The sequence below is a fragment of the Caloenas nicobarica genome, chromosome 7, assembly GCF_036013445.1.
Source record: "Caloenas nicobarica isolate bCalNic1 chromosome 7, bCalNic1.hap1, whole genome shotgun sequence".
NCBI lineage: Eukaryota > Metazoa > Chordata > Aves > Columbiformes > Columbidae > Caloenas > Caloenas nicobarica.
The window spans coordinates 6,175,588-6,245,904 of NC_088251.1; the positions used below are offsets into that span (position 1 = coordinate 6,175,588).

The 70,317-nt window shown below is 41.9% G+C and overlaps 3 protein-coding genes across 5 annotated transcripts in view; 2 read left to right on the forward strand and 1 right to left on the reverse strand.

Annotated features, from left to right (window-relative positions):
• Nucleotides 1-1,497: 1,497 nt before the first annotated feature.
• BAG3 (BAG cochaperone 3) lies at nucleotides 1,498-18,976 on the reverse strand. Its single transcript, XM_065638932.1, has 4 exons — nucleotides 18,736-18,976; nucleotides 6,871-7,206; nucleotides 4,480-4,860; nucleotides 1,498-2,807 (listed from the first exon to the last, which is right to left on the reverse strand). The coding sequence occupies exons 1-4, from the start codon at nucleotides 18,907-18,909 to the stop codon at nucleotides 2,034-2,036; spliced, it is 1,665 nt and encodes a 554-aa protein (XP_065495004.1). The 5' UTR covers nucleotides 18,910-18,976; the 3' UTR covers nucleotides 1,498-2,033.
• Nucleotides 18,977-35,114: 16,138 nt separating this feature from the next.
• Nucleotides 35,115-54,371, forward strand: TIAL1 (TIA1 cytotoxic granule associated RNA binding protein like 1). 3 transcript variants are annotated; one of them, XM_065638810.1, is made up of 12 exons: nucleotides 35,115-35,351; nucleotides 41,887-41,983; nucleotides 45,333-45,482; nucleotides 45,792-45,846; nucleotides 46,157-46,244; nucleotides 48,137-48,212; nucleotides 51,359-51,467; nucleotides 51,760-51,855; nucleotides 51,939-52,023; nucleotides 52,329-52,452; nucleotides 52,934-53,073; nucleotides 53,982-54,371. In XM_065638810.1, the coding sequence occupies exons 1-12, from the start codon at nucleotides 35,323-35,325 to the stop codon at nucleotides 54,097-54,099; spliced, it is 1,167 nt and encodes a 388-aa protein (XP_065494882.1). In that variant the 5' UTR covers nucleotides 35,115-35,322; the 3' UTR covers nucleotides 54,100-54,371. The 3 variants fall into 3 exon arrangements, with proteins under 3 accessions (XP_065494882.1, XP_065494883.1, XP_065494884.1); XM_065638811.1 differs by having other exon boundaries at nucleotides 35,116-35,351; nucleotides 45,384-45,482; XM_065638812.1 differs by lacking the exons at nucleotides 35,115-35,351; nucleotides 41,887-41,983; nucleotides 45,333-45,482; nucleotides 45,792-45,846; nucleotides 46,157-46,244 and adding an exon at nucleotides 47,603-47,670.
• A 10,947-nt stretch (nucleotides 54,372-65,318) lies between these two features.
• The window catches only part of RGS10 (regulator of G protein signaling 10), a 20,529-nt gene continuing 15,530 nt past the window's right edge, over nucleotides 65,319-70,317 (forward strand). The window contains exon 1 of the mRNA XM_065638851.1: nucleotides 65,319-65,489. Coding sequence (XP_065494923.1) covers nucleotides 65,441-65,489 — 49 coding nt within the window. The 5' untranslated portion in view covers nucleotides 65,319-65,440. The remainder of the gene's footprint in view (nucleotides 65,490-70,317) is intronic.

The window sequence follows — 70,317 nt, forward strand, 5'->3', positions numbered from 1 at the left end:
AGCAGAATATAACTTTACCCCTGGTTTTGCTTCTTAAAAAAAACCCCACAACTTGTAATTAAATTTGACTCCACCTACTCTGACCAACACTGAATAGTAGAACATGAATCAGGCTCCATTAGGAGTGGATGACGTTTTAAAAGGATAGCACCTGTTTAACTTCCTGTAAATACCATGTTTTTATGACTGTAATCTGAATTTCCACATTGCCATCTCAGCTAAGGAGGTGGTTTTGATCCAAATTACTTCAGTGGGCTACTAAGAAAAACTAGAAAGAGACGGAGCCTCACACCTCCCATAGACCTTGCTTATAGTTCAGTTTTAAGAACCCATAGCTGATTTTCCTCAATTTTAAGTATTTTTGTTCTGTGATGTCATAACATGTGTGTCCTCAACTGAAATGTAATCCTGCAGGAGAAATGTCACTGAAGTGAGCTCATACAAGAATTATACAGGCAGATTAACTTTCACACCTCTTCTGCTGGAATGCCCACAATGCTGCTCCAAAAGCTGGAGTATTCAAATAGTTACAAGATGTTGTGTATCCTTACATGGCAGTGTTGACCATCAAAATCAAACTAAAAGCAGCATCAACCTTCTACCTACAACTAAGCAGACAGTTCACAGGCCAATGGTTATTTTAAAATATTTGTTGCATTAAAATTTACATACCATATTGGGTTTTTTAAATAAAGACTGACAGTTCTAGATGACCACTCTCAACCTGCCTCCTAAAACCAGGTTTTCAGATGGGTTTAAACCTGATTTCCAATCTAATCTCATGACTCAGAGTATAATTAATTCAATAAGCAATCAATTGCCTTGAGCAGCTATATTAAAGTTTTCCCCATATGCTATCAGGTAAAAAAGATTTGTTTTACAAATGCAAGGTAAAGGTAACTTCTTGAGTTTGGTCAAGACTCCTTCCTCCCCTGCACTCATTCTGCACTGGTCTGACTCTGCTGTTTTCATTTTACAGAGATGTAGTTGTGTTTTATGTCCCTTGCTTAAGTGTAAGTTGCTAGTCACTTAGAACAACCATGAAGTATTGCTTAAACTGTTCACAAAATGAGAGGACTACCTCTTAATCATATTTGCTCTATGAATACAAAGTGTGTTTGGCTGGAAACTCAAACACTTGCTAATAAAAGGCTAATGACTTTGCAGAACAAGTTAAGATGCTGTAAATTTCTGTAAGACAACAGCAGCAGATAGAGATTTCTTAATTTTATAAACATTTCTGTTAAATGGTGGCTCCCAGGGTAGAAGGATAAAGAAAATAAAATGCTAAGCCAAATTATTTCCTTAATCACAAGTGTGATACAGCAATGACATTCAAAGGGAGCAAGTGAATGGAGAAAGGCACATTTTGGTTTTGATGAGAAAGCAGCTGTCAGACTTCAACTACAGTGGTGTAACTAAAAGAAATCTCAGGTTAGAAGAGTGTATTTGAAACCAATTATTGCCCTTGCATTTCCATAAAATCACAGGACTAAATTAGGCTTCTGTATTATTTTATTTCCCTCTTAAAGTATAGCATTGAAGTCCTGCACACATATAAATATCCTTACAGTTTCTTACACATTTTCTATCCATCATTACTTAAAGTGCCCAACTGTGAACATTAAAAATAAAAACATTACTGTTAGAGTGGCTACACTTATAGAAGGACTGGTATTCTGACAACGCAGGCCACTGATTTTACAAAAATCACCTGCAAAAGAATACATCCTAAACAACACGCATCAATACTAACCCTGAAGTAGTTGCCTTTTTTTCGCTCAGCTGATCTAAAAGTGATTAATATACAGGGTTTGTTTTGAAACGTGTCTTTTACATAGTGTAAGAGTAAAGGATAAATGCATTACTTTCTTTCTAACTCCCTCCTTCCCCCACAAAGTGTTTACTGTGTCCCAAGCTGCTATGTTGATTAAAAACCAATTGAAAAGAGCTCTGGAAATGCATGCAACTTAAAACTCACTTAACCACACTTTAAGTTATAAAGTCTGAGAGATTTTAATTTCAGCATGGGGCTACGGTTCAGTTGGATTATTAGATGTGTTTGTCGTGGTGGTGAGATTGGTAAACACCTCTTCCTTAGTTTCAGGCTGATGTCTTTCCATTTTGGTTTCCTCTTTAGCATCTTTATTAGTGGTATCTCCCTTGCTCTTGACTACCACAGGTTCAATCTCCATGATCTCCTGTGGTGGCTTAGGCTCTGGCAAATTTGGCTGAAGTCCATCAACCTGAACTGGTTCTGGGACATCTTCTGCTTTCTGTTCAAGTCTTTCCAAAATGTTCTGGACCTTCCTTACACCATCTCTCCTGGCCTGGCGCACATCCGCGCGGCCCTCAGGGTCCACTGAGTCTAGGGCTAGCAACTCTTTGGTCAAATACTCTTCAATCATCAAGTATTTTTTGTCAGTTTTCTTGCCTTCAAAAGAGTCGACTGCCTGCTCGAGCATTTGTACTTTCTCCAGAATTGCCTCCACTTTCAAAACACCAGGATGCTTTTGAGGTTCTCCTGTTTCCATTGTCTTCAGTGTCGCTGCTTCTTCAGGCGGAGGCTTTTCCTGTGGGGGAACAATCTTAGCTGGGCAGGGAACCTTTTTATCAGCTTTCTCGGCCGTGGCTGGAGGCTTCTGGGGTGGCAGTTTAGTATCTGGTTCTTGGTGGGTGACCTGAATTGGGATATATGGTGATGGCGCCTCATTTGCAGGTGGTGGGACTGCCTTGTTTTCAGGTTTGATTTCAGGAGGTGGGGATGGTCTTGGTGGCTCTTGAGGTGGGACTTGCTGCTGAGAAACCTGGTGAGCAAGGCAAATGTGTGGTGAGATATAACGAACAATGCTCCTTATTTCCTTCTAAAGAACAAGTAACCTAACAACCAGTTCTCTGTACTTCTAGAAGTGCAATTTTCACACATACCAGATGATTATTCTTTCCTGTGCATTGCTGAATTGTACTGGTTTAAAATAAAAACCACTGAGCTGAAGAGTTCAGTTATTGTTTTCAAGCTATTGCAGATTACAAGCACTCGACTCTCAAAGACATTGAACTTCAACCCACCAAATCCTACCCATGCTCACTAAAATCAGCCCTACAAGCAGTTTTACAAGAGAGGAACTCAGAGCAAAACCCTCACCGATCCAAGTCAGTAAGATTTGTTGCAGCTCACTGCAGCACAGTCAAGATTTCATCCGTAGTGTGTCACTAACTGAGAGCTGGTGTGTCTGGAAAAGCTCACTACTTTGCTGAGTTTAATCGCATTTTGGGCCATTCTCATCCCCTTCCTGTTTTCAGGACATTTATTTTTTTCACTAGCGCTTATTTTTACTGTTTTTACCTTTAGAGCATTTACATGCAGAGGCTACTAAGTCAATCTTACTACACTGTAGCAGTTAGAGACAAACCCTGGGATTACCACAGATCTAAGTCATCAAATCAGAAATCTCTTGATATTGAGATTAGTTTTGAAATCTTACCAGCTAACTGGAATTAATGACATCTGTATTTTCCTTTCCCTGCCACCCCTTCACTTATTTCTACACATATACAGTGATCTGTATATATAACATATATATATATAACATATATATATAAAATATATATATATACTATAACAATGGTACTGGGATCCAGCTCTCACGGATTTAGATGGCTGAAGCAAAATACCTACATTTCTATTTAAACCAAATACTGGCCTGCACTGACAATCTGTTACTGCTTTACCCATTAAATCTAAAATTTGATTAGGGACCTCAAATTCTCACCCGTCAAAATAAATTAGCACTATAACCTAGAATATACCATTAAATCTGAAGGCTTCATTGTTTTGTCCTAGCACTTGTTTTCACAAATATTAATTTAATTCTGCTCCTGTCATTTTCAGTGCGAAATCTCTCCAGAGAGGAAATCAAAGCTCACAGTTATCAAGTTCCCAGTAGCCTTTAACTGTAGTTTTATTAAGAATTTTACAATGGAAGAAACATTCAATGACCAGTATGTTCTATCAGTAAGTTCTTCATGTAGGAAGAATAAAAAGCTCCAAAACTAGATTTTGCTGATCCTCTTTCTCCATAACTAAAACTACTTTGTGCATCTGATGCTATCCTAAATGGTTCTGAGACATCAATGAGGTGTATTTACATAGATGCCACAAATCCCACAGACCTGATTTTCTTCTCACAAACACAATGCAACATCAGTGACCTCAGTGTAATTACACTTAATTATACTCTGACAGGAGGAAAATCAAATTGTGTGTTAAATCATATTTCAGGGATCCAATGACTCCACAATCCTGATAGGTGGAAAGGCAGCTTGATGCTAGTAAATTACGTCAGTATCTCCCAATTTGTTTAAATACAGAAATGGAGACGGCTCTGCATGCTTTCACGTTAGCATGAGCCAAGTTTTCAGCACTAGCCACACGGCACAAAATCCCTGGCAGGTCATTCCCTTCCCCATTCTACATACCTGGGGTCTGTCCACAACCGTCTGCACCCTGATGGGAGCCGGGGGCTGGATCTGGGTGGTGACTCTGGCCGGTGAACTTTCACGGCTCGACGAGCCCCTCTGAGCCACTCTGAACGGGGACTGCGCTCGCATGGGCTTGGGCTCCCGCTCATCCGGCTGGATTTTGTGAAACACTGGCTGGTGGGCTTGGTATTCGCTCTGCTGGGCCGGGTAGTGTGTTTTCTGTGCCTGATGGTAGACTTGCGTTGGTTGCCGCTGGATGTTTTCGTGGATCACGGGAATTGGAATATAACCACGAGGAAGCTGATGGCTTCCTGCATTGGGTCTGCCGGAGGACTGGGGGGAAACTGTTGGAGAATCAGAAGCTCCAGGAGATTGAGGCTGCCACGAAAACAAAACCCATTATTAAACGTTAACAGTTTTGTGCTCACAGTACTTTTCCATTTCCAAAGAGAAAAAGAGGAGATGGTCATAGAAACTGAGCTCATGTTTCCAGCAAAGGATCCACTTCCTTGTTTTTTTGGCCAAGGGCCTCACCAGACAAACCACAGAAGTTGTGAGAGAGCATCATTATAACAAGTAGAAACTTGAGCTACAGCATTCCCAGCCCTCAAATGAGCAGGGAGTGGATGCCCAGTCAGAATGTTTGCTGCTTTTGCATGGCTGTTCCTGTCTAAACCTGTTAAATTTGAGGCAAACTAAAGTTAAGCAAACAAATTATATGCTGGACACAAAAACAACCCCCTAACAGAGGCACACAACATTTAGACTTCTGATCCGGGTCACACTAACAGATATTGGCTTTTTTAAAAGCATGGAATTGGTAGCAGGCTATGGCAATGCACGTAGGGCTAATGCCCCCTTTTACCCTCCTAAGACCTTCCAGCACCTCAGCCCCTTGTCACCAGCACTGAGAGCTGCACCAGCTTGGACCTGGTTGTGGGGCTGCAGTTTGGGGAAAGGCAGATTATCTGCTCATAGCTCCCTCCCTCCTCCTGCTATGCCAATCCATCCCCTCACCGACTTTGCACCAACTCCAGCAGTTATCAGGCTATTCTCTCACCAGTTTCACTAAGTAAGAGGAAAAAAAAAACCCAACAAATCCATCAGGAAATAATTACACAGCTCAGTGAAAAGTCAGGTCAGACTGGAGCAGGACAGCTCCGCCAGAGGCAAGAGAAGTGCAAGCAAGGAAGGGGAACAAGACTCCTCCTTTTGGTGCTGGTGAACTGCTCAGCTGCCCACAAAAAAGCAACTTCAAATAAATAAATGCTGGTACCCATCACTGCCACTACTGATGGCCTTGTCAACAGGGCGTTTAAAGGCACAATCGGGCTCTGGTCAGTTGATTCCCACACCGTGCTGCCTGAGTTTGTAACAGCAAGTTCTGAGGTCCTCAGTAGTTATCCCAGAGGACTTCAGTGGGAGGCACAGAAAACATACTCCTGAAAGCACTCTGTGTACAAAATAAAGTGTATTCCCAACTGTACAGTGTTGGAGAAGTAAAAGCTGAGCCTCTTGTCCTGGCACTGCATTGTTAGTCCAGTCATCTCAGAAACCTGCTAACAGAATTTTAATTACATTGCTCAGACTCCAAACAGGTTTCAGAGCCACCACTGCAGAATTACAGACCTGGTGATGTATTTTCAGCTTGGTGAAGGCTGAATTTCCTGCTCATCTTTGATTAAAAATGAAGTTGATATTTCCATATTTACAAGAATAGCAGTTCTGCTAATTGTCTAGAAACAGGCAAACCAAATTCCTACATTTTGAGACACAAAGCAAGTAGGGTGACTATTTTTTTTTAAAGCTCATAGTTTGGAAGTATTTTAACATGCCACTGAATGACAAAAATACTTTACAATTCAATTTTAAAGCTGTGTATATGTGAATCTATACACTTATAACAACCGAAGTATTCAACTGGAAAGCAAAGATCACAGCAATACAACTTCTAAGCCAGCCTGGGTTCTTAGCTAACTGACCACTTTTATTTTTTTTCTCTCCCACTTTGTTCTCTTCAGCTTCTGACTCACAGTGCAGAACACAGGAGGCTTGTCTGTATCCTCTGCTTGTGGGGGAACCAGCACAAACCCCAACAACCCAGCCCTGCTGCAGGACCTGCACGACTCGGGGGCTCCTCTTTTTGCCAAAGCCATTTACACGCATTTGTTTCTGCAGAATCACTCCCTAATGAAAGCAAGCGATGCTAGAAAAACATTACATATTTATGCTGCCATGACTGTGCACTTTCGCATTTTCATACTCTGGAAGTATTGGGGAAAATGTAATCCTGTGGCAAGTGTGGCTTTTCTGAAGGATGAACTACCCGTGTGACATTCGAGTCACAAATGCTGCAAAGACCACACCCCAGCAACACTGACAAGTTACCTCGGGTCCGTGTGTGGCCGGTGCTGTGGCTGCTGCAGCTGCCGTTGTCTGTCCGCATTGTTTATCTGGTTGAGAAGCCTCCGCCGGTCCCCTTGGAGGGGACTCGGGGCCGGCATAGCCCCCTCTTAGAGGTGGCTGCGCCTGCACCGTGGGGGGCACAGCTTCTGTCTTGTATCGCTGCGGAGCAGCAAAGCACGGGTGCTGCTGTCTGCCATCGATGCCCTCGTGGATGACGGGGATGGGGATGTAGCCAGCCCGGAGCTTGGGGTATCCCACGTTTCCTTCTCTTGCTGCCGGCTGCTTGGGAGACGGACCATTTGCTGATGACTGGCCTTCCTAGGAGTTAAAAACACCACATAGCACTTGCTGGTAACTCGACTCAATGCATTTAATAAGAAAAAACTGCCCTGAAGGTCTGTCCTAAGAGCAGTATCAGCTTGTGTACAAGTTCAGACCCTCCTGGGTCCACACAGGGCAGCTAACAGCAGGAGCTAACAGCCCAGATCTGCAGGCAAGAGAAAAGAGGAAGCTTAATGATCTGCTTATTCTCATAAATGCCAGTTTAGGCTTTAAAATACCTAATTACAACAGGATTTCCTATTGAGCACCTGTTACTCGTATTTAGCCACCAGCCCGGCCCCTTCAGACGGGGCTCTTCCAATTCAAACAAGCGTCCATCAGACCAGAGGCATTTCCTCAGCACCTCTCAGAACCCACCCACCCCGTGCTACAGATAACATCTAAAAAGATGCTTTCGAGGAAGCCTAATCTCATCAGAAGCACAATGGTTGTTGATATTGTTCATCCCACTGGCTCTTGAAAGAGTGACTGATGCTGTATACTGAAGAATATATTCACTTTCAGCTAGGGGAGGATCTGGCTCAGTAAATATTGAGAGAGAGGGGAGGGCAAGACAGCATAGCACAATGAAAAGGAAAACGCTGAAAAGCAAGATAAAAGAAATCTCTGTGTTGTCTGGACAATGTCAAAGCTCTGGCAAGGGTGGAAGCAGTTTGTACTAAGAGCCCTCACAAGTGCTCTAGTAAGTTCTTCCTGCATCGGTCATTCTATTTTGAGGCCCTACGAGGGCCAAGTTCCAGATGTATCTCTAAGTCAGATCATATAACAAGCACCTCTGTCATTCAGAGGGTAATGTCATTATTCAGTAAGAGGAGAATTTAATAAGGGGACATATGGTGCAAGTGTTGGAAAACCTATTTTTAAAAGAGGTGTTTAAGCTGCAAAAATATTTCATGTCGCTTCTGTACACATTAATATTCTAATTCATCAAGAATTAACTATTTTACCAACCAGATTTTGAGTGTTCTTCCTATATGAAAGTATCCCCTCAAAAAGTAATTTCTCAGAATTCCTGTAAGCAATGAAACTGCAGAGAATAAAGGCTATTATTTAGGTAAGTTAATAAAATAATATGTACTGAAAGGAACAAGTTCAGAGTCAGAGCCCTGATGTTCCATTTCCTTTTACTCCTTAAAAAAAAACCCTCCACAAAGGAAAAATTCTGAAAGAAGCACAGAGGAGAGAGAGCCAGGCTTATAAAGTCTGCACAGAGCAGTAATTTGAAGTTGGCATTTCCAGTTGCAGAACAAGGATGATCTCACGCCAAGGTCTGCACTGGGATCTGCCGCCGACAGACGAGTCATTTTAAACTCACCCTACCAGGAAAGCACATTCCTCTGCTCAACACAGGCTGTCTAGGGGCTCCAGGAGCCCGAGGACCAACAAGCGTTGGCCAGTTCACCTTCTACCGGCACAGCCCTGAACGCGCAGCTCTGCCGGCAGCCATCCCTCAGGGACCCGGAGGGACGTCCAGTTACGCCAGCGAACTGCGTCTGCTGGAAAATAAATTCGAGGTGCGCTCAGCTAGCAACAATGCGAGGCCGCGTCGGAGCCAAATGTCTGCCGGGCAAGCGGAGCCGCGCGGGCTGCCGGGCGGGGAGGGAAACTGATGATTCGACAGTCGGAAGAAGCACCTTGCCGCTCGGCGCTGACTCCGGGCATTTCTGCGCCCGGCGCGCACCAGCTGCTCGGCACAGTCTCCCTGACCGAGGGAGCGGGTGTAACCCGAGAGTTCGCAGCAAGCCACCCCACCTCAGGCACGGCTCCCACCGCTATAAAAAGGAGATTCAGTCACTTCCAGCACTGCCAGACCCGCTGCAGGAAGGGTCGGCGCTGGGAAGGGTTTAGGAGCTGGGTGGGCCAGCAGCACCTACAGATGCCCTGACACGAGATGGCTCCTCAGCCATGGGTGCTCCACTCCACTCCCCCTGGGTATGCAACCGATCTGCAAGGAGGCTGGAGCACAGAGGGGGTTGGTCTCTTCTCCCAAGTAGCAAGTTACAGGACAAGAGGAAACGGCCTCAAGTTGCGCCAGGGGAGGTTTGGATTGGATATTAGGAAAAAATTCTTCCCGGAAAGGGTTGTCAGGCAGTGGCACAGGCTGCCCAGCGCAGTGGGAGTCACCATCCCTGGAGGGGTTTAAAAGACCTTTAGACAAAGCTCTTAGGGACATGGGTTAGTGCTAGAGTCAGGTTAGGTTATAGTTGGACTCTATGATCCTGAGGGTCTCTTCCAGCTGAAATGATTCTATGATTCTATGCCCTAAGGGATTAGTTGCCAGCTCCTCTCTCTCAGCATTTTAGGGCTCTGCAATGTTTTGAACTGCTCCACTTGGGGATAAAGCCCTTCGACCTTCTGGAGGAATCCACAGCAATAAATCCTTGCCAAGGCTTCAATACGGACAGTGTCCCAGTGCCCCACGTTCCATGAGCCCCTTCCTAGGAGTCTGACCACAGGCTTCCCCTCCCTTGTCTTCATTTTCAGACCCTTGAGGCTGCCCTTGGTTTGAACCATCTTAGCAACCTGAGAAATCTGCCTCTGCATTTTAAGTCCTGGGAAGAAATACAAAAATAACAGCCCAAAAGCAGAAAAAAATCAGGTTGGACTGCTTTTTCAAGCAATTTAGTTTATATCTGAAATGAAACTTTTGGCAAGTTTAATACTCTATTTTTTTAATGGAAACACTAGCCCCTCTTTAAGAGCCACAGCACAAACTACACTCTCATAATTTGTCATATATTCTCACAGCTTCAGAAAACCTACGCTGCTCCTGCAGAAAGTTAGCATTTCAAGCTGGTTCTTTGCACCAGGGGTTTTTTTACCCTGTATTCAGGTCTGATAACCACAGAGGACTTGTGCATGTGTGTGTCTCTTACCAGTGCAGTCATACTGGTGCAGCCCTCAGCAGAAGAGCAAATGCAATGTCCCCTTTTTTTTCCCACCACCAGTAGCTCTGAGGCAGAGATGAGATTTAGGAAAGGTGCTCCCACAACTGCCCTTCCTGATCCACATTGTTCTCTTCAACACTTAATTCACATTGAACTCTATCAACAGTTTCTGACGTTTGCTAGTCCTATGTCCATCGACACGCACAAGGTGTGCAAGGGAGACCTGTGTTTCCAGCCTGGACAAACAGGTTCTGGAAGACTTCAGGAGAAGCGCAGGTGTGCCTGGGGACACGGGCAAGGAGAGAGGAATGGAATCGAGCTCTGAAAAAAAATCTGTCCTAACGCTACGGAGAAGATTCATGGATTCCTTCTGAACATTTTCATTCCTAAATTTCACCAGATAGCCAGCCAAGAGACCAAAAATATCTATTGTTTTTACTTGCCTTCTATCAAATACGGTTCTTGCTCATTATGTTAACAAACATCTTATCTGAAAAAGCCCAGAGTTCACATTTAACACAAATCTGCACAAAGAGATACAACCAATAATTGAATTACAAGCCTTAGTCCATCACCCTTCCCAGTTTAAGTATAAAAAACAGGAACCCAACTCGGATTTTTGCTTTAAAAAAAAATTAAGTCCATTTCTCCTGCCCTCATCCATGGAAACAAGAAGTCCTTTGACACTAAAATGGACAGTAATTATACGCGACAGAATATTGATTAATTTTCCCATAAGTAGCATTGATAATCAGCACTGCAGGAAACCCGGCTGTGATCACGCATTTTATATTTAAGAGACAGAATCCCTAAAAGGAAGAGGAGTACAAAAAGGCAAAAAAAACCCCTGGAGCAGCTTGGAAGTTTCAACAACAGTCCTGGCCTACACACTTCAGGTGGCCTGAACCAACACCAGAAACTCAGACCAAATCCACCCTCTCAGTAGGTGCCAAGCAAGGATAAAGTGTCATCGTCACCAGTCAAACAAGAGGAAAAAAAAAAAGCCTCACTTTGTTTTGGACAAGCTGCGAGTGGGACAGCGGAGCCGTGCTGGGAGATCTGCTCAGGAGGAATGACAGCGCTCCCACCTCTGGGGACGAGGACACGCGTTTCTGTTGTGAGGCCATCACCACGATAAATAAAGGTGCAGCCAGCACAAGTTGTGCAACTGGAAAAAAACACTTCATAGCCCCCACATCCTACTTTTGGCTTCCCCTGGGAAGGGCATGGTCAGGAGTGATGCTAAAATCCTCAGACTTACTCAGATTTTAAATGAGTTCTGACACTGAGTGCCAATGGAGTAATAATCTTTAAAAAGTGACAGCAAAATGCAGCCTTGCGAAGAAATTCACAGCCGTAGCATCTGTCTGGAGCGGACAACGGCGTAACTCCCAATGTGTCCCAGTGACTGCTCAAGTGTTATTCCAGACCGAAACACAGAAACCTGCAAATTCAGTCACTGCTGGTACCAGCGAATTGCCACTGAAGTCATCCAGATGGCTGTACCAATAGAATTAAATTTGTCAAAATATTCTGTATGCACACTAGATTACTTGAATAGTTGTATCGAACTTGGAATCTCCCTTTTGAGACTGGTTGCATAATACATTTTTCATTCCTCTTATACTGAAATGGTTTATGGAAAAAGGTAAAAAGCAAGTTTTGCTGCCATCACATTCTTGCATTTTTCTTGACCTGTACTGATATTATTTGTAGTACAGTGAACTGGGTTCTCTAAAGCATGTATGTGTAATATTATACACACATGTAGCACCTCTGTAGCTCTCGCAGAGCAGCAGTGTCAATATTAAAATGATACTTGTTTTGTAAGTATTATCTAGCAAAGGAACACAAATATTAAGAGCATTACCAAAAGATTAAATATCTCTCTCCGTACACAAATAGAAGGTCTACTGACTTCAGTATGGTTCTGAACTTTTAAGCTGCTGCTGTAAAGAGTATCACACAAAGATAAGTATTCTGGTTGCTCAAGTGACTGAGAAAATGCCAGTATCTGACAAAAGCTGACTAGAGAGCACGCTTCGCACTATTTCAAGCCTGGATCCTATATATTTAAGAAGAAAGGAGTAGTATGATTCTGTTCTGTCACAACAGAATACAAGATAACTAAAAGGAGTGATTGAAATACAGCTAAGTTTTCTTTGCACATGAATCTATTTTTCATCAGAAACTGGCACGAATAACCAAAAATCAGTAGTACCTAATATTCAAATCTAAGAATGGTGTAAAAATTCTGATTAAAAAAACAAACAACATTTTATGGCATGGAAAGGCAAAACGTTCACCATTAGAACTGGATTCCATATCCACTCGTATTTTTCTTTTGCCCAGACTTTTTTTTTTTTCCTTTTCTATTGCAGTAACTAGATAAATCAATACACAGGCCTTGCTACCAATAGAAGTCAGCATATGCAAGTATTTCTACAAAGTTTCTCAACAGTGCTTTGAGTTTAACCATATTAATAGCACAACATTACCATGAAGTAGGTTTCATGCATATACAAGAGAGAAGGTGGAGAGTGAGTTGCTCTCAGGGCTTCCTACCACTGTGCTCCAGCCACTGAAGGTTTTTACATTCTCACTCTTTTACTCACAATTTGCACTTAAATATACAGACTGAGCACATAGGCATTTGAGCAAGATATCATTAGCTAATGACTGAAGGAAACCGTGAATAAGCTCAGTCGCATGAGTTGTGTCAGTGGAACTTCATGTCCGTCACATCATGCAACCCATTTATATGCCAAGCTGTGTTTGGTGTTTTACGTTTTGAATGCTGAGTTTTATTTCCTAACACACATGTGTAGGCAAATAGGCCTTTTGTTCTCTCTTATAATTACCACGTTGTATTATACAAATATTACATTAAGGTATGCTCTGATGGAGCGCAATGATGTCATCAGAACAAACACTATGAGAAACTGAAGGAGAAATCTAATACTCAACTTTCCAGAATGGAGAGCCGTACTGGAGCAAACATGTTGGTTATCTTCCAGACTAATCTTGTTTCAGGAACTAAAACTGTTCTTTTTATCACTAAGATGATTCTTTCTTAAGCTCAAATGCTTTGGCGCAGACATGAAGACACTTGTCCCTTATGCCCGCAAATGGAAGTTGATGCACACACAGAAAGCCTCTGATGGGCCAAACTGAACATGTTCAGAGAAAGCAGCGACTCCTACAAAAAACAGAATGCTCTTAGGAGAGAGCTGGTATCACCACCCGTCCTGTCAGCTTTAATGGACGGCATTAGAGAAAAGCCCTTCGGAGTGCTAACAGAAATCTCCTTGACAAGGGTGATGAGTGACAAACGTTATTCAGTTATATCTGTTCACTGCCTGCTTACCTAAGAACCAGGTGGTCAACGTGTTGCTTTCCTGCTCTTAGCTAGAAATTTGAAACACAGAAGAAAGCACAAACCTCAGGAATTAGCAAAACAACGCCCCCCATAAAAAGGAGAATAGGTAGCTAACAACTGAAGAGTCAACTGTGAATTCTGCAAGTTGTAGTCAGGGTCTACATTTTCATCTGAACTTCACGTTGCACACAGCAGTCTTCTGAGTTCATTTCCTTAACCAGCAATTTTCCAACACTATAAACACACTTGCTACACTGCACCCTCTATCAATTCTAAGGCTTTGCCATCAGCCATAATAATGTACTTTTGCGCTCCCTGACCTACTGGGCGATGTTAGACAAGTCACTTCACCACCCCACGTCTCATTTTCCTGCCCGTAAAACCGAGAAGGAAAAAATAAACAGAATCAAACCAATAGGTTCTGCAGCATATTTGAAGATACAGCATTTTTGTCTGTAATTAAATAATGTAATTTGTGCGAACAAGCCATTTCTTCTGTTTTATATCTAACTTGGCATGAAGAGGGGGCATAGCCACCACAGAAAAAGTGGAGACAGAGCTCACCTAGAGTGATACTGTCTAAATACCCTGAAGTGCATTGGATCGTTACCTGTCTTATCACAGCTCAAGTGGGAACAATTCTATTTTTGCCATGTGGTTATGGGAAAGTCCTGCCTGTGTATAAGTTGTAGGTGTTAAAAATGTGATTCCTGGCTAAGAATGCTGCCACCTGGCACAAGTATTCTTCCTCCTTTAGATAAGAGGTGCGCTGTGTCAGGAGGGTCACAGAACCATGGAAGACCTTCCTTGCTTTTCCTCTTGCATGACTGCCCAGACACTGCCATGTTATTACCAGTATCATGTCTCTGCGTTCTTTTTCTTATTTCTAATTTGATCCACCCCTTGTTTTCAGATGAATTGATATCCCATAAATTAACTCCCTGATTACTATGTTCTATCAAGGTGGGGGCTTTAAATACCTACACAAAGCAGCTTCAGGGGATCTGGACAAAGCCAGTACATAACCCTCCAAAAATCCCCTACTGGTATTTTACATCATAGGCATTTTATATACAGTACCTTTATAAACTAGTAACTAACTTGTTAAGGGACAATCGAACTGTACACCTGGCAGAATGCACTTAATGTAAAATACACGGCAGGTAAAAGATACTTAAGTTGTTCTCTAGTCTTGCATTCCCTTCCACGGATGTGAACCACTGCAAAAGACACAGAGTTTCAGAGAGATCGTATCGAACTTTCAATGCAATTTCTAATTTGGTTTACCAAGAATTTTTCAGTCAACCTGAACGTGAGAAGTCAGTGCTCGAAAATAAGTTCACTGCTAAAGGGATGGGAATCGAGTGACTCAAGACTTATTTGGGGAAGCAGAGAGAAAAGAGATGCAACAGTCATGAAGTAACTAACAGGAAGGGTGAGGATGGAAGCTGAGGTGCCATTAGTTGTTCCCCAAATACCACCAAAGCCATCAGTACCAGGGTAAGACGGCTGCTTCTTCCTTTTTTTAGACCAAATATATCACTTTTATGACTGCTCCTAGACTTCGTGGCTGGCTGGTACAGCTTTTATGTCAAACCTAAGGCATTAGCGAGCTATCGATCATTGTGATATTAGTTCAGGGAAGCTCAGCACAGTCAATTCCTTTCGTCTATTTTTAGTTGCAGTATTTCCCATTGGGTTTACTGCACGTGGAAACAACATACGGAGGGGGCATCAATATACACTTACACAAGCCTTGTTTCTGTTTTCTTCTTTAAATGTAATCTATTTTATCAACGCTTCGGGGAATACCAAGTAAATAATTTAACACTGTAAGAGAGTCGTACAGAAAGTATGCCAAGCGTATGTCAACACATGAAAACCAAAAAACATCGCTAGTAAACACTTTTTTTATGGAAGTATGCATAAGCATGCTTCATTATATTGATTGTACCTTGAACTTTGATTGATTTACTATCAACAAATTAAACACTTGAAAAAAATCATTAGGCTACCAAGAGGTTTTGATGGTTTCATTAATGTTTTTCAGTTATCTGCAAAGTCATGGCGTGTTTCTCACTGGAGCACAGCAAGACTTTTTGTTGTTCTTTCTCGGGAAGGTCTTCCTAGCCCAGCCTTATACTGCAGTGATTTCAAACAAGTAACAGAGCTAAACATGCAGAGGAAGGACACACATCCTTCATGTGGGTAGAATAAAGGCCAGGCTGAATAACAGAAAGCCACCGAGTTGATCTAAAATCTAAACCACAAAGTTAAATGCAAAATCAAGGTCTGGTTCCTTCAATTTAAAATGGCTCTGTCATGGTTAAAATTTTAAAAGAGCCATTTCTTATTTTACCTGATGATACATCTGGTACAGCTCACTGCAGTCAGCATAGTCTGTTTGTTGTCCACTTACTGTGTAATATCTCATTTTGTTGTCTAGGTCTCTTCAAAAAGGAACAGATATTCAAAGAGAATATTGATAGGTATATTGTAAAGGTTACGTAAAGACCATCATAGAAGGGATCAAAAAAATCATTAGTTTCACAGGCCAAATTCAATGAAAGCAAGGCAGCAATGAAGTCAGGACAAGTTTGTTCTTTGTATAATCATCCTTGGAAAGATGCATTAAGTCTGACACGCGCAGTCAGCTTTTGCAGTTCTCAGATCACTCCTAAAACCCGCAAGTTCTCATTTGAGCTAGACCAAGAATGAGGGAAATCAGAAAGCTGTTCATATCTAGTCCCCCTTTCTGCCTACATCTGTCATTTTGTCCTTCCTACCTGTTTAGGTTAAAAAAAAAAAAAAAAAGTCCAGTGCCTTCAAGAATCACTGCTAGATTTGAAATTCAATGTCAGTAGGCAATCCGTCTTCTTCGGCATCATTTAACCAAAAAATATTATTTTAAAAATACTCTTCCTTGCGTCTGATCCTGAGATTCTTTTGATAAATAGTACCTGTCCATGGGAAATACACTGGCACTTAAACAATTTCAGAAGCTGTCTATTAACTCCAGCAGATATTCTAAAAGCAAGGCTCTGACAATTGACTGTATCAGATCACAGTAACTTCTATCTCCATAAACTGGAGGGTTTTTTCATTGAGCAACATCTGACTGGAACTCCCCAAAATCCCGTTTTCCATTTTCAGCTCTGAAAGCATTTTCCTCTCTCTCAATGAGGGATCCCAAAGTATGCGCACATTCCTGCTGATAGCGAGCAGCAACACTTTTTCCCATTTGGAAAAAAGTGCGTCCCACAAAAGCCACTCAAAAGCAGGTGCAACTTTCTCCATCTGCAATAACCCTTCCCAGTTGGCAGAAGAGGAGGCACTTTGCATTACCACAGATTTCACATCAGATAGGGCCGAAAATTTGTTTTGTTTCAGGCACTCACTCAGGCAGAGAACTGATCCATCCGAGTACTTCAGACTGTTTTCACACAATTATCAAAAGCAGCTTTAATGTGACTTTCCTGTCAAATGGGTTCAAGTGGCATTTCCATAACAAAAGCCTTTGAGTAAACAGCCCACTTTCTTTCTCAAGTATGTTTTATGGTTATGAAAAAAATCCTAATTTTTTTTTGCCAAAACAACCACTGTTAACAGGTGCTTCATTATACCAGGAAGGTGGTGCCTCCAAAACGGAGTTAGAAAGCACTTTTTCTTCCTATGCCAGTCTCAATATTCACGTTATCAAGTTACATTTTTCTAAGACCTCTTTGTATCGACTAGAATCATGTCGTTTATTTTTAGATCAAATTAAATAGCCCTTGAAAAGTTGAAAAGGGGGTGAAAGGCTACGTTTTGTCAATTATGATTCATTAAAACACTTTGTGAACGCAGCTCCAGCGGGTTACGGGATTTGGTTGCGGTGCCATAGAAAAGAACGTCCCTTTCAACACCCGGCTGCTCCCACACCGAGCCCTCAGTCACGGCCCGCACTCACCAACACGGCAATTACTATTTTAAGCAACATTAAGTTCTTAAAATAATAACACTTACTGAGTGCTTTGATCCTCACGTTTTATGTAAGGCTACGGGAGAAAATTTGCAGCGAGTATGTCGCGGATACATCGAGAAGACAGCAAGTACGCCGAGGATACTCGGAGAAGACAGCAGGTATCTCCCAACCGGTGTAATTTTTTATATGTTTAGCACACGGTTTGGGGCGGGTGCTGCTCAAAGCGGCGCCCAGCAGCGATTCGCTTGCAGGCCCCGAGCGCGGAGAGGCGGGCACTGCCCGGGCAGGGGGAGCCGCGGGCTCCCGGGTCCGCGTCCCGTTCCCCCCGCCGGCTCCCGGGTCCGCGTCCCGTTCTCACGGGTCCGCGTCCCGTTCCCCCGGGTCCGCGTCCCGTTCTCACGGGTCCGCGTCCCGTTCTCCCCGCCGGCTCCCGGGTCCGCGTCCCGTTCCCCCGGGCCCGCGTCCCCCCCTCTCCGCGGCAGGCGGCTCCGGGCCCCCTGCCAGCCGCCCCCGCCTCTCCCGGCGCCGGCCCCGGCGGGCACCCCAGGCCAAGCCCAGCCGCTCCGCCGGCCCGGCACGGAGCGATGCTGCTCGCATGAAAACCCCGCGAGAACCCTTTCCCGCACCAGACAACTTGTACTTCAGCTCAAGTTTCCAGCACTTTCTGCCTACGCTGGGAAAACAGCACCGCGGGTCAACGGGCTGAACTCCCCCAAACCGAGAGAGTTTGACCTGAAAGGGCCATTCCTGAGGGCCCCGACAAAATCACAACCGCGCTCCCCTCCGCGCCTCTCCTTCCATGGACATATTTGGACTAAGATAGGGCTTTTCTCTGAGCATGCTTGAGAACAAAACCAGACCAGACAGCTACTGAGATAGTTTGTGACCAGGGAAAAAAAAAAAAAAAGAAAAAGAAAAATAAATGAAAGCAAAACTTTCTAAGTAGAAGTCCAAGTTGGGTTTCTTGTTTTTTAAGGGCACTCATTGTTTGGGCTGCTCACAGCTGCAAAATAAATCAAGGTTCGCGTCTTCCCTGGCAGGCCGGGTGGACTTAACCAACTTTAAATAAACATTACAGGGCCGAGGTATCAAATGATTTAATGCACAAAAAAGGGACTGCAGTGCGTCAGAGACAAAAGGCAGCTCCTGCCCTCACTGCATTGCCATCCGCTGGGGGCAGCGCCCGTTCCCCCCCTCCCAAACCCGGGCCGCCCCCCGTCCGGCGCGCCCCTCGGGGCCGGGACGCGGAGCCGGGACGCTCCCGCCCGCCGTACCTGCGGCGCCGCTGCCCGCACCCGCGGGTCGCTCCAGGTGGTGGTGCGGCTGTTGTGATCCACGAAGAAGGGCCAGCCCGTCTGCGGGTCGATCTTGATCTCCCAGCCGGGGGGCAGCGGCTCGGCGCTGCCCTCCATCTGCGGCGGCGGCGGGGAGTGCGCGGCGGCGCTCATGGCGGGCCGGGACCGGGACCGGGACCGGACCGTGCGCTGTTCCCAATGGCGGGCGGGGGCGCCGGGCCGCCGGCTTTATCCGCCGCGGGGCGGGGGGGCGGAGGCGCGGGGCTGGAAGTGTCTGGAAACGGCGGCGCTGGGGGCGGCGGCGGAGGAGGGACGAGGGACCGGAGGGGAGGGACGCGGAGGAGGAGGGACGCGGAGGAGCTGGCCGGGCTGGAAACTTCTGGTTGTCTCCAGCACGGCTCGGTTGGCCGGCGGCTTACCGGACACGTCTCCCCGGGGCCGGGTGGTGCCACCCCAAACGCGGGCGGCCCCGGTTCCCTTTGCCCGAGCGGGCAGCGCAGTCGCTCTGCAGGGCGGCTCAGCGGGAACACGCGTAGGAAAGTACATGTACGGCACAGAGCTGCTTTGCTGCCGTGCCCAGTGCCTGCTGCAGCTCCGGGGCTGGCACCTCATACCCTGCGTGGTGGGCAATCGGTGTCCGTGGAGAATCCACAGCCCTCCCGCACGCTGACTGTGTCCTTTGGTGGGGACACGGTCACCTCTTAATCCCTTCCTGCTGCCCCGTGTAGCGAGCAAAAGCACAAAGCTCCTCCCCAAGAGCTCCTTGCTCCGTGACTGGTAATTCGAAGTTATTATGAATAAATAGCAAAAATAATGTTTCTTCCCAAAGAAGGGTGCGGGCAGGTGGTGTTCTTCAGATTCAACTGCTTCGGACGTTCTCCTCTGTTAGTGGATAGGTGTCTGTTTCACTTAAAAACGCACCTAAAGGCAAAGAATGTGAGCTTTAAAATCATCTTTCTCCACGGGTGCTGTGTCAGCGTGTTATGCACTCAGTGTGTTTAGTTTGAGGTAACTACTTCACCATTACACCACCCGTGGTCATCTGACAGTCACACGAACAGCCACAGATGCCGATTGATAGTTACTTTAAGTAGAAGACTGAATGCACAGTGTCCTTCAAGAGCAGACAGTACCTGCTGCAAAGCTGTTTGCTTCACGGAATTAAAGGTGTGCATTTCTCGGAGAGAGATGCTCATTACCAAAGCATCTCTTTAACTTCAGAAGAACCTGCCTGTTCACACCCTGGAGACAGTCAGGATCTCCTCCTGCTCCGAGCAGGGTCAAAGATCTCTTGATGCTGCTTGATGCTGATAGTCATTCATCTTTTGACAAAGTGGGGGGGTTTTATCAGGCGCATCAGTACCTAATAATTGCTCAAACTCGCTCCTTCATTCCTCCAGCTTTTCCATCCTGCACATCCCTTGCCTTCAGGACCACACTGTGGTCCATCACAGACCCGGTTTGCTGTCCTCGTGGTTGTGTGCCTTTGACTCATAAGTATTGTAAACAAATTTTTTTGTTTTTTTCGCAGAGCATTTACTTTCATATGTCTGTATTATCACCACTACTGACTTATCTGTTTCCTACAGCAACAAGTCCCATACCTTGTGTATCTCACAATCAGTCTTGTGGTGCCCGTCCCTGGTCATATCTCCTACCTCTCATGCTCCCGCCATGACATAAAACCTCTGCTCAGCCTCACTAATGTCAGCAGTTGCCTCAAAACATGTAACATCAGAGATTTATTCTGCTTCCAATCTGTAGACATCTACAGAGGAATTTCACTCTTGTAACAGAAAGGCATGCTTAGACCATATGTTCTCTGTAGCATATGCCAGAGTCTTTGCCAAATCAACAAAAGCAGCTGATTCAGACACAGGAGACATGGGTGTTAAAAGGTCTTGCAGGAAAATTACTCTTGTAAGTCGAGGAAGTGATACAGATGGGGTTTGTAGCTGATAGAATGTAAACAGAGACATGAAGGACAGGGTTTCTTTGTTTTGTTGCAGCTGGCAGCTAACCATATACTCAGCGAAAGTAATGAATAAGGTCAGCAAGTAGGTAAAAAAATAATAAAAGGAAAATTCAAAGGGTTATCTAACAGGCTTAAATTAAATATTTTTTGCGAGGGCACGCCCTGCTGAGAAACGGAGGAGATTATGTTTCACAGAAATTAGCATGGATGAGGGGTTCAGGACTCACTTGAGCTCCTGCAGGAGAGAAGCCCATGGGTGGACAAGCGTCCAGCTGGAGACAGAGCAGTCTGGGCTCAGGAGAAGCATTTTAGAGATTGGATTTAGTTGGCTGGACCTCATGCTTTTTCTGTTAATTAAATTGTCCTCCCTGACAGGTAGGTTTTAGCCTGGTTTCTTGTGAAGATGAAGGGACTCCCTGCTCGGTAGGTTACATGTGATCAGTGATTCACTTTTTGTTCTCTGGTGCTGTGCTGTCGCTGGGCCATAACTGCAGCCCTGACGCAATATGGCTTCTAGTTTATATTGTCATTAGTCATAGTTCAGATCAGGATGATTTATGGAAATGTTCATGTAATGAATGCTGCCAAGCAAAAATCTTGGATTCAGGAAAATTTGTTATTAAGATAAGTATGTTTCTGTAGTGTCTGGCTAATCTCAGTTGAGTCTCCAGGCTCAAGGTATCAGAAGGGGAAAAAGTCAAGAAGCATTTGCCATTTTTTTTTTCTTCATATAGGTGCAAACACAGCACTCCTGACTTCTCCAGCTCTCCAGGTGCATATCTGCACAGTGCTTTGCATACCCAGGAGTACCAGGCTAAGCGTTTGCTCCAGGGTGTTGCAATACAACTAGAAACTGTGTAACTGTAGTTACTCAGAGCTAATAAACTCTACAGGCTCTTCACATGTTTCTTTGTCTTGTTAATGGGCTGATTCTAGGTAAACCGGCTAGAAAATTATTAGGCTTGTATGCACAATCGGATTTCCAAGGAATAACTCGGGACCCCAAATCAAAGCAAAAAGCCATTTGTTCCCCAAGCCATCAATTGTATCATTGCTCAATTTTGACCTTACTTAGAACTGCAGAGAGAATAGGCCTCAGCTGCTGAGTTACCCAGTGGTCTGTGGTGACTGGAGTCGTTGGGTTCGGCTGCTTTCCCAGCACTTTGTGCAGTTGCACACCCCGCTCCATGAGATCCGAGCTGTCAGTAGTGCAGCTCATGGCTCTTGAGCACCTTTTGTGCCCACTGTGAGCAGAGCCCTCACCTTCTCCTTGGTGAGTGATTTTCTTCCGGATATATCCTCGAGTGAGCCCTTGCCCACTCCGGGCAAGCGATTATTTCTTCTGGGTACCCTTGAGTGAAACAGGCCTCTTCTTTTTGTGAGTGATGGCGTGCAGGTTGTACATCGTTCTTTTGTGGTCGTACAGTAATAATATCCCCAGCTGGTACATTGAACCTGCAGTTTATAAATGGTGCCAGAGTGCTGAATAATTTTGGATAAACCGCATTTCTAGTTGGTTTCTCTGCCAAACAGTTCTGGCTAGAATAACATCTGTTTGGAGCTTATCACATTGATTCCTGGGTTGCCTCCATGACAAACCTCAGGAGAGTGTATTAGCTAGACGGACCACCCTGGGGAGTCACTGCATGCCGCCACATCTTGGTGGATGGACCAGTGAATGTCTGCAGAGATGATCTGCTCCATCTACTGCTCACAGGAGGACTGTGGTGACAGATGTGCCCGAGATGGTGGGGCATGTTTGTGTGGACTGTCCTGCTGCAGAGAGCTCGCTCCCAGCTCTAGTTTGGGTTATTGGAAGCAGCACCCTTCTAACAATCTAATATATTTGTTTTATAAACAAGTAGATATCTCTGGTGTGTCAGGAAACAACATGTCTTGCAGTAAGCTCTAAATTGGCTTTCTACCTCCTGCATAATGGTGGCAATTTAGCAGATCACCTGAACAGAAAGGGCACTGTTAATTAGGACTGTGAGCTGAGGTGTTTGTTCTAGATCAGGTATTGCAGAAAACTGTTATCGATGAACCTGTGGGTAAGTGTTGCATATGGCACGTGTCTAGTGCTGTATTTCTAAGCAGGCATCAGTCCAAGTTCTCTGCTGGATGCATTTCAGATTGAGTCATATGAAAGCTCTGTTAATAAATGCAGCAAGCACACAGAGTTTCTCAATCTTCAGGTTTGAGAGATGTGATGAATCGACCAGCATGACTTCCGTCGCCTGATGTTTCATCCAAATCCAAAGTATCAATACTGAGTAGCTCAGAACTTCACTGGTTGCATTTTGAATATCCTACTCCAGGTGTACAAATCATTACAGCTAAAAGCAAAAAAACTCTCAACTACAGATTCTCTGCTAACCATAACCAGAGAAGTAGAGATGTTTGGCTTCATAGTTTGTTCAGAATTGTGGAGTTATTTGTATAAACAGTGTAAAAAAAGACTCACTGATACAACTGGGCCCCATATTTCAGAAAATTAAAGATGCAAAGTGATTGATAGCCTTGTACTAATCTGACATGCCACAGACTGCCTTTGACTTGATTTTCAGTGTTTGTTTGGTACAGAATTTCGTGTAACTGCCAGTGAAGTAGATCAACATCCATCCACAAATGGTATCATCTCGCGCTGACTGCCGTACTGGTGCAGACATTGTATGGTTCATAGAGCTTGATCATATCATCTGCTTGTTGGAGTTACAGTGATAGCATGCAAATTGTTTGACAGAGAAATATAGTTCCTATGAACTTCAATAGAAAATGCAAAATGTTAATGAGAAAATAGAGGGCTATGTGTACTGCCAAAATGGAAAAAAACTTTTTAAACATACCTGTTGCAATCACAGTGCAATTATGCTAAACCTGACTGTCCACAAAGCACATAGTCCCATTTCCAAATTTCAGATTTTTTGAACACAAAAAAGACTCCAAAAGCTAATTCCAGTACATTATTTTTTTCCTTTTGTCTTTTTATTTCCACCTGGAATGCAACCTGTCTGAAATCAAGGAGTGAATCTGGCTGTAAACGCAGCGAAACCAGCTTCCATTTCCGTGACCCGTATGCAGAGAAAGCAAAATTCGATCCAGAACATGGGCAGCAGAAGACAACTTGGATTTTTAGAGACCCGCATTTTCCTAATGTGTTGTGAATGGTGCGTGTAAGCTAAATTAATATCTACAAAATACAAAATAGGGATTGTTGGTTGACCATTCTCAGTACAGCAGAAGCCCAAGGAGACAGCTCGTTGGTGCAAGAGGTGCCTGGGTCTGCCCAGGGAGCAGGATGACCTTGCCTTACCACCTTAGAAATCAGGAGAATGGATTAGAGGCAATATCAAGACAGCTTTTTTAATCGCTGCAGGGGTCATTCATCATCCATCAGCATTTACAGGCCTCCACCTAGTGGGTAAACTGCTCAAGGCTGCCGTGACCCAAGTGTACCTCGGGACACCTGAATTACTTTTTCAAGGTTTACTAGCAAATCTCAGTCCAAAAAGAACCATTTCCAGCGCTGAGTGTGCCCAATAGCAGGCATAGTGCAGAGGCTGGGAAAAACAACTGAAAAGGGAACTTGAAAACCCTCTTTCATGAGTAAATTGATACTTTGATAAGCAGTAGCAGAATATGGCACATGTGGAGGCAGAAGTATTTCTCCAGTTTCTGTGGGCACTGCAGCTGATTTAATTATATCGGTGCTCTATCCCTAATCATCCCTTCAAAATATTTTTATTCCTTTGAATCGAAGAAGCAGATGCGCAGCTGATAGCATCTCTGCCTCTCTCCCTGGTGCACTGGAGCCTCAAAGGAGGCAGCAGACTATGAGGGAAAGAGAAATACATGCGTGTCCCTCGGTCTCTGCTCCTTCTGGGTCTCCTTCCTGGAGCAGCCTCTGCCTGGGAATTTGGCTTTGGAAGCGCTTGCATTTCCTCGCCATATAAAGAGCTCCCTGGGCCTATGCCAGGAATGCAGCCCCTCCACTTCTAGGAGTGGATCTGGCTGCTCAAGGCTGCCTCACTGATAAGAGCGGTTGAGAAGAGCTGGAAGAAGCGTTAGTGCCTCCCCCTCCTTCCTCCGAGCCCTCGCTCCAGGCCCCCACCAAAGCCACACCGCGGCTGCACTGCCATTATGACTATTTACCTACGTAGCAAATCCATCATTCAGGCATTTGACACTTGTATCAGCAGGATAAGCAGATGTGAGGTGGAGAGTTTCTGGACAGTGTTACTAATTGCATCATCTATCCGATCATTTATACATCTACTCAATGCCGCAAACAAGTGAGCAGGCAAAACAAACTCCTGGGCGGAACAGAACATACACGTTATTTTGATGGAGAACCTTGTCTGTGCTGAGCTTTGAACTAGCCGAGAAGTCAGGACAAATCTTCACTTGCACAATAACCTTCAGAAGATGAAATTCTGTACAAAAGCATGCTTATAGGTGTACTCATGAAAAAGTGAGTTTTGTCATGGTGTATTTTCAGAGAGACTTCAGCAGTGAGGAAATCCAAACAGAAAATCTTAGTCTGCATACACTTGAAAAAACCAAAACATTCAGAGGAGGCACTTATAAAATTCTCCTGATCAGAGGAGTGAATCCTACTCATTATAATATTTCTCCTCCAATTTCCTTGCTAATGAAGTTGAGCAAACATCCCATCTCCAGCAGTGGCTCTGACTCACCTTCACATGTGAATTTGGATAGGACGGCTCAGTGATTTCTGCTTATACCTGTCAGCTTTGTCTCTTGCAGCATCCTACCCCTGCTACAGGGACACAGAATGAAACATCCCCGCTACGCTGCAGTCCACAACCTGCAGATTAATCTGAACTGTCACTAATTTCCTTCTTAAATTAGAACAGAGGACTGTAATCTGTAGCTCTCGATCACATGCCACCTTCTGCCACCCCTGCTCCAGGCTCAGCAATGCCTGATCCGCAGAAAGGTAGGAAACCTGGGACTCCACTTCTGCTCTGAGTCAGAACTGCTTCTCCAGGGTTTCAGAGGAAGACTGAAACCAGGATAATGCACCTGTAGTTCATTGCAGCAGCAGGGGAATAATTTCCAAACTTAATCACTTTTCTGAAACAGAAGATTAGATGGTGCTTATCTTAGTTTGCAGAACTGCCGTTGTTATAAGTGGTGACAACAGTCTTTCTGCCCTTGAAATTCTGGTTTGTAGCAGCTAAAAAGATTGTTTCCAATCTTTAGCTCATTTTAACCAGAATAAGGCTGTTTTCCTTTCCCAGTGTTTATACTTCTAGTCCAAGGCACTGGAAAATGAGATTCTTGTTTCTAAGTGCAGATTGCAAATTTTCTCATATCTTTCTATATTCTCATATTTTATTTTATTTTTGGCTGAACATCATCTATTCTGTATTCTTCTTTGGTTTATATATATGACTTCTATTAAAACCAAAATTTACAGATGGTGCAAAACACAAACCCGGTGGATCTGATTTCCAGAGGGTTGTGCTGGCATGGAAAGCTCAGGACAGCACAGCCCTGTTTTTGTTCCCTGGTGCTAGGAATGTGGCCTGGCAGCTGGCTGCGGTGGATCACTCCCAGGCTTCAGCAGCTCCAGAGTTGCCAAAATAGTTTGTCTTGGCAAGGTGAGCGAGCCAGAGAACCAGACAGCTGCCCTGGTCTCTCCGTCCATCCCACAAAACCTTTTGAGATTTCTTAGCTGTCAGTGATCTTCATTGGGAAGGAAATCTTCACTTTTTTTGTCTTTGTGTAGAAAAATTAGGATATCGTCCCAGAGTAATCCCACGCTTGGGCAGTCTCTGGGTTGTGGTTCAAGTCTCTTGGCTCTTACCCAAATCAGAGACTTTAACCTTTATTTCCTACAGCCCGGTTGAGCTCTATACCACGAGATCTTTGCACATGCTTTTTCTGTCTTTTCTCCTGTCTGAAAACTTTACTATCAAAGCTCATAGTCCTGGGCAAAGTTTAGTTTCAGGAAGTCAGCAAGTCCCGATGAGCAAATATTTTTCTGAAAAATTCCTTGGACCCTTATGAATGGCTTCTTCATTTTTAGCCTGGTCCTAACGAAAAGGTGTTTATGCAGCCCTGCTGCCTGTCAGTCACTCCTTTGAACCCATGGCCACCTGCACGTAAATTTGAGCAGGAAGAACATTTCAAAAGCTGTCGCATCCCAATACACTCCCTGGAAATCAACAGCTGGGCAGAGGAGAGAAACGTGCACGAATATCTCCCGCAAAGGAGAGACCAGAGGAACCCAGCTGCTCCCCAGCTGCTCACACGGGCACGGCCCTGCCAGCAGTGTGCTCAGCAGAGACCGGGAGAGAAATGAGACTGGAAATTACCAAATAATCCTTCTCAGGATAAGCACAGCCATATTTTTAATGTTAATAGCATTTGTAAAGGTTATTGCCTATAAGAAGATGAGTGTACTCCGTGCATATGTGTTTGATGAGTTTATTTTCAAGTCATCAAAACACGGAAATGTATGTAAAAGCTTAGTTCTACAGCCGTGTTTGCTGAAGTCCATCCTGGATTAGGTACAAATTTTTTTGCTTTGAAAATTTTGTATTAAGCCTTCCCTCTCCACCGCTTTAAGCAACAGGAGCAGAACCAAGTTCTGAGGCTGAAGTTCTGCAGGTTTCACTGCGCTTTTTAGCTCCACATTTTCAGTGGGAGCCAAGTCTGAACATCCAGGAAGAACTCGCAAGAGAGGGAACCGAGCACACAAAATTTGCAGCAGTGTGAAGCAGGCAGCAAGACTCAGTAGAGTAATAAACAGCTTAAAAGAAGGACTTTTGCATGACTGAGCCCTAGAAGATTTCCCCAAAGAAAATGCATTAAGAGAATTCCAAGTTTCAGGCTTACATGCTCACTAGTCAAAGAATAACCAGGTGAATTTTGCACAGAATCCCTATTCTGTTTCTATAATAACAAGCTGCCACACACACGGTTCCTCTTTTTGCTTGTTCCAGGACTAAGGTCTCAGAAACAAAATCTTTGTAAGATTTTTTGATGCAAGGTTGTACATTCATAGCACAGTGTATGCATGTGACAAGAAATTACATTTTAACTGCACAATCAATGGGAGTGTAAAGAAGACACAGGAACCTAGTACAATATTCTTTTTCATCATAATTTGTCATAATTAACAAGAATGTTGAGTCATTATGAAATACGCATAAGGGACAGAAATAATTTTTAAAATAAAATAAGCCTTATGTCAGTAGTTTGAAGTAACATCTCCTTTGGTTCTGAAGAGGCAAATAAAGGTGTATATAACGCAGTTCTGCATCGTGGTTTTGGTACAATAATCTCTCAAACTGCAAGAATCAACACTGGGGTAATTATGATAAGCAGATTTAAGAAAATCATTGTGTAGTCCAGGTGGTGGGAAATTTTCAATATACTGAAGTTGCAGCAGCTACATGTTTTACAGTTTGGTTTGGAAAAATAATATAACAGTTGTCAGTACATCTGGCAAGAATTTGCTGAAAGTTAAGTCCTGTAACCTCATGTTCAGTTAAGTTCTGAGGAAAAAAGTGTATGGGATTGTCTCTGCTGGTTAAGATTACCAGAGCTGCAGATGAACAAAAGGGATATTGGGACCTGGTCCATTTTCCATTCACTGCACATCAAGCAGATGTCGTCTGTTAAGACGTCCAGGGAATCATATACTCTCAGATTATTTTTGCTCAGTTTAACGACAGAAATGAAGACACTGTGAACACCCTGGCATTTGAAAGCAACTCCATTTAAGACAGAGATATGGTCTTCAAAGCGTCTTTTTGTTAGCTTCAGGAAAGCAAAACCGCCTCGGTCCTTTTGTGTGTTTAGCTCACTGGTTTTGTCAGATCACATTTTGCTCCTGTTACCCCTGTGGGATCACATCCAATGTTTTTTTCAGAGTTTAGACTATGATCAAATAGGAACAGTGTGGCATAACAGGAGGGTTTATTTTATTTTAGGATACGTGTGTGTTTTCTTGTTGCAAACTAAGAGTTGACAAATAGATGACAAATTCTGGATGGCATTTGAAGTAAACTTTCATTAAGCTGGCAGCGTCGTTATGTTTATTTTCGGTGGAATGACCTTTTGATGTGTAAAGGCCCTAGATGCTTCCTGATTAAGTTATACTTCCATGTGAGAAACACTTTCAGCTCAGAGGAATTATGTGGGAACAATTGACGAAGGTATCTTTAGCTTTCTCACAGCCTCCTGCTCAAACTGTACGATAACTGGAGAGGCAGGGAAACGTTTACCTGAAAGATAAAGTTGAGAAGTAATTTGCTTATTCTTAGTTGCAGTTCCTAGTGCTGTCTGTCATTACAACCAGGTGTTTTAGAAGAGTTGATGAGGTCGATGAGCTACATGAAAAAACAGAACTGACTCTTCTGGTTTTGACCTGTAGGTAAGATTTATTCCACTTAGAGAAAAGGTAACTGATGTTAAAATAAAAAAAGAACATTTCAGTGCAGCTGAAATAAAAGACCATTTTAATGCAGCAAACTGAGCCTTCTTTGGGTTTTCTCATTTTTAAAATTGTTAATCATTTTACTATTCCTTTTCCATTTACTTGTGTATTATTGTTAATTAGTTTACATTGCTCGGCTCCCATCCTGACCTAGCTCCAGTCTCCTACCTGTCTGCTGTGAGGAAAGAGGCCGGAGTATGTCTGTATGTGTGTGTTTAATAGCTGCGAAATTCAAAGAGCTCAGACTATTGGCCCTGCATCCTTGCAAATATCAGCTTTTAAGCTTAGTCAGATAAAACATAAATATATTTCATTTAGATGAAGCATTAAGATTTTAGGGAAGAAATAAAATACCAAAACACCAAAACAGAACAAACCGACCAAAACAAAACAAACACACACAAACCACAAACCAACACACACAAAAACCAACCAACCAACCAACCACCAAAAGCTCAGGAATGGAAAGCACGTTCCCAGAAGATGGTTTAAGTTCAGACTCCTTTCCTGGTTGCACTCCATAATTCCGTGCTAAATCCCAGTTAGGTCACAGGAGTCTGACCAGTCTGACCAAGGGCTGGGTAACAGCCATGAGGAAACCTCTGAATTTTGCCCCAGGTGTTTCTATGACACATCAGAGAGCTTCCAGACTTGAAGAGTTATTTTAAGTCTCACTCCACCTGCTGTTCTTTGGAAGGATAATCTGATCTGTAAAGGAAGACAAATTAAAGTAATTAGATTTAAAAGAGGCTGGATATGAAGGCTAACCCTCTTGCTGTTGAAGTGAGGATGACAGCAAGAAAAGATTGTACTCAGTCTGGTTTCCTTCCCCCTGCTTCTCAGTGGGCTCCGACCCAGCTGTCCTGCATCTTACAGCATCGGCCCCGCTCTGTGCTGTGCGGGATGAGATGCTCTCAAAAGCTGAACTCACACAAGTGTGCTGCACCCCAAGTTTCCCCCCTCCTGCCCTGTACCTTCCTTCTCGCTTTTGGGCAAGCAGCGGGGCCAGAGGCTGCACTGGCTGCTGCCGCCCAGGGCGCCCCTGTTCCTAATCCCACGTAGGGCAACTGGCGCTACCTTCCAGGTAACATCAGTAATGATTTGGAACTTGAACCTTTGTTGTGTCTTGACACCCTCCATTAATCCATAAAATGCAGGTTCTGTAGAATAAACAAAAAAAAAATTAAAAGTGTGTTGATTTTAGAGCTGAGGTGAAGACAAGTTAGCAAACCATCTCTGCCAAATTTCACTGCCACAGTGCAACTTCCAGAGTCGCCGTATGTAATTAATAAGGTATGCAAGCTGACATTAGATAAGCTGCTCTGACAAAGAGATGAATCAAGAGGCTAGTCCAAAACAATTTCTTTTCAAGGGTCTATAGTTAGTGAAAACTGTTTGCAGGGAATGTTGTTGCACCATCAGCTGCCCACTGGAGTGAGTAGAGTGGTGCTGGAAAACAGGGATAACTGAGTGACCATAAATTCTAATGTTGGTTTAATTTCTCATTTAACACCTTTGTCATTCAATAACATACTCATTTTGTTCCAAATGCTTTCTGACTTCTTTGTCAGTCATAGGTGTGTTGAAACGGGGCTACTGACTTGGAGCATCTGAGAGACTTTGTTTGCCGGCAGTTTCAGATGAGAATTGCTGTATCTTACTGAAAATATCGCTGGTTTGTCAGGAGATAGGAGACATTGAATTTCTCCATAGACTGAAGTTTCTGTTTTCTATTTATAATACAAATTTAATGAAATACAAATTTGCTGAATGTTCTTCTTATTAAGGAAAGCTTCACAAAAAAAGCAATAAAGCAATGCTTAAAAGAGGCAAAACACCACATGGATGTTGTGTTATGTCTTATTAAATGGTACATGTAGCTGTTTGAAAAAGTCTCTTGCACAATCAACAAATGTTCCCAAGCGTCTCTATCTCAGTAGAGAAAACTGACCAAGTAGAGCTGAAAAGCTGATCCTTTCACTACAGCGCAAGGTCGACTGTCTTGACCAGGTTTGTCCAAAAATCATATCCATTTACTTTGACCTCATTCTCAGGTAGTAAAGCAGCTACAAGGTATTGTTTCGCTCACATTGTGCTCTGTGCACATGGACTGTCAAAACTTCTTGCTTAAGCCAAAATAATCATTTACCTCTGACGAGCAGGACCTAGTGCCTGTGGTCAATACACTGACACCAATTCTTAAGTAGAACAATACGTTTCAATCAATGGGGAGCTCTGGTTACAAACAACTGACAAATTTGTTTGTGAACTTTTGGACAAGGAGGGTATTGATTAGAAAGAAACATTTTAAAAACAGTCAGCCTGGACGATTTTTACACAAGGATCTTCGAGGAATGGGCTGAAGTTTCTCATCCCATTAATATTCACAATACATTCTGGAGTAGTAGGGAAATTCCAGGAAATGGCTTAAACACAAATATTGTGGCAAAATTAAAATAATTTTTAAAAATTTAAAAAGACAATTCATGTAACTTTAACCAGCCCTAAATAAATTCACAAAAAGGCCAAAAAGGCCACTTAGGGTGCAGTGCCTAAAAAGTGGTTGCATGGAACAAAAGCCTAGTCAATAGTCTTTATGGCATTTTTGAAGGAAATTGCTGCTTTGATTGATAAAAATATCTGCAGACATAAAATGGGCCATTGTACTTAATGAATTACTATCTTTCCATAACACTAAATGACATTCTATTTGGCAAAATTAGAGCTATAGAAAGGCTTCGGGGTACCTATTAGACAGATTAAGACATGCTAATTAACAAATCTCAAAAAGGTACTTGTTAATGGGAAAACATAATTGCATAGCGGTGTTCCCGGAGACGTTCTCCTGGGATCAGCGCTATCCAACACTTTAAATACTGCAAATCTGTCAGTCTTTAAACTTGGTAGAAAAACTTACCTTTCAGTACGTACTTTGAGAAGGTTTCTAAGTCAGTGTGTAATTGCTTTACACAGTGCTTCACTCCTTGGATGTTGATGTAATTAAGTCTAGCGCTACACACACTTTTTGTCTACAAGTTGCAGGGACCTTACGTATCTCTGAAGCTGAAAAGAACCTTAGTTGCTTTTTAAAGTTATGTCAAGAAGACAATTTTTGTGTCAACTGATGTTCCATTTTCTAGTAAATTGTCCAGCCATTCCCCTTGACCTTGTCCTCAAGTTTGGTGAAGGTTTTCTGGGACACCCTGGACTGGTGGAAGGAACCAATACTGGGTTTCTACCAAAGGCCTCTTTGGTTTCATGGATGGAAAAGCACGATGTGGTTTAAGAAATTTCTTAAGCCTTTTTTGTAGTCATTCATTTTGGAGTCCTTTGGGACACATTATGTCCATTATTATCTCTTCATACCATTCCTCCACTCTCAAATCACTAACAAAATAAAATAGAAGCATCAGTGCTGTAAGTTTTGATTAATACAATCTGGGAAGCTTGAAGTTGGGAAATATTTTTTGCTGCATTAAAAAAAAATATTGCTGCATTAAACAAAAATACCTGCACTGTCAGGGACTTTGCAGTTATGACAGTGATGCACATTATTGATGCTGGTCCGTAATGTGCACTATAATGCCATTTCTGTCTTGCAGCATCTTGTCTGTCACGCTGCATCGTGTCTTGCAGCTGTAAGCACTGCAAAGTACCCCAACACTCAGGGAATGCCTGCGATTTACTGCCTATAGGCCAAATAAGTGAACGCACGAGAGAAATAATTTCACTTATGGATCTGGAGAGAGATATATAAAATATAAATATATATATATATATCTCCAGACATGACCTTTCTCACTTGCTACTTTAAAAAAAGTTTTTTAAAGTTTCCTGGGGGGGAAAAAAACCCAACCAAACAAAACAACAGAGAAAAAGGTTTAAAGGGCATGAAATAAGAACGGTTTGTGTGAAACTTTATTAAAGCTCCACTGTAACTTTATTTTTTTTTTTTAAGGGAAGAGGAGAATTAACATTTAGTGCTGTTTTGATTGGATTTTGGAGAGAGCGGGTCATTTTGCATATGGCAAAATATTTAAAATATTTTGGTAACATGCACTTTACAAAACTACATGTCTCTTTGAAAGAGACGATGACTGGTTTACATTGCTGCTGTAAGTCAAGAGTCTCTTCTCAGAGCAGTATATGGAATTAAGTTATTTGTGTAGATGTGTACTCTAGTTTCATTCACTTTTTTAGCACATAGACTTTTTCAGGAGGCACCAAGACCTCAGTCTGCCAGGTCACACAGATCTGGCAGCGAATTTTATGGGACCTACCGAGCAAACTCCTGCAGTGCAGCTGGTTAATTTGCAGCTCCCCGTGCACTCCTGAATGCCACACAGATGGTTTGCAGCAGTTTTTGTCCGTGCTACAGAAATATGTGTCTTAGATCAGGCCTCATGCTCAGGCATATGCAGGGCAATTGGAGTATTCCAGTAATTTCTTATGCATTCAACTTTGTGTGTTTTTAATGCATTTTTAAAAGTTACTTAAGCTATCTATACCTGTGTCTCTGCGCTAGAATAGCTTCTTCCAGAAATATATGCCTGGCAACAGTCTTGTGTGTTTGAGATAGGAAAACATTGCTTCGTGAACAGCAGGCGTGAAAATATCTACTTTGGTAAGTATATATGGGCAGTTTTTCCCATTATGTTACTATTTGGGAAGGAGGAGGGTATTAAGAGTACTTGCGTATTCAATATGCGTACAAATTGAATTTCTTCCAGAGTAAGAGCACTGTGATTATTCTTTAGTAGCTGCACGTGAGGATACACGTGCTCTGCCTTTGCAGAGCTATTCTGGTCTGTTTCCTCATTGACAATTCCTAACTCAACTTCTCGCTAACTAAAGAAAAATAAAAGCTCCAAGCTCCAATACCACAAAAGGCAAAAACTCTTCTAGTAAACTTTGTTGTTGTAGTAGTAGTTTGTCCTGAGCCTCAGTCGCTGGCACTGAGTTCTGCTTTGTGATCCCAACTCTGTTTGGGGTTATAAGTGCTAATTAATGGTGCTCGCTTCTGTGCCTGCCATAGAGGTGGGTTTCATGGTCCCACGGTTCCTGTAAAACACCTCATTATGGTGTATATGGAACAAAACAAGACAGACAGGCCTCTTTCCTCATTGCCTCTGCTCTTGGTGAGCCCCTCAGCATCACACATCTCATAATTAACAATAATTTGTACCGTTGATGCTGGGCGGAGGGACTGTGCTGTCTGAGGGCAGGCGGGCTGTGCTATTGGCACCATATACGTACAGTATATAAAATCATGGTCTTTGTGAATGTGACGTGCAGGAACATATTCCAGCACAAACCGGAGTCCCCTCGGGCAAGCACACGGCCACACAATAAAAATTCACAGGCCGAGGCGTATGGATCGCTGTGTTTACGCACACACCACCGCCACGCTTCGGCGCAGCCTTTGAACGTCAGCCCGCACGGGACAGAGCCCCCCGGGGGCCCGTGGCTCAACACGGGCTTTGCCCAGCTGGTCTCAAGGCAGCGCCCCGAGGCTGAGCCCGGGGCCAGGCCTGGGCCTGCAGCTGGAGCCGGCCCCGGCCGGCCGGCGCCCACAAGCGAATCTTCCCGGGCGGCTGGCGGCCAATCCGCGCCGCCCGCGCCCGGCCCCGCGGCGGGCAGAAGGACACGCCCACTGAGCCCTCCCGCGGGGCATGCTGGGAGTTGTAGTTTCTACCCTGCCCGGCTGCCCGCGGGCCCCCGCCGCCGCCCGCGGCCGGAGAACTACAACACCCAGAAGGCGGGCGGGCCTCGCTCGCCGTCCCGCCGCGCTCTCCCCGTCAGCGCCTACGATCCCCAGCGCGCTCCGCGGCGCGGCGGCGGGGCCCGGGAAGGAGAATCCGGTGGCACAGGGAGCGGGCCGGCGGGGCGCGGCTGCGCAGAGCGCGGCTTCCTGAGTGTCTGGTGGCGGCGGCCATTTTGTGGTGCTTCTTCCCTCTCCTGGTCGGGGCTGCGGTGTCGGGACCTGGCGAGGGGGCGAGACGGAGCGGGGGGAAGCCGGGGCCCTCACCCTCACCTTCCCTTCGCTTCCCTGCGCGGCGGAGCCCCCCTCTCCGGCGCTGCCCCCGGCTGCGGCTGAGAGCGGCGCTCGCCCACCATTATGGAGGACGACGGGCAGCCCAGGACCCTGTGAGTGAGGAGGGGACCGCGAGGGACGCGCGGGGAGCGCCGGGCGAGGCGGGCAGGGCGAGGCGGGCCGGGCGCTGCGCTCCCGGGCGTGCGAGGCCGCGGTGGGGGCGGGGAGCGGAGCGGAGCGGGGCCGGGAGGGCGCTGAGGGGAGCGGGGCCGGGCCTGCCCGCGGGGCCGGGGGGGGCGGCTCCGGGGAGAAAACGGGGCAAAGCGGAGCTGGCGCCGTGGTGGCTGGGGGTTGGAGCGGGTCTGGATGCGGTGGGCGGGCGGCCCCGCTGTTCGGCCCGCGGGCACAACCCGCCCGGGGCCGGCTCTGGAGGAGCGGGACGGGCCGGCCGTGCTCGGGTCCCCCCGGCCTGAGGAAAGTTCTTTGTGTTCTGCCTGCGGTGGGTGGGATGGGGAGCGCCGTGAAACGAGGCTCTTTATAGCGGGCAGGGTAGGGGGGGAAAAAAAGAAAAAATTGCTTTTCCCTCCAGTGTTTTACAGTGCGGTTCGATAACCCGGGCAAAATAAATAACTGTATTTTGGCCGTGTCTCTCTAGTCAGTGTTTAATCACTTGGTGGTTGTTATCTATTTTCCGTTTAAAAACCTAAATTCGAGCTTTTTTGGAGTCTGTTGAGTTCTTTCCAACTCTGCAGGTGTGGTTTTGCTGGGTTCTCTTTGTCCTGCTGACTTACATGAGGGGGACTAGTACGTATGCTTACCACACAGAACTGGGTTGTGGACTATTTTAACTAGTTCACGGATTTTTTTTCGGTTTTCCAGTTGCCAGAGGCTGTGAGGTGCTGTATGGACAGGTCAGTGTTTGGGTGCCCACATCAGAAAGGCCGAGTCAAAAGTATAATGTTTGGGCTGCCCGTATCAGAAACGCAGCTCAAGAACAGCGCGAATGAAATCTTTGTGTAGTTTGTGGGACAGCAGCCTTCAGAAAGGCTTCCAGAGATAATCTGAGTTGAAGGCCGCTTGAAAGAAACTACTTGAAACAGAGTAAAATATGTCTCTGAGTTTTCTTCCCACTACCAAAGTGATGACTTGGCATTTAAGGCTTTTCAAGGCACTTTGTGCTCTTTCTTCTTTTTATGTCTGCAAAAATTTTTAACTTGCTTATAGTTTAGTGTAAGTGCGTACTTAGTCCTTGATCCCCGAGATGCAGAGTTCAAATAAGCATATCTGAAATGCTTTTTGTGTTGACTACCCGAATGGTCTGAGTTTGCTTGGCCCTGATAGTGGATGTAGTTTTCAGAGAGTTGCTTTAGAATGAGAGGAGGGAAAAGGGCAAAGTTACACGATGTTTTGTTCAGTTTTGTTTTCAAGGTTCCTCTCTTGATGATTGGCTCCCCCCCTTTTTTTTTTTTTTTAATAAGCGCTATATCTAGACTGAGTTTTAAAACGTTCTTTAATATGTAAACTAAATTTCAAAATGTTCTTTTACTGCTGACAAGTTTTGATCCCACATTGGGAGTGGGTTCTTACGAATGCATCCATTGATGACCTGACTTAGCCCATAGTCGCTGACAAGGAAAAAATTACATTTGTACAAAGATGTCTGAAATAGCATCTTTACAGCTGCCCAAGATGTTTTGTTGCACACATGTGACTCTCTGTTTAATTTGTCAAACTAATAAACAGCATATACATTCATTTCCTAGTAGTTTTGTAGTAACCACAATTATGTGGGGTTACTTTCCTGTAATTATTTGAGGGCTTTTTTCATAGAACACAAACGTTCTGCTGTAGCATTTCTTACGTCTCCCTCTTGTCCCTAGTTTTATCTAAAATGTGTTTAACTTTAGAATTGCAAGTTGTGTTTTAAAGATGATTATCCTGGATAACATTTTTCATGTAGAGCAGTTATGATTTCTCATATAAATAAAACTCAGGGGGCCCCAAGAAGAACTAATAATATTTTCAGTTGAACCCCATGGGTTTTTTGTTTGTTTTTAGGGGATGAGGAGAGGAAGTGAGTGAAGAACAAATTGTTTTGGTAGCTATTTAAGCATGTGCTTAAGCATTTGCTTGATAGTTCAAGTGATACTTTATGATTGTCTTTACTATTTTGTTTATTCCTTCAGGAAAGAAAAACTAAACCTGTAGGTTAGGAAGGGATTTTCTTTTTTAATGCTTGCAAGCAATTTTTTTAATTATAAAAGGGAAGACCCATGTAACCACAGTTCACCTAACATCTTAAATATCTCAGGAATAAAAATTGTTTCCATTTTCAGTACTTACAGGGCTTTTATGCTGTTTTCAGTCATGATAGGTCAGTTGTGAACCTCTAAGAATTCAAAATATTTTCTCAGGCTTCATAGAGAAAATAAACACCATTTGCATTTTTATTTCTCACATTTCATAACTAGCAGGCCTTTATGGAAATGTGAAGAATAACATCCAGTATTTTCTGCCAAAAAGTTTTCCTTACTGCTCTGAACAGTTTGAAGATAACTTGAGAAAGGGCCACCTTTTTGTAGGATTTGTCACCCCTCAATTCAAATGTGAGATAGAAAATGCACATCGTGTATTTTTGGTAGCTGATCCTAAAATGAGTTGTGGGCTTCTGATTTTTTTTTTTTTAATATATCAACACTTGAAAGTTTATTTTTCTGTGAGTACTGTCAGATCTCCTTCCATCACAAGCTTTATCAGCATTTTTTTCTAAGTTGCTGTATGCTTGGCCCTGCTGTGGTATATCCCAAGTGTTGTGGAATTTGGACAGGGTGCAGAAGACACAACACTTGTATATTGGCTGCCAGTGGAGTCTACAGAGTGGGTTTTTCTTGGTATTTTATTTCCAGTAGCTCGCTAGCACTACGAGGAGATGCTACTAGAATTTCTATGGGCTTTTCTCTTCATCAGTTACCTTATTGCTTATACTTTCTTCATTTAAATATGGAATCTGCCATTTTTTGCATGTTGTCTGCATGACTGTCAAAACATATTTACCGCTTTCCTCCAAGTAGTATGTAGGGGAGTTATGTGGATCTAAAAGTAGCGGCTGTAAATGTCCCTTTCTTCCCTACCTGTCTAGGAAACAATTAAAACTTGTTTATCTTCACAAAGAGGATTTTTCTGTTCAAGCCAAAGAGTTTGATTCTAAAACTCATTGCTTGCTGATATGTGCTTCTATTCTCTAGATAATTCTACAAGATCTCTGAGTTTCAGATATGGTTTCTTATTCTTTGTGTTGTCAGCATTCGAAGTGTAATATATTGACATTTATATCAGGAGATATATATAGATAGATATGTATGTGGTTTGGGGTTTTTTTAAATGTGCTTATTAATTGGTATTTAAGTGCTTCAAACTTTCAGAAGGGAACAAACACTATTGCCTGTATGCAAAAAGCCAGAACTTTTGCTGCCCTGTCACATTAACCAAGACAACAGCCTATAAAAGTATAGTAAGTGCTTCTTCTCTATTGGGTTTTATAATTTTTTAAAAGTTTGAATAATATATCCTCTAGAATGTAACAAACCAAAAATATCTAAATACCATGCAATAGCATGTTAAAAACCTTATGTTTTCTTTGGGTGTGGTTCTGCTTCTTTTGATTTCATAAAGTAGAATAGAAATTACTGTGTTATGTTATATCTTGTATAAATTGAGCTAGAAAGGGGAAAACTGGGTGCACCAATAGGCTGGTGATGTGTGGTGGGTGATTAACATCAGCTGAGGAAAGTTTTGTATTTCCAGAAAGGTAAGGTTTCTGTTCCTAATGTGCTGAATATATTTATTTCCTTAGTTATATAGTATTCAAACGTTGTACACTGAAGATGTTTACTTGTATGATTTTTTTTTTAAGTCATCTTTAACTGTACTGAAGGAGGTGATGTTACTACAACCTGCTTTACCAAAACACATGAAAGTAACCATCAAGTCTTTTTTTTTTTTTTTTTTTTTTTTTTAGTGTATTGTTCCGAATTTGTAGAGATTTGTATTCCTGTATTTTACATACAGTTCAAGAGACTTGGTCTCCGGGTGTTGTCCTTCTTACATGAACCTTTTATTGTGAAGTATTCTCAGTGTGTGTATTACTTAAGTTCCTGAGTGTTAGCAACTTGTGGAAGTTATTGATGCCTTTTGACTATGGAAATACTAAACATTGAGGCCATATTTATCATATCCATTTAGAGAATTAATGGACCATTAGGACTTCTCATCCCATTCGAATCTAGCGATCAGCTGGTTCAGAATTACATTGCTGATTTTTATGAAGAGGCAACCTGGTTCATAGTTAAAGTTTATGATGCAGCCTTCTCACTTAACCATCTTGATGAAGACATAGTGGTATTGGAGAACCACTTCGTATCTCCTCTAGCAGTTAGTGCAATTTATCTCACCTTAATTGAATAGATTTCCAAGGAACGGCTTTTCCTAACTTTTGCCTTCTTTTTTTGTCAGACCAAGAGGAATTCTTCAGATTGCTTTTCAGAATTCTTACATTTCCAAAATCTATATTAATATTATGCAGAAGAGGCTGAGAATTTTTTTAAAATAGTGTTAGTTGTACTTCTTACTGTATCTGATTTTGCAGTAGAAATAACATTAATAGGACTTCGCTGCATTTAATTTCACATTACTGCTACTGTACAGGTGCTGATATCAGTATGCTGTTAAGGTATGGTCCTAACTAATAGTGTGCTACAACATACAGAGGAAGCAAGTACTAGTAATAAGTTCACAGCAGTACTGACACTTTGTGTGGGAATTCCTACTCGTAATTATATTTTCAGTTTGGTTTTAGTAGTATCTGCAAAGGTTAGTATTTCCATTTAAAACTATTAGTGACTTACAATTTAATCTTGGTGAATGATTAACAGAGATTTAGTTGAGGTTTTGGAAATAAGCTATAGATAAATGTTTAACAGCCTAGAGAATTAAAAAGTCAATGGGATGGGCAATTTGTCTTGTAATGGGTATTAGAATTTTGCAGTTTTTAACTTATTTACTGAAATGCTTTGTACAATACAGGCTGCAAATGTAACTTCCATTAATTCATACATACTTAGTAAAAAAGTAGTGAGTACCTGAAAGGTTTTAATGGATATTTCTGTGTTCAGTTAATGTGATATAAAAGTAGCTCACTCTGGATCTTGCGTAACATTTAAGTCCTGACCGAGACAGTGCAGAACTGTTTCATAGTTCTTGAAAGGATAACAACATGAACAAAAATCTGTTGGTATCATTGTATGGTGTTCAGATGAAAACAAATGGTGTTCAGTGTAATTTTGCTGAAGCTAGATGAGAGTCCTGTTGTCAAACACAGATCGCGCTTTTAACAATTTTTAAAGGCATGCCCATTAAGCAAAAGCGTGCACTTAAATTGCTGTGCTCAAGAGAATTTGGCCTATGCTTAGACTAAGAAATGCTGGTTCACATTTGTGTTCACTGAAGTGTATTAACAGCTCAGACTGACTTCAGTTTACTGGATTATTACACTCTGTAGTAGATCAGAATAAAATAAATAAACTGGATATTGTTTCAACAGCTAAATCACAAAAGTTCTGCTTGTGTTTTTGGTTGCATTTGAATACTTTGTCTTGACAGGCTTATTTGTAAAGATAATGAATGTTGCTGTGCTGATGACTTCAGAGTTCCGTTGCTGTGAAAGCCTTTCTCTTAACTGATCACTTTGTTTTCAGTTTGATTACAAATTAGTCACCTTTTTTTTTTTTTTTTAAAAAGAATTCAGTTTTGCATGCATGACTCTTTCTCAGTCATCTCTCTGACCTGGTTTTACTTTTTGTGAGTGTAACGTAGCAGAGAACCTAGAAGTAGTTCTAAAAGTCTGCTTTCAGATTTTTGGCTAAATCTAGGACTCTGTCTAAACTTGAGAGGTATTTCAAAATTTGGATTTATTTCTAAGGTTTTATAAATAAAAAATAATAAGGAAGTATGTGGGATATTAAAATAACATTGCCAAAATTTGGGGGAGTTTTTACAGAGGTGGTGGCTGTTGAGATAGATACTGTGTGGAGCATCTCTGTGGCATAATGCTGCAGAAATTGCCTATTGGTGAGTGGGCTGGCTTTCCAAATGTTCAGGAAAACAGAAAAATGGAGTTGGGTTGCTTGCAGGGCAGCACAATTTATGTCTGAGAGCTGCTCCTGAACTGTCACGAGTGAGGTGTGGGTTCATACCCAAATTCACAAATAGTCTTGATGAGATGCTCAGTGGGAAGTGAAACTTAAAACACCTTTGCCCAGCTGGTTGCTCGTTCTACCCAATATTCTTGAGCAATATTCTTCCTGTTTTTGACATTTCTCTGCCAAGGAAATGACTGGCACTAGGTATCATTGCTCAGTATTATGTCTGAATCCAACTTCACCTTCTCAGTTGTGTGGCCAGCTTTATTCATTTAGAAACTACATGAATGTTGCATTAAAACCATCTAATGAAATAATTTGGAAATACTGTCTTTAAGATACTAGGGATATTTAAAGGGAGATTTTTCATAGTAATTTAAAATTCATAATTACATTTGAAAATATGAAAATTTCTGGTTTAAATGTTGTGTTTTTTTATTTCCTTCTGTAGCTATGTAGGAAACCTCTCCAGAGATGTGACTGAAGTTCTTATACTTCAGTTATTCAGCCAGATTGGACCATGCAAAAGCTGTAAAATGATAACAGAGGTAAGGCCTTCCACATCTGGGGGGTAGCAAATGTAGCCTAACTTGAGATAAAGTCATGCAAAACAAATGGAGTTGGGGGCTGCTTTTGATATTACCGGTAGTGGTTTTTTTAGGTTGTTGGCTTCTGGGATAATTTTTTGCTGAAGAGACCCGTTGTTATGTACAGATGTGTGTTTTTGCTGGAGCCATGACATAACTTTTACTACCTGATGATGACATTCCGGTTTATTTAAAGAGTTGTTACCCCCTCTTTCCAGAACCACATTGTTCTGGTGATCAGAAACCTTATTGTTTCAAATGTTATTTGTAGGTGGTTTGTATGTTTTTCACTTTAGCTGAACATGAACCTCAGTAATTCTTTGCCTCTCTAATAAATGCTGTTTCACTATGGATTAAAAGTAAAAAAAATCCTTCAAAATAAGTTTCGCTGTTCTTGAGCCTCTTCTGTGCCAGTGCAAATGGCTTGTCTGCACCTCTGTGCTTAAATTCATTTTTTCTTGAAACAAAGTGACAAAATTTCCATAGCATTCCAGATAAGGTATTTTGTACATACCATTGGTAAGTATTAATACATTCTCTTGTAAATACTCTGATATGTTTAGGGTTGGTAGCCATTTCTGTGATCTTGTTGACAAATCCTGGGAAACTCCTTACTCCCTAATATTTTTCCTTCCTTCTGCATTTATAACTGATAAACTTCTGGCAGGCAGGGACTAATTTGCTAGGTGTAATCTTTGTTTTCCAACTCTGGTTTTCTGTATGCTCTTCCTACTTTTTACTACTACTTATCGTTCGTACTGACTTGTAATTACTGATTTTTCTGAGTACAGTCATATTATTTTTTTGTCAAGATCATTAATGGAAGTATTAAAAGCCAAGTCTTGCAACCAGACTTCTTTAGGAGCACTACTAGTAGTTCCACTGTGGTCTTTTCAGTATGACACACTGCTTGTGTGGTTTTTAGCTGCTTATTATCCACCTGATGCTTGTTTAATTGCTCTCATCTTTGTCTTACTAATTTCCCATATGACACTTCCTTAAAACTTTCAGCGACTGTAAGATCTCTGCTACATTTTCTATAAGTCTATTGGAGAAAGATAAGTAAACAGAAGGATAACAGAGCACAGTTGTTAGTTTTTCTCTGAAGAAAGAGTTTTGATTGTCATATGCTCTTCAGAAATAAGACAGTGCTGCTCCAGCCTCCAGCTGATGGAGAGATGTTAGCATCTGTTTGATTTCTTGAGACCCAGATGAGAAATTCCAACACTCATTTTATCACTTTACACTCATTTTAATACCTTGGTTTAGTCTTTGTGTTTTTAAGATTCTGCATAACCATAGAAATAACAAGGGAGACATCTTTATGCAATAAGTGGATAAACAAAAAGCTACTTGCAGCTATATTGAGGCGCAGGGAGGTGACTGCACTGGGCTGACCTTAGCACCTGTCACCGAGCAGTCAGCAAGGGCAGGTTGGATTCTAGACTGGAACTGGCCTGCAGCTACAGTGCTTCTAACTCTGAGTACCCATCCGTACTGTCCATCCTTCTGATCAGGGTGTTGTAAACTTGACATAGGCACTGAGTTACATACAAGTGGTTCTTCCCTGTCCATTGTTATTACCACCATCAGTTGAGTTTATACCTGAATGTTTTAAAAACTTTTGTGATTCCTCCCCCCGCACCGGCCCCGCTTTAGCTCACTCTCCTTTTCATTTGTAAAATGTGACATGAACATGTTGAGTATTGAGAGATTTCAGGTGTTCATTTGGGGGGTATATAACCTCAGGGAGTGGTGTGATTAGTATTGACAGGTATCTTGATCACCTAAAGATGTGAGCATCTGCAAAAGAGGCTCTTCCGATATTCAGACAGGTTCTCATTGCTAAAGACAACTTTCTCAAAATCTCAACGTAAAATGGCACTTCAGTTGAAGCATAAATAGCACCGCATCTGCTAAAGCCTTAAATGGGTTTCCCAAATCTTGTTTTCATTGCAGCAGGACATTGTATGGGCAGAGGGGTGAATTAAGGCTTCCTGTTTTGGGGCGTCTGGAGTGAATGTGCTTTTAGAGTTCTTCATTACTCTTGTGACTTAAATTCTTTTTATCATCTCGGGTGTATTTTCTCTCATCTGCTTATTCTGCATCAGTTAGACTCCTCGTACTGGCAGTGTTCGGAAGGATGACTACAGACTACTTGATCTTTTTAGGTAGACAAGGGCTTTGCCATCGATTAAGCTATTGGATTGTAATAGCTTCCCTTGTTCAGGTGTAGGCAGAACTATATTTGAAGAGGTACAATCCAGTTTTACAGGGCAGAATTAGAATTTTTCCATGTAAGCGTGTATGAATTTTTAGAAGTTAAATAGTAAAACCAGTAAAGGCTGACTCTTATGTTAGAGCTGTGTTCTACCTGACCCTGGGGAAGATTGGTAGGCAGGAATACTGTTGCCAAAGCAGTTTCTTTATGTGGTAGACCCTTCACTGTCCGTGCAAGAAATAATTAGTTTAGCATTAGTGTTTATCATAGTTTGGTCTGTGTACATGTGGAATAATGAATGTCAGTCTTTTGGTGCAAGGCTCCAGTTTTTGTACTCATTAGATCTTTTAGGCAGATGAAATCCAATGTTTAAGTTGGCGTTCTGATCATCATTTCCACTTGCTCAACTTCTAAGAAAACTTTTACATTCTTTGCACTTGATACTCTGGCACATTTAATTCTTCAGTGAGCTTTGTTAGTATATTTAAAGATGATTTAATAGGCCATCCTAAAGAAACAGGTTATACCCAAGATTTAACAGAGTAACAATTGATTAATATATTTTTTTTCCTCAGTCAGACTATTTTGAGCCCTTTTAAAGAGATGTTTCCCAGTTGCTGGGCATAATATTTTTCACTTCAGACTGAGAATTTGCAGCTTCTAGGTTGCTGTCTGCTAGTGATTTCCAGGCAAGTAAAAAAGGAAAGAGTTCTTAAGTAGGAGGAGAGAGAAAATTGGTGAAAATATATCTGGGAAACAAAAGTTTCAAGCTTTGAGTCTATAGATGAGGCAGAAGATGGTTTTTTGTTGTTGTTGTTCTTTCCATTCTTCCTTTTTTTTCCCCTCTTCCATCCAGTGTGCAGATTGCTTTTCTGGTATTTGAATTATTTTTAGTTCAGTAAACTTAGAGTACTGAGCCCATATACAAAGTAAACTATACTTCAGAAGTTGCTAGACCTTTAATAGAAAGTCCATCTTTAAAATTCTTGCATTTAAGTGTAATGTCAAAGGCTGTTTCATAAATCTAATGCAAATAATTCTTAAAGTTTCTAGCTATAAGTAATATATTTTCCTGGATTTTCTTCTCAGCAACCCGATAGCAGAAGGGTCAACTCTTCTGTTGGATTTTCTGTTTTGCAGCATACAAGCAATGACCCTTATTGCTTTGTGGAATTTTATGAACACAGAGATGCAGCTGCTGCATTAGCTGCTATGAATGGGAGAAAAATTTTGGGAAAGGTAAGTTGCTTACATTGTAACCTTAGATTTAAGGATTGTAGGTGTGTGTAAAAACATCAATAAAACTGTGGGGCATTCATTTTGTTGAAGATGTTTACCAAGGTTAAATATTGTTAGAATATTTTTAAAATATTGATTTACAAAAGTAAGTGTTGCTTAGGAAACAGATTGTTTGTGGTGTTCTAATTGTGACAGTGTTTTATATTGAATGATGATTTGTAAACATTGACAGTTGTAACCCACCCTTGAATGAACTTGTAAAATGTAAGAATTTTGTGAATTTATACTAAATCTTATACTTATTTTCAGGAGGTCAAAGTAAACTGGGCAACAACACCAAGTAGCCAGAAAAAAGATACATCCAGTAAGTAAAGTAATGCCACAGTATCACTTCTGCACAAATACTTCACAGCGTGGTAATAGTTTGTCATAAATGCATTCAAACATAACTTTTCTCCTTCCCATCTTGTGTTTAATAGAATTTTGCAAACTAATTCTTCTGTTTCTGCTTTGCACCTGGGGAAACTGGAGTGGACAGATTAAATTGCTGCTGCTCATCAGATGGAATCCTGGGCGTTCCTGGTTCTCAGTGCTGTGTGCAGAGCATCACTTTCTCAGGAGTTGAAATCTTAGATAGCAGTTAAATATTTGATTAGTAAATTATTTATTTTCAGATCACTTCCATGTGTTTGTTGGGGATTTAAGTCCAGAAATAACAACAGAAGACATCAAGTCAGCATTTGCTCCTTTTGGTAAAATATCGTAAGTATCATAATAAACATTTCCAATATCAGTTAGAAAATATGACAGAGAAAATTTGTTTCTGAGTTGAAATGTTATTTCTTATCTTTTTAGATAATTTTTATGATGTTAATTTGCCTGTGGTGGGTGGGTAGTAAAGAGGGGTTATTGTTTCATCTCAGTATCTGTCATGATTGTAAATACAGTGATGTAATTGTGCTCTGGTTTTGCTGAAAGCGATGTGCTTTTAACCTAATTTATATGCTAATGTCCTTCAACTTTTTATTAAAATTTAATTACTGTTCCTAAGTGTGACTTTTTGGTGTTCAGAATGTGTACAGAATAGTGACTTGACAAGGGGTATATGTTGCATCTGCAATGTATTTTATGTGCATTCGAACTGCATTTCATAGGCAGTATAGAAAACTGGGCAATTATCATTTTATGAAGCAGTTAGTTGAATAACTTGGGAACATTCTGAAAAAAGCTAATTGTTATGAGGTTTCGGATGATAACAGGGGTTGAATTAAGATTCTGATATTTAAATGAAAGAATGGTGGATTTACAATATGTGCACATTTCTGCCAGTTAAGAGAATGTTTCTTTAAACTTCTCATAGATAATTCAGGTGATGCTAAATCACCCGATGTTGTAATTGAACATATTTAACATTACAAGAATCCTTGTGAGTGCTAAAGTATGTATGTCCTTAAAAGTACTGCTAAAAAAAAAAAAAAGTCTGTTAATCTTCTATCAGTTTATCTTTATAAATATCTTTCAAAGTTGCACATGAACGTTTTTGTACTACTCTACAGGAATATATTTCTAAGAAAAATCTTTTCTCTTGTTCTGTACGCATATTTTTAAATGAATCATAAATCTTATTTCTTACCTCTGCTATTTTGTTTACTTTGCTTTTTGTCTCTTAATGTGGTAAGTAGTACTGTTTTAAAAATCAATTTAAAGAGAATGATTCAGGTTTCTGTTTCTCAATCTATATTTATACCTGAGACCTGCAGTTTTTCTAAAGTCCAAGTCACAATTAAAAGTAATAGCATTCTGGTTATTTTGCAGAATTGCTCATAAGAATGGACAGGATCTTGAAGGCTAACTGCAAGGAACTGTGCACACTGGAACTCAGTTGTAGATTTTTTCTCATTTCTATTTATTCTTATTATACATTATTTATATATACATATTTTAGTATTTACATTTTAACATTCTATATTCAGTGCAGTTCTATATTTCCAATCATTTTAACTTACTCACTAAAATTTCTGTGTAAATTTGTTGTTTTCGTACTGGTGTGCTTAGCATTGTTGTTAGTTTTATTCTCCTTTCTTAAATTTCTGAAAATGTCAATTTTTCAAAATTTACAGCTACCCAAACTCCAAAATGATGGTAGAGAATTGACCAAGAAAAATAAAGAAATCTGTTAACAGGCCATGTATGCCTTTTAATTCCTATTTTTTCCTCTTTTTCGATTTTTTAATATTTCATATATTTTGTATCACTAGGCAGAAGACATTTAACTATTTAGAAAATGCATGGTAAATTAGATAGAATTGTTACAGTAATTTATAGAACAGTAAACCTTAGAGGACCCTAGCCAATAGAATATTAGAAAAGGAAACTTTGTTTCTCTTATACTTCAAATTTGAACATTCTAGTTTTAGCCAGTATAGGTTATGTGGATAGGTTGCATGTTTATTACATGTTATTTTTTTTTGTCCTACTGCTTTTTTCTAACAGGTAAAGAAGCAATAGGGAGAGTTCAGGAATGACTGTAGTTTTAGGGCTAACTGAATTTATAAGAAAAAATTATGCTCACAATACAGTGTGTGTGGTTCCTTTTAGTTTTTATTTTGCTGGTTATTAATATTATCCTCATATAGCTGTGCTTCTTTTCACAGGGATGCACGGGTAGTTAAAGATATGGCAACTGGAAAGTCAAAAGGCTATGGTTTTGTATCTTTTTATAACAAACTGGTGAGTAATCACAATGTGGATTTAAAATAATCGCCTGTTTTCCACTTCTGGTTTTGCCTCTTTATTTGTATATTCACTATGTATCAGACTTTGCCAAGGGAAATAAATTTACATGCACGGGACAAACTTACTTTGGTCAAAAACTTCTGTTACTTGTGGTGAAGAGTTGAAACCATTTAGATGACAGCAATGCTACGAGAACATTCCAAAAAAGGATGGGAAGAGATTGTGAAAGAAGATTACGGGACATAGAAAGCTGGTTGGGGTGTGTGGGGGTAGTTCAGCTTAGTCAGTGGAACCATCTTCTCCAGCAAGGTGGGTGCCAGGTCGCTGGTTTGGGTCAGCATAAGGCGGGAGCCCCTGCGAAACCGCATCTTGAGGAGCACGGTGCCATGCGGCACAGCGCGGTTTGGGGTTTGCTAGGCTCAGGTTCCTGCCCAAGCTCCATCTTTCTGGGGATCTAACGCAACCAAGGGTCTCATACACTGAAGCGTGGCTGGATTTATTTGCTTGAGCTCTGCGTCCTGGAAAAGCTCTTGGTTAGTCCTTTGTTTGAATTGTTAGAATGTTTCAAAATCTAAGAGGGTACTTTGAGTAGTTAATTTGTAGCAAAGACTTGATTCTGTACTTGTATTTTCTTATGGATATTGTAAAACTGAGGGTGGTTCTTGATTTTGTTTTGGGTGTCGTTACATAATGGGTAATGTTATGTATGCTTAGGAAAACATAATTCCAACAAGTGACACGTATCCCTTTCTGATACAGGCATTAAAGATGTTATTTGTAGAATTTAATCAGTGTAGTGCTGATAAGAATAGTGCAATGACCTGCTATTTATAGCTGTACAACTGACTCAACAAAGAATTCTTGGTAATTTGGAAGTTAAATGTTTGACAGCGTAAGAAATTTGTGAAAATTATTTGGAAAATCAAGCTCTGTGTGTCTAGAGGTATGTTTAGGACAACATGGGGAAAATCTAAACAATTTTCCATAAGTATTTTGCACAGGAAAAACACAGTTAAGCATTTTGGGCTTATAAACATGTTGGTGTGGTCACAAGTCCTACATGTAAAGGCTCTTTCTATCTTCTCTAACAGTTATGTGGAGCTGAATCTAAATCAGAAGAAAGAGTTGGAATTTCTTTTCTTCAGATTTGCAAATGTCATAAGATACTACAATTCAATGTCTTGATTTAGTGTATTTTTCCACTGACACTCCATTTATTTTGTGTTGCGGCTGAAATCGGCAAGAGGAATAGATGTCTTATTTTCTTGTACCTCTCTTCTCTTACTATATATTGGTTGGTTTTGGTTTCTGTGACTATAGGGGAAATGTAACAGTCGTATGGAATGCAAGTTACTGAGTTCTTTGAAGACTGAGCCATAAAATCTCCATTTAAAAATCTGTATTCATTCTACAATGGATGAATTCTAAATGTAATACTAAAAAGTACTTCTAAAATTTCTGTCCTGATTGCTGTTCATTCAAACAGCAGCTGCACCTATAGGCTTATGGCAAGACCATCCTGAGCTGGTAGTTTAAGGCCTGTTTTTCAGAATTTACTGTCATCCTGCTAGACCTGGAGAGGTGGGACACGTTCCCAGACTTCAGGGACTCCAGCCTGAGGTCTTAATGCACACCCGTTACGAGAAAATTAAACTGGAATGGGTCTGGCATGGGCTCAGGTCCACTTTTGTTATAGCTATGATTCTCAAGACTGACAGCAAGATTCATTAGAACTAGTTTCCTTTCCTAGTCAGTTTGTAACTTATTCGTTATGTTTTGGGAGTGAGGGTGCTTGAATAAGCTTATTTTTATTTTATAGTGGTTCGTTTTTGTCTTTTACTTCGTGGTTGTTTTTTTTTTTTATTGGTCATCTCTCATAATTTCTTTTTTGTATTTATGTATTGTCTTCAAAATGAGCGCTCTGTAATCAACACTTGGGAGGATCAAAGTCCTGAGTGATTTGAGTTTGAGAGGAGCCTGTTACAGCTGGAATCCTTCAGTGTGAGGCAGGACAATGGCAGCTGCTCACCTGCCACTTGTCCATGTGTTCTTGTTGTACCTTATACTTGGTGTTTTCTTTCTTAAGCTTTGTGCCCTTGGAAAAGTATTTCAAACATGTACTGTTCACTCTGCCTCTCCTCTTTCAAAAGAACTGAGGAAAAAATTGCTTCTTGCAAGTGTTAGCGAACTTATCCCTTGCCTACTAGATGTTTCTGATTACAATGAAGTTAGAGATTGTCTTCTAGTTCATGCTGAGACAAAAAGTGAAGCCATGTGGGCCATGGACTCTTCTGTGTGTGTTCATACAATGACTTTAATATTTACAGAACTTACCAAGCAGTCTGTGCTCAGACATATATTGTATGTCTCCAGAGGGCAGAAAAGAGGATGGGACAGAAGGGGTGTGAGAATAATAAATAAAAGGGAACTTAGAGGCTCAATCTATTTGTAGCTCAGCATTACAGTTTTAGTAACTACCATTCAGCCTTCCCAGAACTTAAAATTTTTCTACCTAAACTTGGCCTGTTATGTTGAGTGCATATTAAGATTCTGAAAAGACACATTCAGATCATCTTTTACAATGACTTTGCAAGCGTGTAATTCATGGTGTAAATGTTACTTGGGTTACATCTGAGAAGTTTTTCATTGAGGGGTTTTGATGATTAAAAAGTCTTTCTTGACTTTTCGTCTTTTACTGTGAAATATACTTTTGCGTATTTTAATATGGTTGGTCAAATAATTTGAATTTTTTTTAATAACTAGAGTTGTTTTATTTCAGTAATTGCTTCTGGCATCTGTGTGACCTTTGTACTTTTTTGAGCAGCCTTCAAATATTCTAATGCAGATGCTTGTTGTGTAAAGGTGGCACATGTATGATTGTAGTTGGCTTTGAAACTGTGTAAAAAATGGGGGTGGGAAGAAGGTTTTCCTAGTCACTTGAGGGCCTTCTCTGTAACCAATTGGCTTCATGTTACTTCATTTTTGACTGTTTGCTGTGGTTGTTCAAAATTTCACACGCTTTTTGGTACTGTTATTGGTTTTGCCAACAGAATTAACTGGCAACCAGATATTTTCTTAGAAATAGACTTGTACATACTTCTTGTTTGGATCTGTTATAATCTTTATTTTAATCTTTTTAGGATGCAGAAAATGCTATTGTACACATGGGAGGCCAGTGGTTGGGAGGCCGCCAGATCAGAACTAACTGGGCAACACGGAAACCACCAGCCCCCAAAAGTACACAAGAAAGTAAGACCCTCATGTAATGCTGTGTTGTGTTTGCTGTCGTGCAGGTCACTGTTCAATGGAGGAATGAAACATAATGTTGCCAAAATTATGTCACTTAATTACATGTCTAGCTTGACCTTCCAGATCTTAAAGAATATATTTTTAAATATTCTGTCAATGTAGTGGTGGCGCTGCTGATCTATCATAATAATATTGAATCTTTTTGTTAAATGTATAGTTCATATTTGTGTACAAGGTAAGTGTCTGGGACTCTGTGAGCCTACTGCTTAAAACCAGCCTTTTCTCTTTATAGATAATACAAAACAATTGAGATTTGAAGATGTAGTAAATCAGTCAAGTCCAAAAAATTGTACTGTGTACTGTGGAGGAATTGCCTCTGGACTAACAGGTATGATTTGCTTTATTACTTTTTAAATTTTTGAATCATTTTGGACACCAAGATGGTTAGTAATTCAAAAACATATGTTGCAGATCAACTTATGAGACAGACTTTTTCACCGTTTGGACAGATTATGGAAATAAGGGTGTTTCCAGAAAAAGGTTACTCATTTGTCAGGTATGGACATAGAAAAATAAAAACTGGTTTTTGTTTTGTTTTGTTTTTTTCATGTAGTAATGTTTCACCTTTCTGTAATTTCACTTGATTGAACTTCTGCTGGTACATTAAAAGTTGTCACCGTATGTTCATAGAAAAGTTTGGAACTTTTAAAAGTGGCCACCAATCTTTTTACCTGAGAAGATGAATGTCTGTGAAAGCAGATCTTTTTCTCTGGATTTCCTGTATGTATGGAGTCACTGTTTTTTAACAGTCCGGTGAAAGTACTATAAACAGTAACATTAGTTTGTTTTTACATTTTTTAGATTTTCAACCCATGAAAGCGCAGCACATGCTATTGTTTCAGTTAATGGAACCACAATTGAAGGACATGTTGTTAAATGTTATTGGGGTAAAGAGTCCCCTGATATGACTAAAAACTTCCAACAGGTAACTGCACTCGAACCTTTGCATTGTATTACAGAAGCAATTGTGTACATACCTGTAATGCCTTCCTGGTTACAACAGCTGCATTTTGTAGTAGAGTTCTTATGGAATTCCATGTTCTGTCTCAAGTTATGTTCCAGTTGTTCATCAAATTGGGCTAGTGATTTTGATGAAATATCTGTTACTGTCTTCTGGATATGATTCAAGATAGGGAGAAACTTTGAGGTAATTGCTCGTTCGCGAACTGTAGGCTAGGTGACTATCCAACCAGATATTCTGTGGTATTTCCAACACACACAGATACATTTTTCAGTACAAGGATCTAATTAAGTCACAGTGATGTCTTACTTATTTTTCCGATCTCATTATTGCTAAGTAGTTTTAGCCCCATGATTGATGTAGCAAAAAATTTTGCCTTTAGCAGCACAAAAGGAGCACAACCTATCTCTAGAACCTGAAGTATTATGAATTATTCTCTCCTTAGGTGGATTACAGTCAGTGGGGGCAATGGAGCCAAGTATATGGAAATCCACAACAATATGGGCAATATATGGCTAACGGGTGGCAAGTACCATCATATGGAATGTACGGCCAAGCATGGAATCAACAGGGTTTTGGAGTAGAGTAAGTAATTGTATTTAATTTTTTAGAATATTCCTAGAATGTTATATCTGAGTTTCAGGCTCATTTGGTTCAAGGATTGCACGAAGTTTCAAGGGTTAGGTGGACTCCTGTGTGCTTAAATCTTATGCTTCATGGTTATCATGGACCAAATAATGGGGTGAGTCACTCTGACTTGCACTCGATCATTCATTTTATGCGTATGGGTGTTTTGAGACTCCAGGCACAAAGACTGCTATGGTGATCTTGTCTGATATCTAGAAACTTTCTGGGTTCTGACTTGAGGTGGTGAGTACTGGAGACTCTGAACCAGGGAGTCCAGGTATTTACCTGAAGTGTTCATAACCCTGAAGAGAAGCAGCTCCATCCTGACATTTCAACTTGTGCAGTTTTGGAATTTGGATGGGCTTGTAGTACTTCATCTCTTGAAGACAAGTCTTCACAACAACTTTTGGTTTTTAACATACTTTTTAAATCACTACTTTGCCTGTGTAATTCTTCATTGTTTCTCTCCAATTAAACATATTAAGCCCCGATAAACCTGTCACTGGTATTCATGCCTATTGGGCATTGGGAATTTTTTGCATTTCTGCATCACTGATGTTGACTTCCAGCCACTTGTGTACATACATGCCTTTGGAGGCGGTTGTCCTGTGCAACGGGTAGCCAAGGTTTGTGGGGCTTTTTTTTTCCTTTGTTCTTAAAAAGCTCATTTTCAGGAATCACGTTGTAGCACTTAACCTGAATTACTTGTTGAAGAGAAGAAGAAATTGTTCTCTTTTGGTAGGCATAGTAGTGTAGAAAGTATATTTTTATGCTCTTTTTTGGTATGTTGTCTTGTAAATAGCTTGACTAACTTGGATGATTTTTTTTTTTTTTTTCTTTTATTAACCATCTTGTTTCTTTTTAAGCCAATCTCCATCTGCCGCCTGGATGGGTGGATTTGGTGCTCAGCCTGCCCAGGGACAAGGTGCTCCTGTAATACCTAACCAAGCTGGATATGGTATGGCAAGCTACCAAACGCAGTGAGCTGGGACTCTGTTTAAAAGTGTGTATTTCATGATAGGCTGCAGTTTCCAGTGACATTCTGAAGACTGGAATGTAGACGACGAAAAAAAAAGAAAATATTTATTTTAAAAATGGAAATGTTTGGAGCCTTTAGCACAGCTTTGCTTTGGTGAAGGACACAAATGTCTTCTAGTTCTGCCTTTTTAAGTTTTTGTTCATGATGGATATGAACATGTTTTTCTTTGTGTACAAAAATTAAAAATAAAGTCAATAAAGACAATTCTGACTACAAATTTTGATATAGTAGGAGAAATGGCTAATGAATTTGATCTTTAGGTTACCATTCCATTTTTTTGTTCTGTCTTCAGTGTTTTATATCACTGCTTTTTAAGAGGTATGACATTGAAAAACAGCAAGTTGCTTTTAGTTGAACACACATCCTGAAATAAACTGTGGACCAATCATTACAACCTGCTAGACAGTATTGATTTTTCAAGAAACTTACGGGCATAGCTCAGAAAGTATATGTAGGTCTTGGAATAATTTTTTTAAAAAATATTTAATTTTTCTACATGCTTAAAGAAAACAGTCTGACACGAACAGTTCAGTCTAAAATGAAAAACAGTACTGTCAGAATAATTTCACATCACTTTTACTGTCCACATTCAGGCACACAAGAACTTTTCAGAGCCGGTTTGCTTATTAAGACTGTAGTAATTTGCATTTAATTTTGAGAAGTAAAAACATTTTTGCAAGTATGGTGTTTGTGTTCAAATCAGACAGTCATACTTGTGCTTTTACATAGAGTTTGAAGGCTACACATTGTAAATATTTCATAATTACAGTGTTTCAAAAGCATGCTCAAACATAGAAGTAGCAGTGTAATTATACAAAGTAATACTTAATATACTCTACTGCTTTGAATGCAGTAGATCGACAAGAATGTGCAAGACTGACATTTCCAAAGTTGGCTATTATGTAAAGATACATAAAGAACTATAACAAAGAGCCTTAATTTTAATTTCATAAATCTTTAATGCATCACCTTTTTGTCATTAGAAATATGATTTTTTTGCTTTACATTATTTGGTATGTAAATACCTTGGTTAACAACCTTGTAAACCTATTTCAAGGTTATTATAAGTTGTATAGTATCTTGAGTGTTTTGAAAAATCTTGATGTTTTTTAAGTCTAGAAATATTTTGCCCAAGAATTTTTTAACAAGATTGTTAAAAACATCTTATTTTAGAGAATATTCAATGTGCCATTTGGTAAATGGAGATGCAGTTGAAACAGTACACTGAGTTGTGACTTATTTTTAATTCAAGTTTTTGTCTTTCTGGGTGGTTTGCATGTGATGAACCTGTACAGAGGCTGGGTTGTTTGTGTACTGAGTGTGTAAATGGATAAATCATGAAGATGTTTAAATGGTAAACTTGGGTTATTTCTGAATTATTTTATGGATACATTGATATAAACTGCCTCAATAAATTTGAAGTTGAAAATGAATGTAAGTTAGATATAAGTACTGTGTCTTACCTGTGACAGCTAGGGGGTGCAGGTGTTTCAGCTCTACGCTGAAATACGCTGAGGCAGGCACAATTAAAAATAAAAGTAGGATTTGCAGTGATAGTTCAGTGAAACAAACTTGCATTTTAAAAGAAAAGGAACGTTTGATTTTAGAGATGATAGTTCTAAATGAGTGTCTGAGAAGCTGTGTATTTTACCTTTTCTGTTTCTCACAGAAAGTGCAAGTGGTGCAAGTTAGAATAGATTTTGCAATGGAAACTTGCAGTTTTGTTAAACCCAGCCAGGTTGTGCAGATAACTATATTTGATGCTGTAGCAAATCACATGAGGTTTTCTTCCTCCTCTTCTACTTGACATGCTAAATAGTACCTTGACTTTTTGATGAGGTTGAGAGTGCGATATACTGGAAGACCAATTTAGTCAGTTGACTCAACTGTGCCCAGAGATACTCGTAACTCTGGGCATCTCGTGCACGCAATAACGACTGAAGTCAGCGCGGAACCATAAGTGCTTGTGATGACAGAATTGGCCCTTTATCTCTGTTTCTCCTTTATGGTATATGTAGTGTTTTTCCACTCAAGTTAGGAATCTTGTCTACAGGACTTCCGGTTTTCTATAAATTTTGTATATATGTGTATATCTACGCGAGGATCGGCCTATACATTGTAGTTTGGAAAAAAGAAATCACAAGTAAGTCTGCATTTTTGTTACACTTACCCGGTTTAAAAAAAAAAATCACGAGTCAGTAGATATATGAATTGCAAGTTACTTTAGTATTTCTTAGACTTCACTTGAAATCTGAGGTTTCTACATAATTCTGGGTGTTTGACACATGACTGTTCTGGATGCATGCTGGTATATAAGCAGTATGTTCTTTAGGGGCTACTGGAGATTAGATGATGCAAGTACATTGCTGTCCAAATGCCCATATAAATGGGTGTAAGATGAAGGCAGTGATCTTTCAGGTCTCAGTGTGTAGATCACCTTAAATCAGATTATTTAATATGCCTGCTGTAGAGCTGGGCCATACCTGACCTGTATTTCAGGATGAAAGATAGGATATACTTTCTCATTTAAGTCTTTTGTCATTGATTTTTATACACCTTTCTTTAATGGTGATATTTCTTCACAGACTACTCAAGGTATGGGAGTCTCCAGTGTTCTTTAGTGTTTTATAGCACTGCGAGGAAGAGTTGTAATTTGGATTGCTTTCTACTCGGTAGCATTCACAAGTGTGTCACTGACCGTTTTTTGGCACCAAAGAGCCTCTTGCACCGTTCTGCTTTTACGAGTGACTGTTACACTGCTCTAAGTTCTCTAACTACAGAAACCAACGGCTACCTAGCCCCTCACCACTAGGATTTGGATTTCAAAAAATAATTGATTTATCATGGCTTAAGTTGATGCGTGCAACCTGAAGCAAGGTTGTAATCTGCATTTGCAGAAAATGTTCAATAAAAGTGAAACATGATAAAGGGCTTATCCTGTATTGTCATCTGTCAAAACATTGTCCCTCTTTGCTGTAAAACTGACAACAGGCGTACAAGGCTGAACTTGTAAACTATGCACTTGCAGTCCTACGAAAGATGTTTTATTTAAAATATTTCATACAAAAACATTTTGTATTTTGCAGAGTTGCAGTAGCAAGGCTGTGAATCTAAGGTTACATGTAGCTTTTCATCAGTCCTGCCTCCTTGTGTATATTTGTTAACAGTTCTCAGACATACTCTTCCTGCAGAACCACCTTCCTTACTAAGATAATTTCACAAGACAGCCGTTTGCTGTCTCTGAACCATTTCCTTCGTTTCACTCACCAAAAATGTCTCACAGTGGATAAAGTTTAGTTTTGCAGAAAATTAGTGACTTGTTTTTCTTGTGTTTGTACACAAGGAAGCAGACTTAAACTGTATGGACATGATTAGTGTCTGATACTGCTTAATTATCTGACTGTTTTTGAACAAGGGCACAAGTCTTTGTTTTAATCACGTGGAACTGTTTCCTGGTCAGCAATAAAAGATTTTGTTGCACTGTTCTTACATTGCAAGATACAGGCACTCTTTTATTTGGTATACTTGAAAAAATGGGTGGGGTTTGTAAAGAACTGCCTTGGTCTGACTTGAATCTTCCTTTAGAGATACAGTTTGCGATCTGGATTGCCGCTGTAGTAGCGAAAGGAAGTTGTTCTTTTGAAACGAACTGAGAATTTAATTGTTCTGATGGTATGTGGTGCCTGCTTAATGTTGGTAGATTTAAGGGTTTCACACTGTAATAATGTTTCTGTTCCTAAAAAGGCAAGTGCAAGGCAATAGCTGCTGGGAAGGTCTTTGTTGTGTTTCATTTCAGCCAACTTTCCTGAATCCAGTCGATTGCTTGGAAAAAAAAAAATAAATTAAAAAGATATTTGTGTTTTTTCAGTATCACATGGATAAAATCCTTTCCCCCACCTTTACCATCACTTCATATCAAAGAAAATGCTGAAATGTTTACTGAATGTTTTACTTCAAAAAGAAACAGAACTTTGTGTTGATGAGTGAACACTGATTCTGTCATCGTTCTGGGGACGTCTGCTGATCGAGATGATGGATGTGAATGACGTGCTCTGCTCACTGACATTTAAAGGGTAATGACTCAGAAAGTTAATTTGACACCAGTAATGAGTATTTGAATACAAGTTGTTACTGCTTAAATACACAGCCACTTGTGCTTTGATTAAAGCTGATATGATTCTTCTTGGTTGTTACAGTATTCCTGATATGCTGTGGAAGAAACATTGCTCTACCTTGGATCTTAGTATTCAAGCTGTCAATAAGACATCAGAGTTGCGCAGATGGTTTTTTATTTTTTCAGAAGAAAAACGCTTAATGGAGCTGTCAGGGAATTCAGCTTAAGCCGACTTCTCTGTAGTGACGGGTGACAGCATTTGAATTCTGCACTTTGAAAATAAGGGATGTGTCGCTGTTCTTTGCCTGAACTCGGGTTCTGACTGATCCCAGATACTCATCAGCGTCTTTCCCAGCCGTTTGCGGGGAGAGGAGGAGGAGGAGGGGGAGAGCTGGTGCTCCTGGCTGGTGCACACGCCAGCCTGGTGTGCGTGATGCAGCAGCAGCGGTGCCAAGTCATGTCATCCAACACGTTTAAAATCCTGACAGGCGAACACACACTGCAGCGGTATCCAAAGGGTTGAGACCATTCAGGCACAAACTTGCTTTATCTCCTTCCTTAAAATAATGTTGCTTTAAAGTTACAAAGGTGAAAAACACATAACTTCTGGCCACTTTATTTTTGGTTCTTAAGAAAATAGATGCACATTAATCAGCCCAATTAGAATACCTAAGGTGACAAAACAAAGGAGTCAATTGTGTCCAAATTTGTAGACCTTTGCTTAATGTAGACCCCTTAGCTGGGCATTCTGTTTGCCTGTAGTGACCATCGTGTTTGTATAATTGACGTAGTTTGAGGTAAACACAGCTGCTTGTTGAACGTCTGCCCATTCTTTAAATGTATAATTTCTGGAGCAGGGGTGGGTAGGAATTGAATAAGAATCACAAGTCTGCCACATGAAACACTGAATAATTCTATTTCCTAGATGGAAATTGACTTACTAGACCCAATCCTGTAGAAGTTTAAATTTAATCACGTGTAATGATGAAAAGCTGCCATCCTCCGTTTGAGTAGCAAGTTCTTTGTAATAAACAGAATAATTGTTGGGGTGCTGTTCCGTGAAAAATGCTTTTTTGTTTGTTTGTTTCTTTGGTCCTTTCAATGGAGCGGAAATTTTTCATTCCACAATTTTTTTCTTTTTTTCCTTTAATGTTGGGTTATCAAGCATGATAGGAAAGACCAGTTGATACAATTTATTGCTTAGTTTATGTCTTTCAACTCGGGTACTGACTGGGGGGAAAATAGTCCCCTTAGTTATTAAAAAGACCATTTAATTTTGCAATATATCTTTGTCGAACCATTTCTACTTGAGTTTTACTTGCACCTGAAAGCACAAGGAGGCTACACGGATACACCTTAGCCCGTAAAGATGGAATCAACCTCTTGGAGCTGCTGTTACAGCTCCTGTACCAGATCACTGTTGTAGAGCCAGATGCTGGAAGCATTGATGCCTTGCTGCTTGATTTAAGTGCAAACCTTGCATTCCGTACGTTTCATAATTCATTTCTAGTTGAATATATGAATGTGGTTTTACTGAGGGAAATTTTTTGTATTGCTGTAAAATTAGTTGTTGCAAGATATTTCTTAACCTCTGATTTTAATTCATGGTGCTGCTTTATTTTCTGAAAGCTGTTTTGAAATCCTGCAGGAACCGTGAGGGTAAAATACTGACAAAATTTGCAATTTTTTTTTTTTGCAATTTAAAGGCAATATAAAAGGAAAATAAATTTCCTTTACCTTAATTCATTCCTTTATATATAGAGCAAAGTTGAAGAAATGCAAGAAGTAAGATTTGATAAAAACCTTACTGCTAATATGTATTTAATACTAAACTAATGAAACGTTTTTGCTTCTTCTCTGTCAGATGTGAAGAACATAAAACTTTGTTTTAAAAAAAATCATCTATTTAAATAGCAAGTTTTGAAACACTTACTTTTTTTTTTCTTAGTGCAATTTATGAAGAGCTGTAGGTATAGCTGTAATGTAAGGCAGGAATGCTACTGGAATTACTTAGCCTGTCATTCAGTTTCTGCATGTTGAAGTGGAGTTTGACGGTCTCTATTTTGGCACATATAAAGCTGCTGGAGTTGGAGGTATTGAGGAATGTTCCACAAGACAGAGGATAAAAGTTGACCCTGTGAACCTCCTTGTGCTAGAAAGTATTACAAAGCAGTGAGCTGGAGCTTTCTCTAAGCTCAAAATGAGGGGAGCTGGACAAATTCCCCTGATATATTTAGGCAGGCCTGAAATAGAATACAGTTCTCTACCAGAATTCTCATCAAAGCTGTTTTATGCTGTGTACCTTACAGGAAGGATAAGTTTATATTTTCTCTGTATCTCATTAGAAGATGAAAAACATGGTTTATTATCTGTTCTTTTACTCTGGTATTTGTGAATCTTCAGATTAGTAATTGCATTTAGCTAAGACTTTCAAAAATGGCTTGCTGGTTTAATGCTAATAGAATTAAAATGTGACTTTTGCCTTTGAACTAAAAAAAACAACAACAAACAAAACCACAACAAAAAAACTCCGCACCAAACAAAACCAGATTTAACAATATCAAATCATGTTGCTTTCTCCAAAAGGAGTAGCTTTAACGACACTCTAGTGTACTCTAGCAGTGAGCCTGTCACTGATTGCTTTGTGTTTAAACTGTGAAAACAGGAGCTAAAATATTTATATATTTATAGATACATAGATAGATATAGATATATATATATATATATCTGAGTCCCTCTGGGTACGTGATACTCAGTGCATTTCAGCATTGGCTGATTTGGAAGGAAAAACTTGAAAGCCGTGTTTGCCAGCCCCTCGTGAACACAAAGATGAATGTTCTTGAAGTTTGAAGCCTGGGGTTTTTTTTAATTGAACCTATGATACTCTAAACAGTCTGTGATTTACATGTATGGATTAAAATGCTTTGTGTTTTCTACCTGGAATATGTTCTGCAGTGTGACATCTAGTCTTATTTTCTACTGTTGCCTGTAATGTCACGTTGTATGTGGCAAGGTTTGCCCATTTACAGAATGCATATGAACAGATCACTTAAAATTCATGTGAAAACATATTTGGACAAAATGTTGAACTGATAGCCATATTCAAAAAGGCCTTTGAAGGTCATAAAATTTATAGTTGATGTTTGGTTTTGCTTTCTGAATCTCTTCTAGAAGTGAGGATGAAGTGGTTAGTCCTTGGGTTTAAGTTAAAAACAGATTTTCTTAGAAATCAATACAGTCCAAAGCATGCTCATTTGCTTTAGAGATTTTTTGGGAAGCTTAAACATCTTATCCTCTGTCTTCCCAGCTCATAAAACCTCATTGCCAATTATAAGCCAAGATTGTTAAAAGGAAAAAAAAAAAAATTAAAAATTCTCACAAGGGTGCTCTGGCTTTAGTAGCACAAGCAGGAAACTTTGAGTAGAAATCCCGGTGTATGGAGCTCTGGATCACACTGGTCTGGTCAAACTTCTCCTGTGAGCTCTGGTTCTTCATCATGTCTGTTCTACCACCTGCCCTGGCAAAGCAAACGGTGCTGGGGATGGTGGTGCTGTGAGTTGTGTGCGAAGCAACACGATTTACTGGTGTGAGCATCACCTCCACAACAGGCAGCTGCACTATAATGTAAACCAAGGTCCGTCAATCTGGTCTTTAGTGTATATAGTGACACCTACGCGGTGCTGTGTTCTCGAAGTGCTGTAGAAACAAGTGCAAATCTAAAATTAGATTCTAAAGGAGTTCTTTTGTGTGTAGCAGACAGTTTCCTACCTTGAAGGCTTCTCCTCATTGTTATAATTTCAGATTATAAGTTTGGAGCCCGGTTCTTACAGTTGTGTAAATAAGTACCTCTACTGGAATCAGTTTTGTTGGTGTGGTTGAAGTCAGGGCCTTAAATCATGAAATCAGGTTTCTCATGGTCTGTTGATCAGTTTTGAGTCTGTCAGCTGCAATCTGACATTGAAATGAGCTGCACATTTTACAAATTTTCTGTGATGTTATTCATAGTTCGGTATGTTCCAGAACAGATTTTTGCAGTGGTCACACAACTACTTCCATTTATTTTCAAAGGCAGCTATTTAAATTAAGTCCACAGATTACTCATCAGGATACAAGTAAATTTAATTTAAAATAGAATATTTTAATATCTTTGCCCCAAAATCACAGATTTATCAAGTGTATTTCTGCCTTTTTGGGTGTCTTGCACATTTTCATTTTCTCCCTCAGCCTGTTCCTACCTGTATCAATGGGAAACTTGATGAATTTTACCCGAACTGTTAAACCTGCCCCTATTTAGGATAATGGACAGTTCAAAGTTTGCGGCCACACGATATGCTAGTGCATCGTGGATATACAGAATGGAGCGGGAGATAAAAGGCTCACAAAAGCTTTTATGTTCAGTTTTAAGTGAACTTTACTATTTGAACGTTACTGAACAGTGCTCAAAGCAGAAAAGCTGAACGTAAAATACAATCAGATGGTGTGATTTCATTGACTGTATCTCTAAATTTCAGTACAGTTCAGTTTTAATGGTACTAAGGAAAAGCTGGTAAGAGTTGTGATGCAAGGTCAAAAAATCAATGTAAGAACGTGTAGATTTGGCATGTGGACAACAGGACAGTATGAATTGAGGCATAGTTAAGTTTCATGTGGCTGCGTACAGGTATTGCAGCTTATTTGTGGAAAAAGGAAAAAAAAGCCCAATAAATGTGGGAAACCTGAAGGTCAGGTTCAGCAAATGGGCAACTGGGCTCGGTGGGGCTTCTTGGAGACACCAGCACAGGAACATGTGCCCCGGGCACAATCTTTGAGCTTTCTCATAATTTATATGTATTCCCATCTCCAAATCCATGAAATTAAGTCTTAAAACTACTCCAATAACCTGTTGTCAGTACCTTAGCTTGAAGATTATTCAGTTGTCCTGGGAGTACTAGTTCTTAATGTTTAAAATCAAAACCTGTGGGTTTTGTGACCTGATTCTTAAAGAAAAATACAGTTGGGTAGTGTATGTACTGCTTCAGTGTAAATGTACTGCTCCGAAATACCTGGCGTTAATGGATATGACTCAAAAAATCTTTCGGAGCGCATGTCCAGGTGGTCTTCTTGTGAGTCTGGCGTGGTGTAGGTTCCTGTCGCTGTGCTGGCCGGTGTCTCTCCTGGTGGTGCCCCCCGGGTGCTGCTGCGGGTGTGGGTTTACCCCACGCTCTCCTGATGCTCACACAGAAATGCCAGTTGTGGTCCAAATATCATTGTGCCTATCACACATCTGGCTTGGAAATGCCACATGCAGCTGTTGAGCAGTTCCCTCAGCAGCTACTTTTTTTGTTTCTATTTTTTTTTTTTTTAAATCTACACCAAGAGCCAAGGAATCTTTACCAGCTAACACAGCTTTTGGCCCTGGTACTGAAGGCAGAAGTCCAAGGGTGCACAGGCCAAATCACTTCAGCTGGAAGGTATTGTGCTGCTATTTATTTTGGAAGCACAGATGCAATATATTCTTGTGTTCAGTGTTCGGGTGTCACCAGTTCCCAGGAATGAAATCTTGGCCTTGTGTGTTTAAGTGGAAAATATCCATACATTTTGGTGAACAGAGCTAGTTATAAATGCTTTACTGTGTGTTCAGGATGGGATTTGGCTTAGGTGGAAATAAAACAAGCGTTGACTTGTCTGCTAGCGGTGACTTCTGTGAGTTTTTAGGTACCTGCGCTATTTCCAGTGGGATTTAAGCACTCTCATTGCCTTCCGCTACTGTTGTCCTGTGCTTCCTGAAGGAATTGTCGATGGCTTACAAGTTTGTCAGAATTACACAAACTTCTCCCACTGGCCACATGCTGGATTTTTGATTCATTATTTTGGTAAACTTATTTCTGAAAGTGAAAATATCTTTGTTAAAATCATAACTGTGCGTTTCGTCTTGAGAAACAGTTGTTCTTCCATATCTTGGAAGAGCAAAGGGGTCAGCCCAGCACAAGGAAGTGGGCACTTCTGTTTTGGTGAGAAAGCGCACAAATTCATAAAGGTGACCATCTTAGCAAACTGGTTTTGTTTCTTGCACCTTCTCAGCAGAGACTTAACGGTGTTTGGTGGCTCATGGTGGCCCGATGTCTGAGAGTGCCGTGAAAGCAGTGGAGTGGGGAGTAGGAGGCTTGAGCCTGGGAACAGGAAGAGATGGACACGGGTGACTTGAAATACTGTTGCTGTTTGGAAAGGTAGGGCAGGGGGATGAAAGTGGAGAAAGCTGGAAGTGGAACAGAATCATTGATTAGAACCATAGACTAGTTTGGGTTGGAAGGGACCTTCCAAGCTCATCCGTAGCCATGAGCAGGGACATCTGCACCAGCTCAGGTTGCTCAGAGCCCCGTCCAGCCTGGCCTGGGATGTCTCCAGGGATGGTTCATCCACCACCTCTCTGGGCAACCTGGGCCAGGCTCTCACCACCCTCAGGGCCAACAATTTCTTCCTCATGTCCAGCCTGGATCACCCATTGACCTATTTGCAACAGGCCCTGCTAAAAAATCTGTCCCCTTCTTTCTTACAAGCCCCTTTTAAGTACTGACAGGCCCCAGTAAGGTCTCCCCGGAGCTGCTTCTCCAGCTGAACAGCCCGGCTCTCCCAGCCTGTGCTCCCAGCAGAGCTGCTCCAGCCTCGGGTCATTCCTGTGGCTGCTCTGGCCCGTGTGTGTCCTGTGCTGAGGAACCAGAGCTGGACACAGGGCTCCGGGTCGGGTTTCACCAGAGCAGAGGGGCAGAATCACCTCCCTCCACCTGCTGGCCCCAGCGAGGGGGGTCGGGTCGGGTCGGGGACGGGTGAACCCCCGCCATGGACGCGTTGCGTTTGGCGGTCCGTGTTCACCGCGGTAACATGGAAATGCTGCTGCTCCCCTCGCCCGCGGAGGAGCCGGGCCCGGCCCGTCAACCGTGCGAGCCCCGCCTGCAGGCCGGGGGCGCTGCCGGCACCCCTGGCCGGGCGGTGGGGCAGCCCCACGGCGGGCCCGGCAGCGCCCTGAGGCAGCGCCCTCAGGCCGGGTGGCGCGCAGGGCGCGGCCGCGGCGCCTGTGAGGAGGCGGCGGTTGGGGGGCGCCCCGCGGCTGAGGGGCCGCGCTGGGGCGGGGCGGGGCGGCTCCCTGAGGGGAGCGGGGAAGGCGCGGCCGCCCCCGCCGGCTCCGGGCAGCGGCGATGTTTAACCGGGCCGTCAGCCGGCTCAGCAGGAAGCGCCCGCCGTCAGGTAACGGGGAGCGTGGGGGCGGCGGCGGCAGGGGAAGGAAGGGCTGCGCTTCTCTTCCGAGCCAGCGCCGGGGAAGGAGAGCGCGGCCGAGCCCCCTCCCGGCGGCGGGGGCGCGGTGAGCGGCGGCGCTGGCCCGGAGCGCGGCTCCCGCCTTGTCGGCGGCTCCCGCCCCGCTGCGGGGAGCCCGGGGAGCCCGCACCCGGCCCCGCTTGGTGCTCAGCCGGGGCCGCGCCGGCTCCTCCGCCCGGTGCCGCGGTCCCCGAGCGCAGCCGCGCTGAGCGGGCTCCGGCGCCTCCGCGGGGCGGGTCGCGGTGCTCTGTGACCTGTCCCTCGGTTTTCACATCGCGGGGTGGCCCTGCCCGGGCCCTGGGGGCGGCAGGGGGGCCGTGTCAGCAGCCTGGTGAGGGGCATTAACCCCCTGCCTGGGGAAGAAGCGCCGTTCCTCCCGCTCCGGCTGCCGCGCCGAAGGGGGAACTGGATTCTGCCGGGGTTTGTGCCTCATCAGCCACATTTTAATTGCCTGTGGCTGCTATCGGTAGCGAGGCGATAGCCCGGAACGTCAGAGAGCGGTTGTTCAAGCTCTAAACTGACTTTGAAGAGTTTGCTTTTGGAGGGAGCGTCTTAAGCCGAAGTGGAAGTTCCTAAGGCATAATCAATGTGGGACTTGGCGGTTCCCCTGCAGACAGACCTCGTAACGTCTTTGTGCTGCTGCGGGACATCTCTGATGCTCTAAGTCGAAGGGGGAAATCCATATAATTACTGAAACAATTGGGGTAAAAGTTACAAACTCAGAATCCCAGAAAACAATACTACATTTTATAATGTGCAGTAAGAAGTTACAATCTTTCGAAGAAAAGCCAAACGCAGTTTTTGGCTAGAGGTGGTTTATTTTTGTTTGTCTGTTTGGGTGGTTTTTTAAAAGGATATATGTCTGGTGAACACTTCCAGAGATGCTGCAGAAGCGGAACGTCCCTTTAGTTTCCTTCCTTATAGTTAAAAGTGGAATCCAGTAGCCATCTGTTGTCAGAGACCGTCAAAAGAGGATGTTGAGGATCATGCTTTGAACAACCCGAGCGTGTGAAGGGCAGCACTTCTGTACTGAAAAGGTCTAAAATTCAGCTGCTACTAGGAAAAAATTGTTGTTTGAGGATTCATCCAGTGGTGCTTGGATACATGGAAAGTAAGGGAATTTTCCCCTTTCAGCTGCCTACTTATGAAGCTTCCCTGTGTTTCATAACCTTGGACTTATTAATTCCAGGCTGATGATTGTTGCTGGATAGGCATTCTGGTGACCATAGGAAAAGATAAGGTATTCAGAGTACTTTTAAATTAATAATAAAGGCTTGTGGCTCGCAGCTTCATGATCCAGGTGAAAACAGGGAAAATGCAGGTGGTGTGATCAGAAGTTCTTCAAGAAGAAATTGCAAAGGCTTTTCTTAATGTTGTATATTACTGTTTAAATATAGAATAAGTTTGTTGCCAGGCATTGGAACAGGCTGCCCAGGGCAGTGGTGGAGTCACCATCCCTGGAGGGGTTTAAAAGGCATTTAGACGAGGCTCTTAGGGACATGGGTTAGTGCTAGAGTTTGGTTATGGTTGGAGTCGATGATCCTGAGGGTCTCTTCCAACTGAAATTATTCTATGATTCTATGAATAAGGTATAAGCTATTTACATGGTGGTTTTGTTATATCTGCCGTTTGTGTGCCGCTTGTCTTTTTTTAAGGGGTTTGCAGAAAGTGTGTGTGGGAAAGAGGCGGTTAGAAGAGGCATTTAGGTATGGGCTGCGCTCAGCGGGATTCTGCGAAGTGTGTGAGTCCGTGCTGTTTGACCCGGTGCCACGCAGGCCACTGTGTCAACAGCTTGGGACTGACGGCAGCTCGGGAAACCCTGGCAGCGTGTAGCCCTTCTGGAAGGCAGATGGATTAGCGTGCCTTACTCAATTAGCTGCGTCTGAATCTCTAAAAGTTTTGAGTTTCCACCTTTTTTTTGTGCCCGTCGAAAGCAAGGGCCAGAACCGTGAGGTTTGACGTGCAAAGTTGTATGTATTGATGTTATTGGCACTTTCTGTGGTTTCAGTCCCAGTTCCTGTTTGGAGAATGCAAATGTTTGCCATTTTTGATCCCGCACTTCAGCTGATAATTACAGTGTTATTAGTGCTGCATTTACCATGATTCCCATTGCTTACAAAGAGCCTTTATCCCCAGGCTAATGCGGCAGCACTATCGTGTGATGCGAGAAGGCAGCTTCTGTAAGATTCTTTTCTAAAATAATGCTCCAGCTAATGTAACCACCTCTTTGTTGACTTAGCATAGGGTTCTTCTCCAAAATAGTGGTGCTGTTAAAGTGCTTGATCATTTACTGTTTGTAGAAGCAGCTGGCCACTGCACATCATGCAAGGGGTTGTGTTATAGTCGTACACTCAGTGGAAAGTTTGCTTCAGCAGAGACTCCATAACTGCTCCACTGTGTGTGTTTTGTCGCCTTTCTCTGCCTCTTGGTTTCTAACTCCTGTAAAAGATAGCAAGCGTGCTCCTACGACAGTAGGAAATGCAGTTAACGTATTTATCATCTGCTGTACGTTCTGTGTGTCACTTCTACAGAAATGTTGGTGGGAGAACTGCCATTTTGTAATACCCTTTTTGATGCACAAAATTATCTCCCAGTTTTCAGTAACAGCAAATGTCTGCCTTCCTCATTTAAACGATCATTCTAATGTATACATTTGGGTTGTTAGACATTGGTATCGAGCTTGTTATTTCCAACTGTATATTATATAACTTTGTCACTAGGTGATTTCAACAGGAGAAAGTTATCTTTATAAATAGCAAACAGAGATAAATAGGTTTCAGGAGGATCATTCATATAATTACACTTATTGCTGTATTCCCTTCTGAAATAAATTGTTCTAGAGTTTCAGTAAATTGTACTTCAGCAGAAGTATCGTTTCTAAGGTAATTTAGTAACGTGTTATGGCATATGGATTTGGGGATTAGCTTCTCGAGTCATTTGAGGGGAAAACCTCCTTATCTTTTAAGTTCTTAAAAAGATTCTAGAAATCGCACATCAAATCTGCTAAATTAAACCAACATTTGGAGTGGGAAGTTATGATGCTAATCACGGGAGTCACTTTCGTATTAGAAAAAAATGTTTGTGATGGCATATTTAATGGTATATAAGAAAAATACCTAGCAGTTTTAATATCCTCACAGAATTTCAGGGTGTTTCCTACTGTCGTTTATCACGTGCAGCCTATTTACATTTGCACTGAAGGGGAATGTTCATGTTTTATGGTGGTTGCAAAGGAACACTGGAGATAGGGAGGGAGAAAGCTCCATCAGTGCCGTGCCCAGCGCAGACCTGAGCCCTCCAGAGCTGGTGGCACATTCCCTGGTGTGGCCGTGGCCCTTGCCAGCCGTATTGTCCCCAGCACAGCTGGTAGGGTGGTACCATCCAGGCAATGTCCCCAGCAGGCACTTTGGATGCCATTACTGTGGTTTTTGGGGACTGCTCAGGACAAGAGCTGTGCTGCAGTACCTGCCGGCAGGACTTGAGAGTGTTCTCTGGCCTCTTGTGTTTATTACGTACCAGTGGTCCAAGGGTCCATCGTGACACCGCAGCTGGTGTCCCCAGTGTGGGCCGATGCTGGGAGAGGAACCCCGGGCTGAACTGGGGTTGCTGGTGGCACCCGCGCCGGTTCGGCAGAGCTCGCCTGCACCTGTGACACTCCAGAGCCTCTGCCCTGAGGAACTCCCGGCTTGAATAAGGCAGGCAAAGGATGAATGAAAGGGTTCTGATGGACAGGCAAGCGCCATCTCAGTGCCAGTACTTTAGGGGTTGCAGGGAGCTGGTTAAATGAGGAAAATAACTGGGTAACAGAGTCCTGGACGAGGAGGCTCAGCAGAATGGATGTTTGGGAGGAGTTGTGTAAGTCCTCCCTTCAAAGCCAAAATTTATTCTAAGGCTGTCGGAGGTGGAGAGAAGGAGAGCAGGGTCATAGGAGAGCGCAGGGTTTGGAGGGTGATGAAGAAGAACAGGGGGAACATAAACGGAGGATGGAGCTGGGCTGTGCTGGGTAGGCTGTGAGTGGGAGGAAACTGGGGTGAATGGTGGTTGGGAGGACAGAGACAAAATGAGACAGCAGCCAAAGCAGCATGAGGGGAAGCAGATTGATGTATCCCGGGTAGTGGAAGCACTTGTTCCAGCCTGTGTCTGCTCACCAGAAGTTTTTTTTAGGTTCTTGTGGCACTAGGCCTGCCCCGTATTGCATTGGCTCATTGAAATACGTGCTTCTCAAAGTAATCATTAAAGTCCACTTAAAATTTGGCTGGAAAAGAAATGCTAGGAATAAAATCACGCTCCCATGTGTTCTGTGCTAAATAATATATTCAATAAGGGAGTGGCCCGGTTCTTCAGGCCATTAGCAGCTGTACACACAGAGCTGCCATTCTGCTGGCAGGTGAGAGTCATCGTAACAAGACATTCAGGCTCCTCAGAGGTAATTGTGTTCTGCTCCAGTGTGCTTGGCTATTCCCACTTAAATCTCACCGATTTTACTGAGATTAGATGCCCAGATACTTTGAGTCAAGTTCCTAAAATAAATTTTGCAAGTGATAATCAAGAGCCACATCCTTTTGCATGAGAGGAGGGGAAACTGAGGCAGAGTTGCTGTACTCTTGTGTCATGTCTGAAGTCTGCAGCGGTGGTTTGGGGACAATCCTCGGGTTCTGACTCCTGACCTTGAACTAGCAGAATGTGTGTTTCTTATCCAGAGCTGTAGGTACACTTGCTGCTTTGGAGACCAATCTGTCACAGTCTTTACCCAAATTGG

Excerpts from the sequence above, each read along its gene's own strand:
- BAG3 (XM_065638932.1), bottom strand. The coding sequence starts at position 18,909 with ATGAGCGCCGCCGCGCACTCCCCGCCGCCGCCGCAGATGGAGGGCAGC. Across the intron at positions 7,207-18,735 it reads TGCGGGCAGCGGCGCCGCAG|GAAGGCCAGTCATCAGCAAA; the intron begins GTACGGCGGGCG and ends TTTAACTCCTAG. Across the intron at positions 2,808-4,479 it reads CGGTTGTGGACAGACCCCAG|GTTTCTCAGCAGCAAGTCCC; the intron begins GTATGTAGAATG and ends CTTGCTCACCAG.
- TIAL1 (XM_065638810.1), top strand. The coding sequence starts at position 35,323 with ATGGAGGACGACGGGCAGCCCAGGACCCT. Across the intron at positions 51,468-51,759 it reads CCCCAAAAGTACACAAGAAA|ATAATACAAAACAATTGAGA; the intron begins GTAAGACCCTCA and ends TTCTCTTTATAG. Across the intron at positions 51,856-51,938 it reads AATTGCCTCTGGACTAACAG|ATCAACTTATGAGACAGACT; the intron begins GTATGATTTGCT and ends CATATGTTGCAG.